The sequence below is a fragment of the Antennarius striatus genome, chromosome 7 (genome assembly GCF_040054535.1).
Source record: "Antennarius striatus isolate MH-2024 chromosome 7, ASM4005453v1, whole genome shotgun sequence".
In the NCBI taxonomy this organism is placed as follows: Eukaryota; Metazoa; Chordata; class Actinopteri; order Lophiiformes; family Antennariidae; genus Antennarius; species Antennarius striatus.
Window position 1 is genome coordinate 18,520,181 of NC_090782.1, and position 68,071 is coordinate 18,588,251.

Below are 68,071 nucleotides of genomic sequence, written 5' to 3' on the forward strand. Positions count from 1 at the left end.
AATGTTTCTGCCAATGCATATCAAGGCAGTGTCAAGGTCGCAAGAAGTCGAGATTGGTGTAAATGACAGTTACACCTCTCTCCAAAATAAGGATGATTTAATTACCTGATATAGTATATGTTTATATTTCAGTTTATTTTTCTGCCAGTTCATACTATGTTATTTGAAATATAAGATGACTAAAAATAGCCTCTGGCAGATGAGGGATGTAAGATAACAGTGTTAGTTTGAGAATTGTACCACAAGGATCAGGTTTTTTTACGAGTGATTGCAAGACAAAGACATTTGCGATACATCTAGGCGTCTGGGAGTGCACATTTCTATACATGGATGTATTTCTTCTGCAAAAGTAAAGGATGAGGGTGGGTGGGTGTGTGGTGGGTGGGTGAACGGAGGAGAAGGCCCTGGAAGATTTTGCATGAGAATGGCCAGGGTCCTGTGAACCTTCTGCTCCCTATGTCCACATTCAATGGAATCACTGCAGTTAGCATGACAAACTGGGCTGCAAGTTCTGTGACTTTTTGAGACCCCCCCCCCTCCACACAGACACACACAACCACTCTTATTCTGTCAAATGCTACCAATGCATGTCCTGACTGCAGCATAACCCCCCTCAGTGCACCTCTTTACCCTCAACTTGGTCCTCTGTGTGTGCGCTGTGGGCCACGCCAACAAATTTTATGAGGTGTCTGGGGAGCTACCAAGTTCAGGCGAGCGAGGGGAAACGACCCCCGCACACACACACACACACACACACACACACACACACACACACACACACACACACACACACACACACACACACACACACACACAATATGCAAACCAATAATCAAATGCTGGATTTAAGTAGCTTTTATTCACAGAAATTCAAAGCAAAAACACAAACCATTAATTTTTCTGGACATTCCTTTCACTCCCGGCATCACATCAAAATGCTTCTGGATTCAACTTTTCATCATGTGATAGAACAGAAAGTGGGCTGGAATTAAGGGCTTAAACAACCATTTAATTTAGTATGTATACATGATGCTATTAAACATAAACACTTCAGATGTTAATGTATTAAAAGAAAGCAACATTTCATTTTATAAACCACACAGTCGCCACATGGTCAGACTGTCTCCTTGTAATGTTTGCTCATCAGGCATTTAGGCTTATTCTTTCCATGGATTTAGTCAACAATGCCATAATTCTAGTTTAAAATAAAAAGATTGAATTAACACTGGACTGTTTTATGTGAACTGATGACTTTTATTATGGTGACTGTAATGGCGTTGTATTAATCAGAGTTGTATATTCTAATTTGTTCTTTCAGTGTTTGTGTAAATGTTATCAGTGTAAAGCAGAGTGAACACATTATGAACTAATCGGATCTCTTTTTCTTTTTTTTCTTTTCTTTTTTTTTTACAAAGGAGAATTAAGATTCTATTCAATAAGCCTGAGTTGTATTTCTTTGATGTCCTTTTCAATGATAATGTTGTGAAAGATGCAATAATTCTAAATCTCCAGGACTAAAAATATGATTGCTGGAATACAGAAAACAGCAAAAAAGAAAAAAAATCCACCCGCTCACATAAACATTTAGTACTTACCATTCAAGCCGGTGTTGGTGGAATGTGAGCTCATCATGAAATGGAGAAAAAATGTATGTGAATTTGTGTTATTAATATGTACAGTGTGTGTTTTTATTAATAAAACCTTCTTAGTTCGAGCTTGTCTTTTGTTTTTTTTAACACCATGTAGGAATCACATCATAAGTTAATTTGGCCAATCAGACAGAGAGAGGGAGTGTGTGTGTGTGTGTGTGTGTGTGTGTGTGTGTGTGTGTGTGTGTGTGTGTGTGTGTGTGTGTGTGTGTGTGTGTGTGTGTGTGCCTGTGTGAGTGTGTGTGTGTGTGAATCTATTTATGCAAAAAAAATCTCTTGAAGATCCATATTTATTCTTTTATTCTTTGTGTCACAAAAATAACATGATTTAAGTGATTGTGACATTGTTCATACAAAATGTGATTATTTTAACAAAACCTCATTGTTTAAGGCAACTTGCTCCTACCATCATACAAGGAAAAAACTTTTAAAAAAAAGAAGTGAAAATAAAACTATTATAGTAATGCTTTATTGCTTTCTTTAGGAATTGCATATTAAGATCAACACAGAAAAATAAACCTCCCTAGAAATTCTATTGTGTTTTCACAGTTGCTGAGTGTTGCGTATCCCTGTCTTGCTTATTCCTTTGTGATGCTCACAGACCATGAAGTTAAAGACTCCCTACGCACAAACAGCTAAGCAATTAAAAGACAATTAGGTGACCCCTGAAGGTTTGTTAAGGGAATTAATGGCCAGCTTTAACAACTCATGGAGCTAATTTGTGCATAGTGGACACGTGAGTTTTAATGAACTCTGAGAGGCTGCATTAAAAATCATTTATCGGCTTGTTATTGAGTGTAAAACTCTGATGGTTTCATTTAAAAAACTTGTATGTGACCAGAGAACTGCAAAATCAGACAAAAAATGTATACAATTTTATTTTGAAGTTACTCAAATGATAGAACAAAATTCCTTCATTCATTTACTTATAATCACTGTGTAGAGTGCAGGGCTGAAGCCAATCCTATCCCTACACACAGAAAAACACATCAAATGTGAGAAGAAAAAAAGTTAGTATAATTCAAAAGCTAGTTTTAAAAAAACATACAACAAATTCAACACAAGCTGCATTTTATTATCATGCTGGTCTTCACATTCACCATCAGCAATGAGCAGGCCTCTCTGAGTAGTGAGCTGTATACAGACTGTATGTGACATGATCCGTAACTCCATCTATAGGTGTTATGGTATCATTCCCACCATTAAAGAGGTTTTCCACCTTCCCAATGACCTCCGACTCGCCTCACAGGACACAGAAAATGACCTGATGGCAATGTCTCTCACTGTGCAAAGGTTGTGCGTTAGCATGTGAGTGTGCATGAGCATCTGGGTCACTCAGCATTCAGACTCCAGTGTCTTTAGAAAGTCTCCAGCCTGTGGGGTTTGGCGTTCTCCCTGGTGAGAGTGGGGGAATCTAACATGGCCAGTAAGCATGTATATCAGGCCATCTCATGGCTGGCTGGATGCTCCCTGGGTGGCCCAGTGTGGTCAATACTGCATTGGTGACTGGACACACAGAATGGGATAATCTCCTACTTTCTTTCAGGGCCATGGTGCACACATGCAAACACACACACACACACACACACACACACACACACACACACACACACACACACACACACACACACACACACACACACACACACACACACACACACACACACACACACACACACACACACACAGAGATTATGCTGGCCTGACTTGCTTGGCCCTTATTTCAGGTCAGGAACAGTCAGGAAGGCTGAGGAAGGAACCTCAAACCAGCGAGGGGACAGTGTTGTAGGTGGGGGTGCATTTCATCCAGAGGAGTGGAGCACACTGGGGGCACTGGGGCATCGCCTGCACTGGCTGTTCAGGGAAAACAAAAGTGTGATCCCCACAACACGTAGGACCAATGTGTGTGTGTGTGTGTGTGTGTGTGTGTGTGTGTGTGTGTGTGTGTGTGTGTGTGTGTGTGTGTGTGTGTGTGTGTGTGTGTGTGTGTGTGTGTGACTGTATGTGTATGTGTATGTGTATGTGTGTGCATGCTCGTGTGGTTATTAATGTGTAACATTGTTCAGAGTTTTCTTCAGCTCCAGCAACTCGCTTCAACACCCCTACTGTTCACACACAAAGGCACCTAATTGACACCACAGATTTAGGTCACTGGGTTTAACTATTTGCGTTCCAATCATACAGCCACTGCTAGAATGATCAGAATAATCCAAGTGAACAGGCTTTATAGTGTCTGATACTCAATACTCTATTCTCAATATTTTTTCATTGTCAAAAAATCGATTATTACATCATTTGGACTGTGACTCTAGGGTTCTGACTAATTGGTACCTACAGAAGATGTCTTGTAAAACTGGTCACAAATATGTTATTATTTATAAAAAGAGCCAAAAAGAAATTTAAAAAAAAAAATCCATAGTTTGTATTCTTATTCAATTTTTGGCAAATGCAGCTGTAAATGAATTTGGGGCCTTTCGAGTATTTCTAGGGCAGTATGTTGACATAATTTAACAAAAACTATAGTGATCACAATTATAGTATCAAACATATTGGTAAGTACTGAGTAACAAAAATTACAATTATAATAATGATGTAAGTCTATGGCACTGAGAAAAAAGATAAATCAAAACCTTTATACACAGGCTGATCTTAATCTTTTCAACATAGGCTCAAGTCTTGTTATAAAATTTGCGAAGTATAAAAAAAATTCAGGAGACTTTTACTATACTTTACGTTTCTCCCTTAACAAAACAATCTGATATACAGTTTCAAATATCAAAGAAAAAAGAGGGGAAAAAACAACAAATACAGATTTTTATTTCAAATCGTTCAACTTTATTGCAATTAAACTTCAAAACATTCAACATGGAACAATCTCATGCAACATTTTAAGACAAATTAGGTCATTATACTGTTGCTTACCATTACCACAGCACCGTTGTTTAAATATGTATTTGTGCTACATACAGGTATTACCTTACTTAAAGGGAAAAGTAACTCAGCAGTGACAAACTCTTGTCAAGCAATTTTCCAGTCAAATACTTGAATATAAATTACTTAGAGAAAAGAAGGAACCCTTGGGGTGTCTTCCAATCTCACATTTAAAATTGGTCACAAACGTAGTCATTTATATCTAATGAAATGCATTTTGGGAAATATTGTTCAGCAGTTCTATTTCACACTTCAGACAGCTCTTAATATGATTCAGCCTCTAAACTTACCTTTCAAAAGGAGCTCCGTCTGTTCTTCCAGGTGTTCTAGCTGTGTTAGCATGTTCAGACTGTGTGTGTTTCGTTAACGTAGGAGTTAGGTCCAAAGTCAGCAGATTTTCATCTCTATGGTGGCCTCTTGGATTGGCTGCATCTGTGTAGACACAAGCAAAATTAAAACGGAGTGATTAGTATTCGACCAATATCTTCTGTTCTCCAACAAGTCCAGTAATTTTCCCCAAATGCATAAATTAAATGTCATACAGGGATTTCCTTTGAGTAACCAGATGCAGCTGTAAATGTCTAAATTAAAGAATTACTAGTTCTGCTTTAATCACACACACACACACACACACAGTCTCTGGATACAGCTGACTGAGATGACGCTGTTTGCATCATCACCACTCCAGGTGGACCAAACTGTGGGGCGGATGTGCGTTTGTGGTTGCACATGTGTGGATGTGTGTTTGTTGGCGTGTCTATCAGCTGTCTGCATCAATGGTGTGCATGACCCCTGAGCTAGCAGACAGTGATGGGTCAAAGGTCACTGTAGAGCCTGTCTGGGCTTCCTGGCCGCGACCAATGCCTGCAGCAGAAATACAGACAAAATTGCGCACACACATGGGGGATGGGGTGCCCCCTACCAGACTAATATCACCTTTGGGATTAGGATCCAGACAGAATCACATTGACCCTGAAAACACATACACACACTGACGCACACACACACATATGCACACACAAAACGACTCTGCTTGGTCATAAAACAAGAGTCAGTTGCTGTGCATGACACAGAAAGAGGCTGTGGAGATGCTGAGTCTGTGGAAGACATCTCATTATCTTTCAGTCCTGACTTAAAGAGGAGAGCAGGAGAGATTGAGGATATTAAAGTATCACCACGGTGAGCCGAGAAAGAAGCAAACACAGTGCTAGCTAGCAAGCTACATTATAATGCTACGAGGATGCAGGGCACGTGGGATCAGAATCAGTAAGGCGGCTATAGTATCTAAAATAAATATCACTGTGATGGATGTGGATGTGCACAGGGGATTCTATAGGCATTATATGTTTTAGGGCTGCACCGGGTGAATCAGCAGCTAAAAAAAAAAAGTGTTTGTTGCTGAACAATACCCTATCACATGTCAAGCAGTTTAGTTCTGTAATTGCATTTAACCCAGGCATTGATGTAGCTGCAGGAATGAGAGCCCAGAGCACCAATCTGGATAAAACATCATCAGCATGCCAGATCCCTCGTAAAAAAAAAAAAAATCACAAATCAAAGAGAAGCAGGACTGAAGGATCTCAGCACAGAGTGAAACAGGAAAAAGGTCAAATTCAGAGAAGCTGACGGAGCTTTAATACCAGGCCATCGGGAAAACGGCCAAAATAAGCCCAAGTGTTAAGCCTGCTAATCCGCTGTATTATTGCAACATCTGTGAGGTCTAGAGAGGCTCTGCTAGTGATTAGCAAGACAGATGTAAACAATATACTCCACTGGTGAGGAGGAGAGGAGAGGAGAGGAGAGGAGAGGAGAGGAGAGGAGAGGAGAGGAGAGGAGAGGAGAGGAGAGGAGAGGAGAGGAGAGGAGAGGAGAGGAGAGGAGAGGAGAGGAGAGGAGAGGAGAGGAGAGGAGAGGAGAGGAGAGGAGAGGAGAGGAGAGGAGAGGAGAGGAGAGGGGAGGGGAGGGGAGGGGAGGGGAGGGGAGGGGGGGGGAGGGGAGGATCTAGGTAACACAGTGCTGAAATGATAAGAGAAGAAGAGATATATTGAGAGAATGTGGAGAATATAAAGGAGGTAGGTGGGAGCAAATGTGTCAGGGGACATAGGAGAAAAAAAAAGAGGACCAAGTGAAGGATAGCTTTAAAAAGCTAGAGAAGGAAGAAAAACCAAACCCAAGACAGGAGACTACAATGAGGAAAGGAGGTATATTAGCTTGAGGAAGTGGAGGATTGATGGAATACAGTAGATGGGGTGTGTGTGAAGGTGGAGGGTGGAGGGAAACAGAAGGTGACAGAATGAGGGGAAAAGAGGCAGCAGATTGGGAGACGGCAGACCTGGGGCCAGGGTTGCCCCGACCGGCTGACGAGACACCAGGGAGACGTGTCTAATTTATGCAGCGTTAGGCTGAAATGTGGAGGGTGTCTGGGACCCCCTCAATACCTCTTAGAACCAATGCGAGCAGCTATGGGTGCTAGCAGTGAGAGAGCCATAGGGGAATGGGGGAAGGTAGGGGGATGGGGGAGTCTGTTTTTTGGAGAGACAACAAGGGGGTAACGGCTGCTCTCCTTGCTTAATTCAGTGGAGGCTGTCCGTCTGACGTCCTATTAAGGTTTGGGACGGGGCAGGAGGAACAAGGCGATAAAAAGGAGAGGGAAGGGAGCAGGAGGGTAGGAGCAGAGAGGCGATGCTTAACTCCCTCCCTGCTAGAAATGCTCTCATCCCCCCCAACACTAGCCTTCTTCTACAGTCTGGCTACTCATTAGATCTACATGGCCGTCTGTCTGCTGCTCTGCATACTAATTCTCTATTACCACAACCTTGAATGTGAGCAAAGAACAGAGACAGACTGAATCAGAGACAAGTAGCCTGGCTGATGGTTTGGTGGTATGAGGGACTAGAAGAGTTCTGAAGCACTCAGGATGGCATTCATGGGGCCAGAGTAGTGTGATGTGGTGATAAAATGCTCCTGCTATGGAGGCTTTACAACAAATGGATGGATATTTTGACCTGGCTATAAGAAACACTAATATGGGACTTTTTTTTTTAAACTATGAATATCAATGTTTACAGAAGAATTACAATTCCATATCACATTTTCAACAATGTATTTGATTTCTTTCAAAATAAAATAATAATAATAATAATAATAATAATAATAATAATAATAATAATAATAATAATAATAATAATAATAATTAAACAAAATCACCAATCTAAATTTAAAATTAAAAATCTAAAATTAAAAAAACAAAAAAAAAACACATTAATGTTATTAGGACACATCTGAAAAAGGATGGGAACCAATGATCTAATTTTTAAAGATATTTAAAAAAAGAAAAGGAGAAGGAAAATAAACTGATGGTATTGTGTGTTGCTTTAATTTCAATATATATAAATATAGTAAGAGAGAGAGAAAGAGAGAGAGAGAGAGAGTTGGAATGAGGATCCAGGCAGGATGATGGTTGAGTCCAGTGATGCAAGTAGACAGTTTAATGACAGTCCTCACCTCTGAACATACAAACCAGTGAGCGCCTGGCATACTCACAGTTGTACACACACTGTATGACACGTGGACATGTATGGGTGATATATGATGTGGCATTTTCTGAAAAAGACACTTGTGCTGGTGAAAATGAAAGAGAAAGAATTCTTTCTTTTTATGACCCTGGGGGGGGGGGGTGAGGAATGACAGCCACTTTATTCTACTGGAAATCAATTTTGAGAATGTTCATCATCACAATTATACCTTTTACTGCATATTTCTTTATGAGATTTATGCAGTTGACAGTGGAAAAAATGAAGAAAAAGTCAAACTATCTGACCTCTCAAAAGGTGAGAAATAGTGTAAATCAGTGATTCACTGGCTCATCAGAAGCCAAGCTCTTTTGCACTTCTCTCGTGAGTTGTGCCTGGCGTGGCTGTGCATCTTATTCATCAGAACTCACACAGGTCTAGACTTGAATTTGGTGCCCAAACAAAGACATAGAGCCACCTCATTAAAAAAAACATGTCATTGGATCAGACCTTGGCTGAATTGTGTGATTTTCCCTCCTACCATAAGTGGCCGTGACTGAGCGTTGGGCTGAATGAGAGGCCAGATAGAGGCCTACCAATGGAGCACCACGCTACATCCCTATGGGAACCACCCCCTCTCAGTGGGGGGCACATTTAGAGCTTTGTTAGTCTGTTAACACAACTCTTTAAAACACCTCTTCATGGACTCAGCTAAGCAAACTGCAGCTCCTGCTTTTTTTCTGCACCAAAAGGAGAAAGAAAAAAAAAGAAAGGAGACAGTGAGGCGGCCTCAGAATGAGCAGGGGAAAGAGGTTGTTTTGGGGTGTAATGGGAAATAAAACTTAAATCAGAGCGAGCACAAAACATTGTCAAGTGAGTTTATTATTTGGTTTTGGATGATATGAAATTAACATGAACAAAAACAGGAGTTAAATCTAAAATCCAGTTGCCCTGTATAATATTTCATTGCTTCATCAAAAGACAGACAATTCTGTCTAACATTATGCATCTCCTCTCTCTGCATCTGATCATCTGAGGGCTGAACTCTGCAGTAGTTGCATAAAGCAGAACCAGGTCAGTGACGAACTGCACCAACTTACGGTGTCCTGATACAGTCAGAACACACCTTTACCCAGAGGACTACAGACACCATGCTGCGGAAACAATAGGTTTGTGCGTGATACCGTGTGTGTGTGTGTGTGTGTGTGTGTGTGTGTGTGTGTGTGTGTGTGTGTGTGTGTGTGTGTGTGTGTGTGTCTGCATGCATAAGATTGTGTGAACGCTTTCAGGTGAAATCTTAATATGAGACAAACACTGAGCTGCAGAGCAACCACGAGGATGAAAATGCACACACACACACACACACACACACACACACACACACACACACACACACACACACACACACACACACACACACACACACACACACACACACACACACCTCTACTCGCTCCCTTGCTCCCCTCCCCATTCCATTTTGCTGCGCACATGCAGCAAGGACCCCATCCTTGCAATTCTACGGCTGTCTGCTGCGTGCCTGATGAAAAAGCAGAACGTATAGGGGGTGCATATGCCTAAAGGCAAGAAAATGCACATTTGTAAATCACAGCCCCAATATAAATGTAGCATTTAATAGGGGTTTCTCAGGCGCATTGGCAGGGGTCCACTTCGCTGTGTGTGTTTCACCAGCTGTGTTGCACATTTCTCAGCCTGCTCGTCTACTACAGGAGGAAATGAACAGCCTCCATCACCACCCAGCAGAGAGGATGGTCTACTGGGCTGAGAGCGCATCTGAATACATTTACATACAGATTGTGCCATGTTCACACGGAGGCTCTGCTGAGAATGCACCACGCTCGTCATTGTCCCCAAAAATCAGAGTAATGATTGAAATGTAGTGCGACGGGGAGGGGTAGGGCGATAAAACGAGAAAACAAACAGCTCCCCTGTTTCTTTTCAGAATAAACTTTATTCTGAGAAGAAACAGGGGAGCTGTTTGTTTTTTAACGTGTGCTACAAGCTCAGTGCTCCTTGTTCTCGTTTATGTTAATGACATCAGCAGTGTATACAAAAAAAAAAGCACCAACGGCATAAATTGTTCTGACAAACTGAGATGGAGACAGGTAGGAGATTGGATCAAAAATAAATCTTTGGCAATTTAGAAAAACATCAGAAAAATCACTTTGTCTGAATAAAAATGCTAAAAGAAACACAATCTAGATTAAATGTGTGAACACATATAAGATAAACCAGACAAATCTGATGTCCACGTATACTGAATGTCTTAATCATGATGTAATACATAATGGTGAAACAGGCAGATAGTGTACAAGAATGTTAGGATGTATTAAACCAACTTTATCTTGAAACTGTTGTAAAGGGAAACCTACGACTGACGAATGATCCTGGGTGAAATTTTTTCGTATCCTTCTTCAGAAAATATATTTATGTATTGGGTTGGAGAGTGACTTCCAAATATTGCAGATACTAGACCTTATTTCACATCACACAATACAGATATTTCAGCTCCAGATTTCACTCAGAGATAAACTGAACAGATTTCCCTGTAACAAATTCCTAAGATAGGATTCCTGCAACTTTTAATCAAACGGATGGGATGTAAAGGTGAGAGTGGCCTGAGGTACAACGCAGCTTTTGGAGAAAGCACTGTAATTTTGAGAATAAAAATGGGTATACGACACAGAAAGAGCCCTGTTGAAGCCCTGTGATAAACCTCTTGCAGATATAGTCAGCTAGCCAAACCATCCTGTCAGATCGTTGCCCGAGGAGAGGCAGAGGGGGGAAGAGAAGCAGCGAGAAGGGGAAGAGAGCAAAACACGGGTGAAAAGGGTCAGCAGGGAGGAAGGCTAAACCCCAGAAGCAAGCAAAAGATTGTGTGTGCAGCGCATTTATATTTCAGCATGTGTTCATGTGTGTATGTGTGTATCCACCCCAGCTGGGCAGACATTTACTTGACATGCTGATAGGGATTTAAGCAGTGGGTGGGTTGTGTGTCTGACCAAGGTGAATGAATGAGCAGAGAAGGGGGTGCTGGTGGGGATCGGAGGATGATAGGAGGTGGAGGGAGGGGGTTGGATGGGGTGGAGGCGGCAGACCAGAGGGGCTCACAAACCTGCCATTACTAAGCTTGATTTCAACACGAGTTGAGATGATTAGGAGACGGAGAAATGAGGAGGAAAATAGGGGGTAAGGGAGGTGGGTTTTTATAGGAGAACCCTCCAGGCTATGTAAGAGAAGGGGGACTAGTCTATTGAGGTGATGAGGGAAAGCGGGTCTTTCTTTCAGACAGTCTAATGAAGCATAAGTCCCCAATGAAGAAAGGAGGCAGGCTACCGCAGGGTGGGTTAGCCTGCGTCTCCGCTCCTCTCCTCTCCATCACTCCCCTTTTTCTCCCGTCTTCCTGTCCTGTTTTTCCTCATTTCCTTCTTCATCCACTCTTTTTCCTCTCCTCTCCCCATATGCTGCAGTCCCTCCTCTTAAAGGGCTTACACCATTCATTTCCAAGAAGCGCAATGTGCCGCAACTTATGCACTCGCCTCTGGGATGATTTGATGAAAAGGCAATGATACAGTGACCAGCAGCATTTCACCGTTAAAGAGGATTGCTATTGATGGCCAGCTTCATCAAGGAAATGTGACACACACACACACACACACACACACACACACACCGAGGCAACTTAAGAAATTAGCAAATGGCCCAGGCGAAGACATGGTGCCCCGTATCACAGCCGATATTTGATTTTTGAAATGCGATGATGTATGATGTACGTATCCAGCCGAAGCATTCAACATTCATTTGTGACCGCGGTGTGCAAGTATGATAAAGCCCCATGTCGACATGTTAAATTACAGGAGGCACCAGACTGAGACAGACAAGGGCCTGTCAAGCTGTCTGACTGGGTTTGACTGTGTTAGACTGGGGGTTGTTTGACCAGAGGGTTGACTGGGCTGCAGGACTGATTTCTGGCTCAATTTGGCTCAGGGCGGGCTGGAGACTGGCCAGAGGCTGACTGAAGGGGGTTGGGTTCTGCTGCTACTCAGCTCAAGTCGTCCCTGGAGCAAAGCAATAAGAAGCAGCTTATAAAATAAGCAAACACAGAGGTAGCTTACAGACAGCTCGCCAGCCAGCCAGGGGATGAACAGCAGATGAACCGCACATACAGACAGCACTGCCCCGATACCCCCCCTTCCTCCTCCCCTCCGCACTCCCCCCACCGCCATCCCCCTGACCTTGACCCCTGAGGTTCTTCCTAACCTGTTTCTGAATGGACGTCGGTGCAGCTGGGGAGTCTGGCCATGAACTAACCCCCCCCCACCTCCACCCCAACACCCCTTTGACTGCACGAAACCCTCGCCGCCTCATCATTCAGGCCGTTCCCACGCTTGATGACTGGGAGGATGTCTCTAAATCCAAGTGGCACGACTGAATTTTTATGTTGCCACTATGATTCTGTCCGTCGCCCCAATTACCAGATTACCTGTGGCTCATGTGAAGTACTTGCGAGACATTCATCCAATGTTTTATTTTTCAAACAGGAAGCTTTTCCTTCCTACTTATAAAATATTATTTTTTCTGTTTTACATTCTGAACGAATTGCATCTGCAGTCTCTCTCGATGGCTCCATCTTATGAAGCATTCAGACTGAGCACTACTGGGTTACAGTATAATGTATAAGCAAGTGTGTGTGTGTGTGTGTGTGTGTGTGTGTGTGTGTGTGTGTGTGTGTGTGTGTGTGTGTGTGTGTGTGTGTGTGTGTGTGTGTGTGCTTACACGCGTCATTCAGGGGATTCAAACCCCCCCACCTTAACATTTTCATTATGGTCAAATCTCAGGCCTGTGCTACAGCAGCGTGGCCTTTTGCTGGCGAGCAGGCAGTTTAATCACACATACCGCATTACTCCATTTTCATTTCCTTTTCATACTGCTTCCATTCCACTCTGGCTTCATAATTCTCCCCTCAGAGCTGTCTAGCTCGTCTGAGTGTTTGCAGCCTGTTGAAATGACATAATCAGTGACTTGGATAAATGCCTGACTGTTTTTCCTTGAGTCTATAATCAGACTTGGGGCTCAGTGTTGCAGCTCTGAGGGAACAGCAGCAGCAGCCACACTTGAATCAGGAATTACTTCCAGAGGATGGTGGTTCCACATGAGGAATTTGGTTGAGTATCCATCCACTGAATTTATTGTAGTCAACAAATGCATCTTGACATAAAGTGTTGGTGTTACTTACAGAAGCATAAAAAGTATTATTTAGTAATAAATATCAAATCTTTTCATTTTTACTGTCAGGATGACTGGAGTGACCAAAATACAAAATGCCAAAATGAATTATTCAAGTTCAAGTTGAATAGTTAACATGATGTAAGGAGGGAGAAGACATGAGGGAGAAGTTTGATTTAAAAAAAAAAGCAAATCAAAAGCAACCAATTTACCCCGTTTTTCCTTTAAATATATACAGAAGTTATTCAAATGCCACTTTACATCTGAAAGCAAAGTGTGAGGCAATCACTTATTTGTTTGGTCTCAACAAAGAGAGAAAGACATGAGGAACGGGCCAAGATGAATTGAGCGTTGGCTGTAAATGCTTTCAGCAACTATTACTTCAGTGGGTGGAACACATTCAATCAATACCTAAGCAAATAAAAAACAGTGGGCACTCTAAATAAGAAAAGCTGCAGCAGACTAGATGACTATCACACACCCAAATGAAGAGTCCACACTCAAACCACACCATGATGGGGAATATGTCCTCAAGTGGTTTATTTAATCTTCTTGTGGTGAAGTGAGGCTAAATGAATCTTTTTAATTATGGAGCAATTTTATTAGAATAAATTATTAAAAGCTTTTTCTAGTCCATCATCAGACAGAAAGATACCGATTACGTCATTATAATTCTTGTCATTTACATGTTTATGTCTCAAACCCACACACACACACACACACACACACACACACACACACACACACACACACACACACACACACACACACACACACACAAATATGTAAAGGGAATAAAACAGGTTCCCACCATTTAACAAACAGCTATTTGTTGTTCATAAAACCCTCTTTTCGTCTATCCTTCCCACTCATCACTCTCCGATGCTAACCCCACACTTCCACATTCAAACGCATCCTCTTCTCCTGACTCCTGACGATCCTTTCCCAATACTCAGTAATGTAGATAAAATTAGATCGATACAAACAATACATGAAATAAGCTGTGTATCTTGCTTCACCAAACCATGAAAGCAGATTCGAGCCCACCTGTGTTCTCAATGCCATTTACCTCCACAATAGGATACAGTAGGCTGCAGACCCTCTGGGCTCACCACGGCTAAAGTGGCCTCTTTGCACTAACCTGCTCTCTACTTCAGCCTCATCAGCGTCAGCATGGGCTGATTACACAGAGGAGCTTGATTAAACCTGCCCGAATCTGATATAGAAGACGATAGCGTTGGTGAACCAGCCTTTTACAGAAGGGTAAACGACAGCGGTGGTTACCACGATAATTTATTTCCAAATCCACGCGCAGATTTCAAAGACAAAACAAAGCTAGTGATCTGATGCTTAGTAAGAAACTAGATGTATTGGCTTCTTGTCATTAAAGACCGACAATAGATGCAATGCAGCAGGTCTCCATAGAGGGTCACAGAACCATATTTGGTACATAGATGATTACTCTCCTCAAAAATTAGGAGGTAAAAATGACCAAATATTACACCTGAGTTCAAAATGAAAATGGGTGATTGCAAAAATCGGTGATTGCAAAAAAGATACACACAAACAAACATAAACATGCATGTCAACAGCAACAACAAAGGAACCTTCAGCAGAACTAAAATCACATTAATACCATAAGGCACCAATGCATCTCATGTTCCACGCACACGTCCCGTATCCTGCTGCTTCTGCACTGATACCCCTGATCCCCCTACGCTTTGACAAGGCGTAATAAAGCCTCTATGAAGCGCTGCATTGTGTAGAGAGCACACAATGTTGCATGCTGAGTGCTGTGAGAAGGGCGTACACCCGTGGGTCCCACGGCGCAGCAGCGCACCAGGGCCCTATAGCAGGGAGTGGTGAGCATGCTAATGAGTTCATTATGTTATGCCTCTCCCTCACTCCTGCTCCCCTTTACAGTGTGGGCTTTGCCTGTCAGAGGAGGCAGGGAACCCTGGTAATACAGCCAACCACAGATGTCACATATGGCACAATGAGAAGACACATGAGCGTCACCCGATGATCCACTCAGAAGAAGACAGGGACGCTACATTTCTCAGGCAGCATCAAAAAGCAAGAACGCGCTATTGATGATTTGCATAAGGTGAGCTTAAAGAACAGTAGAGGAGGGCAGCAACGGGGTTAATTGTCCCCGCCGCGTATTCAATCAGCAAACGCGCAGGACTGTTTCCCATTTTTACGCTCGCGCTATTATTTACAGCTGAAGGGGGGGAGTCGTTCAGAATCAAGCATATGCAAATGCAATTACACGATATTTGCATAGCCGTTAGCAATTAGAGTGCAGATGGCAAACAGTGGGCATTAAAAAGCGACAGAGCGCCATCTTGGCTGAGGGAGACAGCTGGCAGACAGAAATCGGCCATTTTGTAAGCATGGGTCGCTGCCAGGCTGAGGTGTATGGGGGCGCCCGTCTCTCTCTCTCTCTCTCTCTCTCTCTCTCTCTCTCTCTCTCTCTCTCTCGCTCTTTCTCTGAGCAAGGAGATTGGCAGGCGGGAGGTTTTTGTGATTTAAAATCCTTCGTGGTAGAGGAAACAACAAAAAAAGTCCTCCAACACACAGTGACAGTACGATCACAGCCGGGGCTCCTGGTGGGGGATCAACGACAATATTCACGTGTCTGCGTTGGGTTGAAAAACATGCACCACTGAGCAGAAATTACATCTTATTATAAGAAAGTTATCCAGGAGTAAGAATCTACGCTCAACTCAACACCAATCACACTTTTACCCCAATAAAAGCAGTCTATTCTACTCACCAAGACTTTTTTGATGTTTTTGTTCATGCGTGATGCTTGGAAAAAGTCCATCTGTCCGGCGACATCCTTCTAAGTCCGTGTGTGAGCGCAGTACAGCTTCTGATGGTGGCGTGACCGCTTCCATCTCGTCTTCAGGCAGCGGCTGAGACCACTTTCTCTGAGGGCTTTTCCATCAATCATCATCAATTTGCTAAAACATCTTAGGAGCAGCTCTCTTTGTGCAGAGAAGGACTTTTGTGAATGTGAAGGGGGGAAGCATCAGATGAAAAACTGAGGAGCATCAGACAAGAGGAGTGGGGGGGGGGGCTGAACAGGTATAGCTACTGTCCTTTTCATCTCTCATTCAATTAGTAGCTATTCACTGGTGCTGCCATGGGATCCCTGCTGCACAGCATTAAGTGGACTTCAGCTGGCATTTTCACACACACACACACACACACACACACACACACACACACACACACACACACACACACTGGGAGCGAAAAAGGTATGAAAGCCCAGGCCCGCCTTCCTCTTTTCCACCTTATGGATCAATACTGCACTGCCATATCCTCTGATGGGACCTGCTGTAGAGAGGAGAGGAAAATCTAAGGCGAAAAGACAAGCAATGTCTGATGCAGTGGATGAGAGAAAAAGTTCAAATTGTTCTTTCATCCTGGCTCATGAGATGTTAGGAATATTGTGCACTGTGCGCTTGGAAGCAAGATGAAGCAGAAGCGTCTTGTGTATCGTCATAGAAAGCATCCTTATTCAAACAGTTAAGATAGAATGAGCAACAAGAGGGAGGGAGCTGGAAGAAAAGAGACCTTCGACGTCCTGTCTTATTCTTCTTCCATTTTCTCCCTCCCTCCCCGTCTCTGTGTTTCTGACAAAGTTTTATCAAGTGGTATTGGGCCAGTAAAACCCCTCTGGCTGAACCACACACAAAGAGTCTCTCTCTCTCCTTCTCTCTGTCTCTTCCTCTCCTTTTTCTCTCTGCTTAACAACGTGTGCACCTACCGACACACACACTGTGTGTGGGGCGGTTGCAGGGTGAGGGCCCTGGCCCTGGCTGGTGCTGGGACTGTTGGAGGATGATAGAAGGAGAGATTGAGAGAGGGGCTGGGAGCAGTGGTGGTGTTTGGTCCCTGGGCTCCAAGGCCTGCAGGCAGTGCTGGGCAACCTCTGCTAGCCTCTCTCCTCTGTATCGATTTCTGCTGCTCCACGCTGCTCCGCTCTGCTGTGGAGGCTCCTTGCCGGCGGGGATGAGAGCCTGGATCACCCGCCTCACCTGCCTCTCTCCTGGCTTGCATGGCCTAGTCTGCCCACAATGCCGCATCTTTGGCTGGCCCCTACAGGCTCCCTAGGACCCCTGTATGCAGCGCCAGGGCCACAGGAAGAAGGCAGCCAGAGAGCCTATGGCGATCCACAGCTGTGTTCACCTGCTCTGGGTTCACCCGCTTCGAAACCACCTCCTCGAACTGCTTCTATCCTTCTTTCCTTCCATCCTTCCACCCACTCTGCTTCTCTTTTTCCTCATCCACCGCCTCCTCCTCATCTTCTCGCTGTACACAAAACAACCAGAGACAGAGAGGAAAAAACAAAAAAACAAGTTAATCTTAACTTTTAGCATTTTACCCATTCTGAATGTCAATCTTGGTCTTTGATCAGCGAGAAGTCAGGGGCGAGAATTCTGGCATCCTCTCCCTTTCGGTAATGTGAACCTGCTAACCTTGGAGAGCAGAAACTGGTGGGTTTGGAAGCCTGAGAGTTAAGTGTGTCAGGCAGAGAGATAATATCTGCCAAAGGTACTCCCAACTATTAGATTCTGATATGCTGCTGATAGCAAAATACTGCGAGAGTGGGCCATTATAAAAATCACCACTGTATCAGAAGAATAAATTAGAAAATATTGCAGGAAAAGTTCCTCTTAAACTGCCGCCCTTTTTTGCTCTCCCTCATCTGCACAGGCCCACAGAGTTACATTTCTTTTGCTTTAATAGTTATAAAAAAAAAACAATTTAAAAATGATGGGATATTTTAAACCGCCTCACCCTCACCCTGTTGCTGTTTGAGAGTCTGAAGGAATGGAAATGTTTTGCCCAGACCAATGATGCTCCATAGAAACTTTGTCAAAGAAAACATCTCAGCTTTTGTATCATTTAGAATTATTCAAATGTGTTGAGCAGCCCTCTTCTTATGATAATAGCAGTAGGGGGGACATTTCTTTGAGGATTCATGGTTCCATTGTGTTCCTCTACAGAGAAACAGCCGTGGCCAAATTCAACCCCCACGACCCCACATTACACAGCGTCACACCATCCATACGATAGCCGAAATATCTCAGCTGCAGCCACCGCAGAGCCGTGACAGCCCTTCTGTCCATCTCTCTTTGGGCTTAAAAAAAAACCTTGAAACCGATGGGCTGACTGCCAGGGGAAAAGAGAAGTAAAGTGCGTAGGTTTAGAGTCGTGGGCTTTGGAAGGTAGAGCTGTCTGTTAAAGAAAGAGTAAAGGGATTGTGAGAGTGATGTTGGATGGGGGGTGGGTGGGGTGGGGGGTGCCGCTGTTGGGACAAGAGAGGCAAGTTTAAGAGAGGGAGGCAAGTTGAGTTAGGGGGACATGGATGGGGGTGAGGTGCATGTCTCAGACACAATAATACTATTCATTGGGCTCAGACATGGGTGTTAACTCCCCTCTGACAGAGCACAATGGGACTTGGCGGCATTCAGGCAGCCTTGGTGATATTGTTAGTAAAGGGTTGCATTCCCTATGCCGCAGGATAGAGCGCCTGCATTGTACCCGTCCAGCAGGATGGATGGAGGGAGGTCTGGGAGGTGAAAGGCAAAGAAAGAGAGAACAGTACGTTTGTCTATCTGTCAGTGGTGAAGGAGCAAGGGGTAGAGGGAACGTGGGGGTGGAGAAGGAGGAGTGGAGGTGCTGGCATCAGAGGGGGGCGAGGGGGGGTTGCCTCATGGCATTGGACTTGTTTGTTTCGGGGGGTAAAAGTAAAAGGACGAAGTAAGACTAAAAGAAACCGATGCAATAAATATTACTCAAGCAGCCGAGTGCAGGGTTAAAGAGGCAGTAAAGTGGGTGGGGACTCAGACAGAGCGAGGAAAGCATGGTGGCGGGTTTGTGTGCCGCTTTAGAGTTTAGATGCATTTTCTTCCTACGCCTCACAGAGAGCGAGAGAGCAGAGAGAAGTATGGAAAGGGGAAATGGTGGAAAATGAGAACTGTGGCGGGTGCTGCTGTTTGTGATTCGGATGAGGTGACATTCAACTGCACGAGACCTACTTTTCCAGCAGAGAGGAGGAAAAGAGGGAGGTGGAGATATAATTCAAATGGAAAAAAAGAACCTGAGACTGCTAAACCAGCAAAGTAGGCGACGGGTGATGCTGGCTGTTTCTTAGACTTAGGTTTCCTACTAAACGTAGATGGAATGTTAACTTATTTTCCAGTAAATCATCATTGTTGATTGTGAATTATTGCACGCTTTAATCCGCTAGGCTACTGTGTGTACCTGAGTTGTTAGTGGAGCTAATGCAGGGAAAATCCCTTTATGTTGTACATTAAAAAACTATCATCAGTCCACACGGATCTGATATGTTTGTCTGGTCCATTACTTTTTCAAATTAAATACAGTTTTTTTTTTAAATGGAGTTCACCACTTCAGTTCTGCACTCATTGTAACAACACACAAGTTCATATTCTGAGCTCCCCCTCAGAAGGAGCAGGTGATTGTGTAGTCCAAAGCTATATAATGAATTGTTAAAAAAAAAAAATTCAAATGGATTGTTCAAAATCAGTTGTTTCATTAAGAATAAATTATGTCATTGCATAGGATTCAGGAAACTGTGAAACTTAATTAATCAAGGAAATGATTGTTAGTTATGGCTCCAAGGTGATGCCAAAGAAATAAAACCTTCTCTGCTTTAATCAACGCAAACTGGATGATGACAATACTTGGACACTCAAACAAAATAGACTACACTACGTTGCCCCAAGTTCATTAACCTATAATCAGATTCCGGTATGCAGGTACTGAATGTCTGCCGCCCTCTGATCACCTCATTGGTTTTGTGAAGGTAGTAAAAGCAGCTTTAAGGCCAGAGATATTAAAGGACATCGTATGCATGGCTTATTCACACTCATCTCATCACAACACATCATACCAAACCATAGTAACACAAACACACACACACACACACACACACACACACACACACACACACACACACACACACACACACACACACACACACACACACACACACACACACACACACACACACACACACACACACACACACACACACACACAAACACACAGTATCGCTGCTGTTTCCACACACAACAGTACTTTGTTTGGTTCCCCTCTGGTAAACTCTGACCAACCGTTCCCATAGCAACCTTGTCTACTTGTTCCCAGTGTGAACGTGCGTGAGACTGTGCCTATAACCTATAAGTGTGTGTATGCACGGTGATGATGAAAATCCTGTTCATTCACACCTCAAACTTTCATGAACTTCTCTGGTGTCTCAGCTAGCAGTGGTATGCTAAGTTGTCAGACGGGGTAGGGCATGGGTCTCATCAGGGGGCTAATGCCCTTCAGGGGTGGTTGAGGTAGTGAGGGTACTGCCCTTTGTCCCTGGAGGGGGGATTACTCTGGTCAACCAGTACGGACAATGCACCCCCCTCCTGGGATGGGAGGACCAACCTGCTCTCTACCAATGATAGGGGCAGTCAACTGATCACTAACTTAATTAAGGACAGAGGAGAGTGTAAGAAGGAGGGAGACGGGTGATGCAGACGACAGAGAGTAGGAGGCTGAGAGGAAGTAGAGGCAGCGGTGATAAAAGGAAGGATAAAAAAGAGAAAATAAAAGGGGAAGAAAGCTGAACAACGAACACAGTGACACGCTAAAATAAGAAGAGGCACGGAGATAAAAAAAAAAAAAAAAGAGAGCAATGGGAAGCAGTGGAGGGGTGAAGAGAAGGTTTCTCTATCACAGGATTAGGAGGGGGAAGATGAAAGGATCAGGTCTAAGAGAGGACAGGAAAAAGGCCACAAGAGATGGCCGACGGACCAGCCACTTAAACTCCAAGCAAGGAAATGAAGTAAGAGTGGGAGGAAGAAGAAAGGAAGAGAGCTCAGGTGACCATGACCTGTAGACACTGGTGGAAGAGGTCTTTTTATGACAGGTGCACACTGTTGAACCTACCTCTCTACTTCCTATTAGTCCACAGCATGCACACCTATTTAAATCCAATGACAAATAGAGCGGATAATTCTATTACAGAGGACTTTAATAGAGGATATTTAGGGGACAGTTAGCGGACCTTGGGAGTATTGCTCAGGCCCGCTGCAGACAGATATGGCTCTGCAATACTTAACAACAGGGATTTGGCAGCACTGTTGATTGAACATGCCAAATCCCATTTGTTGAAGGGCTGTGTGCGTTTGTATCGACACTCTGTAACCTTGTGGCTCCGTAAAAGGAGACCACAGTGCGTGTGTGTGTGTGTGTGTGTGTGTGTGTGTGTGTGTGTGTGTGTGTGTGTGTGTGTGTGTGTGTGTGTGTGTGCTTGTGCCTGTGTGTGCATGTGTGTTTTCCCAGCGGGCAGGTAGGCAGGTGGGTGGCATGTAACAGCTGGATAGGTGCATTGGTCTAAAGTCCCCTCCAATCTACGCTCATCTTCACCTCTCCGTCCTTACGTCTTACACCGTGTCTGTCTCCATTGCTTCTCCTCTCAAAAAAAGGTGTCAAGAGAGAGATAGAGAGGCTTTCTCAACTCTCCTTTTCTTGCTTTCCCTCCTATCCTCCCCCTTCCTTCCATCCCCTATGGTAGAGCTGCCAGACAGGAGAGCTCAGCAGCTCTCCGAACGTTATTGATCCTGAGAGCAAGCCGGCCAGGGAGTTGGTGTCTCCCTCTCTCTCTCTTCCCTCCATCACACCCTCATTCCCCACTACAGCCAGCAACTTTTCCTCCCCCCCCTGCCTCCCCGCCTCTACTTCATTTATCAAGGTTAAAGAACTCTTATAAAAAAGGGAAGAGGGGGTCACTGGGATGTTATCTGACTTCATGAAAGAAATCCCCGCAGGCCACTCCACCAGAGGAGGATACTCTCTGCCATACCCGACTCTACACGCACACAACACACAGTGGCACCAGGCAGTGGTCCGCTCACTGCCAAACAGAAATACAAAGTGGGATGAACACACATGCAGGCGATTGGGAATGAGAAGGAGGAATAAACTAGTCCCTGTATGTTTCACAAAGGGGTCAAAGGTGAGCACTAAAGTAACACTTTGTCAATCGGCACAGTTCATAAGCAGCGACACCTTGTTATTTTTGCATCTTATTATTCATTCTCGTACTGATTCTCAGTAGATTAATTCAAATTCATCAATGACAACAACTGTTGCACACAATATTGTATTTCCTCATGATAAGCGGTTGAATGCTTTCTTTGGCCAAAGCGGCTTTAATATTAGCTTAAGATAAAATAGCCAATGTCATACTGGACAAATATTAATACCAGCAAGGATTTTATTCGACATGGCAACAAAAAGGTTGTTTCAAAAGGTAGAACAATTTTAGATTACAACAATTCTTTGATTATTAGACTCATAATTTATTAAAGAAACGTGTCAATTGACTCAAAACAAATGGAAAGTATTCTGACAACAGATTTAACATGTACTGTACATTATTCTGCAATTGCTGAAAACATTCTAAAATGTGAATATTTATCCAATTAGATATGGCAGATTCATTGTAAATTCTTATTAAATTATGAAACAATGACACCTTGATTTCAGGTGGACGTAAATATGTGTGAAACAACCAAAGAAAATGCCACTTGCAGATTTCATCAGTTGTAGCCACCGAGTAGAATGAGGAGCCACCATCGGTTGGATGAAACACCATCCCTGACAGATTTTATGAGGTCTTTCAGCTGATCTGCTTTGAGGTGAAAATATTTTAATCAATTACTTTACACATTACACATTTTCCTGCATTCCATCATCCAGACTACAAAATAGAAAAACTTCATACAAACATCTTGTTAATGTAAAAGAATCTAAATCTTTAAGGTCTGCTGTGACAATATTGGTATTAGAGGACAATAGAAAATAATCTGCCAATCATTTGAAAATAAAAATAGTCAGCTATTGTTGTTAACTTTATAAACTGACTAGTGATTTATTAGCATACATAAAGTAATCCCTACATTATGTTCATCATTATTGGTGGTACTAAAGTATTACAACAAACGCATACAATGAACAAAACTGGGAAGTTTGTTTGCATGAACCACGCAACCTGTAAATTTTAGGCTCCATCTGTAGAGGGAACACTGCGTTTCAAGCCATTAACAGACTGCAGCTGCTATTGTCCCTGTTTGTAAAAGGACTGGAAATGGCTCTACATGTGGAGTACATCCTGTCTTCCATTGTTCCTCTTTCACTCTTGTCCATAAAGGCCTGCCTGCACTCCAGGCTACAGCAGCAAGGCAAATACACACAGTAGCACATCAGAGAGGCATACCTTCCCCTCCCTTTGTGCTCAGTAATTGCCACAATGCATCTTCTCATCCAGCTAATTAAGTGAGTCTTTCCCATTGTCTCCCAATGCTATCACCTCTTCACACAGCCAGAGAGAGAAAGAGAGAGAGAGTTACAGTATTAAAGCTAAAGATAGAAAAAAATTCCATATGGAGGGAATGAGTGACAAAGGTGTGGGTCCTTGTCTGGTCTGATGCGTGTTTGCTCATTGGAAGACGTGCTTGTTGTCTGTTTTTGATAGTAAACAACAAACACCACATTACTGCTGTCAGAAGAAAATACCAGCACTCCATAAAATCACCTCAGGAGTCTTTTTTTTAAAAAACTTGCAATATATTAGATTGACAGCAAAAGGCCAGAACATCTCCGCTCTTGCCACATGTCTCTGTAAATTAACGGATTATGAGTTATTGAGCTGATGATAATGAAACATGTAAAATGGATGAGGATGGGTGTGATGCAGATAATCCCTTTATTAATTTATTCATTTATTTAATTATAAATCCTCATTTAATCCTTTTTATTATTTTATTTTTTTTTACAGATTTGTCTGTTTGAGATGAATGATCTCTGATCAAGAAGGCCAGACACAAAGGTTTTAAACAAGACAACATAAAACTACATCAACCAGAACATAGCATTACATGAAACACCTGTCCACAGAGGGTATAGCATAAGCACATTCATGCCGTCATGTAGGAATCAAAGTGCTGATGTCAAGTGGCCACAGCCGTACTAATGATTATTCTTAAAAGAGCTTTAAAATTAGACAAACCATGTTTTAAATCTTTTCGATGGTTACTCTAATAGAGACGTTTCACTCTCATCTGTGGAATGGGAAGCAAATATTTATTTCACTATTTAGCCTGAAGCTTCTCAAAGATGTGAATTCAACTGATGAGAGTACTGAATATAAATTATGAATCTTTATAATGTCAAAGAATGCACCTGCCATCTTTCCTGATTTCACCATGTCTGTGCAGTCATAGGAATGCTTGATGGCCTCCATAACGAACAATTGAATAACTCTCGTCCCCATTCCTCTTTACATCTTTGCTGTTCAGACCCTTTGTGTGGCAAAACCATGAGTTTAACTAACTAAACTATAACAAAACACAAAAACAGGCCAGGTCTGAATTCTATGTAATCACAAGGAGAAACGTCCAAACCCCCCCCCACACACACACACACACACATGCAGACACACACTCACTTCATGCTCAAGTCCATTCGCTGACCTCTCAGGCCAGACGCTCCCTTACAAACACACAAAGCCTGCAAAAGTCTTCCACCACCCCCACCCCACCACACATACACCCCCCAAAGCTGAACCCCTCCTTGAACCTATAACCCCCCCCCCCTTCCCATCTTGTATGCCTTTCCTCCCCACCCTCAAGTTCTTGTCAAGGCCCTGACTGACAGACAGACAGACAGGCAAGTAGGGTGACATCATAGGGAGGGGAGAGAGAGAGTGAGAGGGACAGAGGAAGGGGGCTGTTTGCCTGTCTGGCCCCAGCACCCGCACAATACTGGAGGGCATCTGGCACTGGGGTGGTGGTGGTGGTGGTGGTGGAGGGCAGGGTGGGGGTCTGTCAGGACAAAGCATTTACATCCCCCTCCTAGAATATGATTATAGTTTGTAAATGGTGGCTGAAATGTGTAAGAAGTAAAAAAAAAAAAAAAAAAGGGGGCTGAGTGGGTTGATGGATGGACAGAGTTCAGACACCAGCAGACATGTGAAGCACATGGAGGGAAATTTGGGATGTTCACAAATGTCTAAGTGGTAATTTCTATCAGCAGCCAGTGTAATAAACTTCCTGCTCGAGGCTGTACAAGTTGAAAGGCCAAAAACTTTCAGAGAGATCCCTGTTTATACTCAGGGATGTCATCTTAGCTCATCAATTTAAAGACTCAAGGTGAAACAGTGGTGCCAGCGAGAGAGAAATCAGTGTCAAAATACTCATTCTCTCTTCAGCGACCCTCACCTCCATCTCCGTATGAGAGGCTCCCCGCTCTCCCTGTGCACACAAGTGTGTGTCTGTCTGTGTGCATACATAAAATAAATGAGCTGTGTGTATGCATTGTGCGAGTCCACAGGCCCAGTGTATAAATGTGACTTGACCCTGGCAGGCTGAAGCAGGGTTTCTGCGTCGTACTGGGCGTGGGAAAAAGAGGAGACCTCTTTTCACAGCTGCTCTGGCCGTTGCATTGAAGCAGCAGAGGCCCCCACCACCCCCAATCTGCCGCTGCCGCTAATGCCCCCCCTCCACCCCCCGTCTTCCATTCACTGTGCAGCTTGCTGCCTTTCAGCGGACCCTCAGCCTTCCCTCCTGCGCGCTGTTCGTCATCCCGCCATCACAGCCAGCCTTTAATACGGCCACCCCACCATTCAGCCGGCATGCATTGAGATGCCAGAGGCCTCTGAGCTTTGAGGAGGTAAAGAAAAACCAAAACAGCTAACTGACTAAAGAAATAAAGCTAGCAGTGCCAATGTAAAAAAAGCAACAAAAACAATTTGTTTATATGCATTTGTGCGGTAAACAAAATGTTGCCAAAAGCTCCATTTATTCTCTTTTGTTTTCCAAAGTGGATTTTATCTTTCCTTCTCTCTGACGTTTTGCAGATCGACCTTAATTTATGTTAACATACGCCACCAGTCACACTCACTCAGTGCCTGCCTTACCCCCACCACCACCACCACCACCCCCCAACACACATTCTCCATCTCCTTCCATCCACATTTGAAGAGATTTATTTCCCATCAAGCCGCATAATGCAGAGAATATAATTCAAATCAACTTCTAAGAACAGCCTAGCAGATCGGTTTATGTATACAAATCCAGACAGCCTAGTAAAAAAAAAAAAAAAAAAAGTCCCCAAAACAGCAGGGTGTTAAAAGCAGATTGTCAACTTTAGGAAGCGGCGGGTGGGCAGTGGGTGTTTGGTTTTGCCATTAGCGATAACCTGTTACTGATAAACCTCACAGTCGGTCTGTTTAAACATATAATGCAGGCGTGCAGGTTTCATTTCTGTCAGATATTCTTACTAATCTGACAGTATAACCGTGCAATGGCAGATTTAGAGTGGCAGCGCAAACACACACACACACACACACACACACACACACACACACACACACACACACACACACACACACACACACACACACACACACACACACACACACACAATTTTTGAGAAACTTTTAAAGGTCACACAATGTGCAGAATAACTCCAACTGATTCTCAGGAGCAGTCCTATCATGCTGTCTGGCTACCCTGCTGATACACCAGGCATGTTGAGGAAATGTTGAGATGCAGCGGGGGTAACAGTGATGGGGGAGGAGGAGGGAAGGAGGTGTTAGGCAGGAACCTGAAAGGACTCCATCTCCCTTGGCCAACATGCCATGACGGTGTGGAGCAGGAGTCTGAATTGGTTTCTCTGGGGTGGCGGAGCTGAAGAGGTGATGGCAAGATGAGCCCGAATGGGGATAGAAAGAAGTGGGAGAAAGTGTGTGTGGGGGGGTGTACAGTATTCTAAGGTATATTTATGTATGTGATTCTTTCTTTAAGAGAAAGTGATTGAGATGGCAGACCCCATCTGATGTGCTGCAAACGAGCAGATTGTTGCTTCCCACACATGAAGTCTTTCAATATACATGAGAGGGTGTCACGTGTGAAATCAAACATCCTCACATCTCCCATTTGAACAATGGTAACAAATGTTCGTACAGTAACATGTGTTCTTTGTGGGTGAAACAAGCAGACATATAGACGTGCTACCCCTTAATTGCTGTTATGAATAGAAAGAAGGTGCAATGAGTGTCACTCCTGGATAGATGAGCATCTGCGTCAGACTTAGCCTGTAGCTATGCCTCCACTTCTAAAGCTTATGTCCAACCAAAGCTTGTTTGCATCGATTTATCTAGTTTGTGGATATGATATTGACTAAATAGAAGGCAAACCTTATCGAGTCGGAGCTAAGCGAAGGAGGTATAAGAGGTAGTTGAATGCTATGGAGGAGGATAGCCACAGGCTGTGAAATCTCCTCTGATCTTTCCTTGTCTGATTCTCAAAACCTCACTCTTTCGATGGGGGTGGGGGGTGGGGGAGAGGGGGTATGCTGATAGAGAAGTAGGCCAATGTCACAGAACGTTCATCTAACCCTGAAGAGAAAACGAAATTTTTTTAAAAAAAATCCCTTCTTCAGTTTCCTCATGGACCTGAATCTTTACAGTTGGGGTTTCATCTCTCTTTCTAACTCTCCATCCAATAGTTTTTTCTCCACAGGAGGCTGAACATGCACAAGCTGAGCTGCATTCTTGGCCTTGATGGCTCGCTATAGCAGCTGTTAGAAGAGCGAAGGTAATCTTTAGGTGTGTCACTCAACACCGAGACGGCAAGCTGAGAGGGATGTGAGTGAGTCACCCAGTTCTGGCTTCAGCCTTCCATCATCTCCAGCATTATAGGCTGTTATGAAAGCCTACAGCTTGTAAAGCTTTGGAAAATAACTTAGCAGAGTCAACCTGACAGCTGAGACCTAAAATCTGTGCAAATTAGTTTGTCCTGACCTATATAGCATATAAATTTGTTAATAAGCAATATCTGTCACTTATTAAAATGACTGAGTTGCCTTTATATTAATCAGACGATGAATTTAATCAAAATACTAAAAACTGTTCCCTCGGCATTCGTAAGGGTTAAAATTCAAACTCAATCGAAGAGTTTCACAACCTTGAAATTACTGAAGGAAAGTGAAGAAGAAACCAAAGAAAGAGATGTTTCTCTTTGTGTGAGCGTGTGAACGGGAGCGCGAGGCCTCAACAGAAAGCAGAGGGAGGGGAGAGAGGGTATTAGAGGCGTGAGGGACTTAGCCACCCTGGCTGTCTTTCCACATGAGCACACCTTGTGCACACACCAGGGCAAGGCCCCCTATGTATCCTTAAAGGGATAAAAAGCATGGACAAAGGATTTAAAATATAGATTACACAAGTGGCCACCCTGCGTCTTATCTGCCAAAACCGAAGAATCTGGCAAATTGGATCAGACGCTACAAAGCAGGTGGCAAGAGGCAAGCGAGAGGTTGACGAAGGCGAACAAGAGGGTGTGCACATATAGAACGAGAGACATGTCCATCTCAGTGTTATTTTATGACGAGATAATTATGGATGAAATATCAGCTGATTTGGCAACTCTTCTGGTCTCAAAATGAACCCATTCAACCCATTCAAGGATAAATTTAAAAAAAGGTGGAGTTCAAGTTCAAGTACAAATCATAGGGACAATACTGTGAGTGATGACACACAGAGGAAAAGTATTTTGGTCTCACCGGTAAGGCTGGAGTCATGAAGTCTTTCCTGACCCTGTCTGTGACCTCTGAGGTTCAGACTAGGAGGGCGTATGTCTCAGCTGACCTGATGACCTGCAGGTTGAAACACAGGCCTGAAGACTGGAGTGTATGTTTCTGCCTATACTCCAAAGATTCCTGCAGAAACATGAAGCATTGAATTGAGAGGCATGAAGCACCTGACACATTTTCTGATTCACCTGTTATTCTCCTTTTCTCAATGTCGTTTGTCCAAAATTGTCCAAAATTCCTTGAGGATATATTATATTCACTTAAAAACTACCTTTAACTTCTGATCTTATAAGAAATGTAACAAAATGCTTTCTACAAACAGATTTTTTCCTATTTGTATAAAAAAACGAATAAATAAAAGTCATGAATAAGAAAAAGCATTTTTGTCACACATTGAGTAAAAAACTCTATTAGAATAAAATTGTTATTAGGCCTGTAAGAAAAATTAATATTGACACAGCAATGTATCCCTTAAGAATTATGGAGTGAACACGACCTGTATAAAATCTATTGTTAGGTTTATGTGTGGAAGTTTATTCTGTTCCTTTTTCAGTCATAAGTCATGACAATACCAATCTCTAGAACACACACACACACACATACACACACACACATACACACACACACACACTTCACCATCAACAACACAAAATACTGAAAGATTACATCCGCTGAAACCTGATGTCCTTTGCGGGTTTAAAGCCTGCTTGTCAGCCTTTCAATTTTTTTTTCTCTTTCACTTGCATGGGTCAGAGGCTGTTGCTAGGCTACCAAACCCAGAATTCATAAGTTCAGAGAAAAGGTTTATACAGGCCAAAGCAATTCAAGGTAGAATGATAAGAGAAAATTGACAACTATGAAATATGATGATAATCAAAATAGATCATATTGTAAATAAAACCAAAATATAATAATAATAATAATAATAATAATAATAATAATAATAATAATAATAATAATAATAATAATAATAATAATAATACCTGAAGCTTAAATTAAAGTCTCCAATTATTAGATGAAGACAAGTATGGGAAAATGTTTTAAAGCAAGTCTCTTGAATCTGTAGTTTTGTACCTTTTGAAAAAGTTCTCTTTTAACAGGATACGGATCACACTGACTGATGCAGAGTAAAATACACAACTGTGCAGCCTGATCTCATATAATAAAGACCTATTCTATAATAGACTGTGTGTTGTCATATTTATTTTACTCTACAGAGGAACACACAGTCTCACTTACTTAAACAGGCAGAGAACCAGATGTACAAATGTGCAGAAATATGCACACACAGTTACACACACTCATTCAAAGCTCTGCAATTTGGAGACCGAGTGTTGGAAATTCATCAGGAAACCTAAAACAATGGCATTGTTGTATAGGAGAGCATATGGGATGCCTGCTTCTTTTCCTCAGCAAACCACACTGGTTCTCATGCAATAACCAGATCTACAACACTGAAATATTCCATGTTATCAATACAGTGCAGAGATAGAGAGAATGGGGAAGGCAGAGAGAGAGATGGGGGACAAACTGACATATCTACACTTCAGCAGAACAGGCTACAGACATGACAGGTTGGTTAGACACGTACGGCGGCCGTGCATAAACATGTCTTCTCTCCTTTCTTATCTTCTAACCTCAGTCCATCTGCGTCATCTCACTTCTATCTAGGCACGGTTTTTTTTTGCTTTATTTGTTTGTTAATTTCTAAGTTGTAACAGCATGCAGAGTAATTGATGTGGTGAATGAACAACATTTCAATAGATGTACGGATGGATAAATCACTGTCCAAGACAATAGGAAGTGTAGCGCAGCCTCATGGCAGATGTTGGTAGGCTAGACGTTGACTAGACTGGGCTCCATCTGGTGTTGAGGGCCTCTGTCCGGATAGTGCAGAGGGCCCAGACAGACACATATTAATGTGGGAAAACTAACGTCTAGCCTGGCTCTCAGACTGCATTTCAATCTCAAAAGGCTCTCCCCATATCCTCCATTTATTACCCCCTTAGCAATGCATTAATTTCTACTGCTATTGGGTGAGAGCTGTTAGGGCAGCGCTGTTGAACTGAACATACGGCGCAAACCAAACCAAAATGGAAACGAAAACACACTGTATTATTATTGCTTTATCTTAATGTTGCAATTAGCCATCGAAGGTTGTGCATGTACAGACAATTGCTAAATTGTGCACCTCAAACACTGCTGCAAATACAAAGACAATTTCCTTAATGAAAGAATTTATTTCTACCTCACCCTATCAAACTACTAAAAGTAGAACCGCACAGTCCACACTGCACTTTACCATACAAATTTAAATTATCATTAGCATTACAATTAAAATAGAAAAAAAGCCTATTTTTATACAGTATGCATTCACACATAAAGCAGCATAGTTATATATCAGCACAAAAACTAGAGGAACCATGCTTGCTCCACCTGCTCTGATCTGTGACGCAGTAAGCAGAGGCCTACTAACAGTCTCTCTCTCTTGCACACACACAAAAGCATGCACGCACACACGCACGCACACACACACACATACACACACACACACACACACACTCACGCACACACGGACACACACACACATTCTCCATCATGCAGAGCAGAGCCCTCACACAGAGCAGCAACAGCATTAGCAGCTAACACGCTACTGGTTTGTTTAAAATTCAACAGACTCTACTTCAGAGTACAAGCTATTGCTCAGGCTGTCCTGGAGCCAGACAGGAGCTCCTGCCCGACTTGGATGGAAAGCCTGAAGACGAGATGATGCACAGCCCAAACAGCTGTAAGACATCCCTGTAAAATCTACTTGGTCCCATGTCTCCCTTAGCAGACCTCAATCTCCTCTAACCCTCCTTTTTAAATCTGTGCATGGCCAGCTACTGCCCACTAGCAATGAAACAGATTTGATTGTGATGTGACATGTGTGTGTTACTATGACCCCAGTCAACAGTCAATGCTAGTTACAGATATCTTTCAGTAATGACATAAAATACAGTTATAGTTTCAGAAACCTACATACAACATAAAGCATGTTGTTATAATCCTGTGAGTTGTAATAAACTTGAACTGCATTTACTAAAAAAAAAAAAAAAAAGATGTAGAAATATATATGGTGTCCATCTGATGTCCCACTTTGCTTCAGCGATGTCAAACGTCATGTTATTCCTTTATGTTTGCACGTGAGGCCTGAAGCTGCTGTTAATAAGCACATCCATCAAGCTAAATCTCGGGATATGTGCTGATCCCTTTGACAACCACCTACTGAATCACAATATTGTCTTCTTTTGACTTCATAATCTTTGACGTATTACTTCGATCACCTGCTATACATTTTCCTGATCTTTGCTGCACCTGCTGTGCAGTATCAGATGCAGGAACCCTGAGTACGAACCTGCTAGTAGAACGATTCCTACTGCAGCTGTTAACACAGTATGCTGCACATCAACTAAATCAAGCAACACCTTTTTTTTTTTTTCCTCGCAAAGCTACATAAATGTTTCTGCAGGTGCATTAGATTTGATTCTTGAAGCTCTTTGCATATCAGCACATAGATAGGCCACTAGCAAGGGGATATAGGGACCACTGGTGGAACACGTGACTCCCAAGAGTCGTCCAATCAGGTGTTTCCCAGCTACAACCCTTCCACGTCATTCCATCTCTGGCTATCAGCATCCAACCAGCAACACCATCATCAGACAAACATGCCTGTTTGAGATAGTATCGTGACTAAAGGCAGTAATATTCCATAAAGACAAACAACAGCATCATCATCATCATCATCATCATCATCATCATCATCATCACCACCATCACTCCATGAATGGAGCCTGTCTCCGGTCGCTAACCACTCTTAATCCACGCACCCCCCCCCCCCCCCCCCCCCGCGATAGAAACAGAACCCTGTAAATCCATTTTTAAGGGCTGACGTTGGTGTTCTCTGCTCCGGCACACGTCCAAGGAAGCGGGAGGCGTTTCTCGGTGCTCGGACGATGCCGCGGGCTTCCAGTCCTCCGTTGGAGGCTGCATCAATCCATCCGGCAGCCCCCGCCGCCTCCACCCCTCCTCATCGGGTCCAGGTTGCGACTCGCCTCGCCGTGACGACTGCAGAATTAGTTTATACATTCGGTTCTCTAGCTTTATGATATTACATAAACTCATACAGCTAGATAACCAAAGAGAAAAACTAACCCACGTCTCTTAAAGGGGCCGCCGCCGGAGCTGCTTCTGTTGTGGTCACATGGAGCACTCCGCCTGCATGCGCACGCCTCTCTCTCCGTCCCTCTCTCTTCTTCTGCGCTCCATAATCCCGTCTATCCATCCCTAATATTCACACATGACGGTGCGCATGTACATACTTCTATACTACAGGTATCCTGCTTTATTGGGGGCGTTTATGCTTATATGTGTTTATATATATATATCTGTATATATAGTATGTATAAAAAGCACATATTCAAAAGATGCTCGAACACGGGCTTTGATTTGAGCATGGGGTAAAATGTCTCAGCATGACCTCATTCAGTTCATCATCATCATCATCATCATCATCATCATCATCATCATCAATGTGGCAATAAAGTGCATTATTCTAAACAAAAGTAGCCCCTCTTGAAGCATTCCTACATTTCTAAGGATGCACGTCATTGCTTACATTCGTCACAACCACAGCTGAACTTCCTCACACTACACGTGTGAGTCTTGAAGGTTAAGTCATCCCGCTAATGGGGGATGATGACACATTCGCTGGTCATCAATGGACCGGTGTAAAAGAGTAGGTCACATGACACTGACAACCCTAATGCAGAATGCATTTACCTACAAATATCACGTTCAGTGTGAGCTGAGCTGAGATGATGCCTCCATTGTCTAACTAACAGGCCCTGACAACAACCAGCGTATTGCCGTTTGAAATGCCAGCTCACATCGACCCGTTTCGGACCATACACCATAGTTTCCGTTTTGAGTGGATTAATTCATGAATGGTTTGAAGCATGACAAACTACCAAAGCCCTTGGCTTCTACAGTAGAGAACCTTCCAGTTAAATGCCAACTACATGATCAACCTGCCTCTCTGGGTGTTGGTCTACTTTGGATAAAAGTGACAAGCTGACAAGTTTAAGCAGGACAAACTAACCTTCACAGTCCTTTATAATCAATAAACAGATTATAGGTCTGAACATTAACGAGAGATGAACATGAGTACAAAGTGCATTATAAACTGTAAGCTGCTATTTTGTTAAGTGCGTCTCATATCTGTCAGCACAAACAATTATGCGGAGAAGCTATAGGTTGGAACTCATTTGATATCATACAAGATAAAGCTTATTAAAGGTAATTATTATTATTTTAGCCGTATTTATTTCTTGAAAGATGCTTATAAATATTACTAAAACGCTGATTTCTTTTTCGAATTGAAAGCAAACATCTTACTCACATATTCAGACTTTTTCCACTGCCATAACGAAAACAAGATGATTAATAAGAAGAACTCATTAATCAAGACGCAACAGTTTTTGACTCTTAATCCATGATGTCTCATGATCAGTCTCGTCCTCTGTCCAGCCGAGACGCTCCGCGTCCCCGAGACCATGTGCCGGCAAACGCGCAAAGACAAAGCCCATTTTACGCGGGGCGTCCATACATGTGTATCCTTGGAGGAATAATCGAGGGATAACGTCCAATGCAGCAAATGCCGAAAAGGAGAAAATGGTAGAGTGGGGAAAACGTCTCGGCTATCTGTGTGTTGGATGTGGGTCGCAGGAGGCGGGAGGGCCGCCGGGGGGCCTCCGGGTCAGACTGCCAGAGGAGATGCGCCGTGTTGACGGAATTAGGCACACTCATTGGCCCACACATGGTGAGCAGCAGAGATACTGGTTGGACATGACGGACAAGCGAGGAGAGAAGAAGGTATAAGATAAATATAACGTTCAGAGCGCCTTGACCTCATGATACAGGATTGTAAATGTTATCAACAATCATAAACCAAATACAGCTATCGCCCCTGGAAGTATGTTGGATCTGATGTGAAGGCTTATTCCAAAATCCACTGAGTCCTGAGCTTGATGAGGAATGAGGTGGCATTTCTTTTATCTTCTAGACGCCATTATTCATTTAAAAACAAAAATAAATAAAAAAAATAAAAAATCAATCAAACAAAAAAATAACAAAAAGAACGGAGCACCATATTTCACTCAGTACTGAAACTGGACAATAAACACTATATTTATGATATTCAAATAAATACCACTATAGTTGGGTGTCCTAAATGAAGTCGCAGACTGAAACAGTATCCACAGGAATGGGCGCGGATCTAGGGCATTAAATCAAATTAGGGGCCATGTTTAAGGATGTGTCGACGGTAGACTATCTTTCAGTCACACCTTGTTGGTGTAAATAAGGCATGAAGTTTGTACAAATAAAGACACGCTGTGGAATCAGGAGGTCACCTGTCGTGAAACTGAAGACAGCATGCAGGTGACGGGCAGAACAACCGCCAAAAGCTGCAGGGATAGCATGACGGATAAGTTAAAAAAAAATCTATGCTACAATAATACATACATCTGATTCTATTATATTGCACCGTTTAGTACTTGTTTCTTATTTGCAGAAATGAGTCTACAAAACAGGAAACATTTATGTTTTAATTTCAGGGGGATGATTATTTGAGTCTTAAGAAGGAAATGGAAGAAAGTGACTTTTGCGTATAATACTGTACCTGACTGTACGCTTAAAAACACTATAGCACTACAATACTACAACACTTCAACATACAGCACTACAACAGTACACAATGGGCTTTGGGACCATGCTAATGTTGCTTCAGCATTATGTGTTAAGTGCATGGGAGCTCACACAATTCACAGTTTATTCATATGTGTTTTCTTCGTTAGCTTACATGATATTACATTTTGTGTGTGTGTGTGTGTGTGTGTGTGTGTGTGTGTGTGTGTGTGTGTGTGTGTGTGTGTGTGTGTGTGTGTGTGTGTGTGTGTGTGTGTGTGTGTGTGTGTGTGTGTGTGTGTGTGTGTGTGAGTACATATATTTACACATAAATGTGTCACATGTCTTCCTCATGTGTCTTATAATAATAAACTAATATCATAAGCCAGGGAGCATTGCTGACAAATCCTAGGCTGTGTATTTCTCTCTGGCTGTAGGCTGTTGACTTTTACAGATAACAAATATTTTTCACCTTCTTTAATATAAGTCTCCTATCTAAACTGAAGGTCTTTTAGCTTTGGATTAATTTAAAAAATTGCACATTGAAATTAACTTTCTTAATTATCTTAAATTTCATTTCATACAGTAAAATATGGATTTGCTAAAGAAAAAACTAATATTTAAAAATCTATCAATACTGTATATCTACACTGTATATATATATAATGAGATTAATGCATTGTTTCATCGTTATCATTGCGTGTGTGTGTGTGTGTGTGTGTGTGTGTGTGTGTGTGTGTGTGTGCGTGCGTGCGTGTGCGTGATAGAGAAAGTGTTGTGTGTCTGTGACTTGTGTTACGTTGTGTGCGTATGAGTAATGCGTGTGTGTGAGTGCGTGTTGGCTTATTGCACTGTACATTAACACAGATTCCCAGATCAGCTATTCATCGGCTGCCCGTGAACTCATCTGGCCACGCCCCCTGCGTCACGTCAGACGTCCTGACGCTCAGGTGGGCAGCGAGCTTCACACCTTACACTGACTGAGCAGTTCACTAATTTACATTGTTGCTGTCTGATCATTTTTTCCGTTTTAGTCTTTGACATATTAAAATAAATAAATAAATTCGACGGAATTACAAGTAATTAAACTGGCCTGAACTGGCCACGTTGTTTTTAAGACACGCTGCATTCACGTGTGTGGGCTTAATTATATCAAACAGATCTATCTTATTGTCAAATTAATCGAGTTTTTCGGTTTCTTTACGTCTTGAGAAATCAAAATAAAATCTAAATGAATAAATGTGCATCTCGCAGTGACTAAACTGTACCTGTAGAAACACTGGATGTGAGCTGTCGCCCACTGGAGCTGCTGCACTAAAGAGGAGCGACACAAGCTCAGCACCTGAAGAATAGAGTCTCTGTCCTTGGTGCTGAAACCAACAGGATGAATTCACAGCGCTGCTGGGTTTATTCATGCACATTTAGACCTGTCTAAATGTAATTAACCCTAATAGAAAGACTTGTCAGACTTGGAATTGCGTAAGATTTGACTGTGAAAAAAAATTCCAATATTAGTCTTACAGGATTCAGCTGGAACACTTCCCCTAAAAAACAAAGGCAATATTTTCTCGAGAAATGACAAAAGGTCATTCCCGAAAATAAACACGGTTTGAATCCGAATATTCAAAATTTATATCCAATAAAATTTCATTCACTGTTCAAGTTCACAGCTGATGGTATTAGTAGCATGTTGACATTTGTCAGTGTTTTGATATTTAAACCCAAAGATAATTTCAACTAAATTTTAAGTTCATTAGTTTTGGAGTTTATGTGTAATTTTTTGTTGCACATGAAATTATGTTTTTGGAAATGAGATATATCATAGCTGTCATTTTAATTAGGATTATAGGCCTACCGTTCACCTGTTGCCCAGTGAAAGAAAGAATGAAAGAAAGAAAGAAAGAAAGAAAAGAAAGAAAAAAGAAAGAAAGAAATCCTTGTTATAGAAAGCTACAATTCTGTCAATTTATGTTAAATATAAAATATTTTAAAACATCATAATGATACAAGTATAGATATAACTATTAATTATATTATAAATATATATATTTATAGAATCAATAGAAAGGTTGGACTCACCAAACTTTTGCCTGTAACTCTAGAATAAAAAAATAATAACTTGACATATCTATTAATTTTAAATATAATAAATCCATCAAATACAAATCTGTGAAATAATTCATGTGTGTTATTTTGCTCGTTCGAGTAGGTTTAGTAAAATAAACTCCAACATTGATAGAATTTAATGGCTCCCTATTGTACATTGTCAGCTGTAAAGGCCTTATTAATTCATTTCACACTGCAGCTTCGAAGGATTTTCTCACAAATAAGTGACCAAAAAAAGAGAAAAGAAAAGAAAAAGAAAGACGAAAAAAATTGGGGAAAAAAAAAGAAAAAAGTCAACATCAAGTTCAACAACGTGCTGGTGGTCATTAGCATCACAATGCTGTCTGGGAGCACACAAGTCTTCTTAACAAGAGGCTCTGGCGTCAAGTCCCTCCACCTCCCAGCCAAGGGAACATTTTCCCAGGCTCTGCTAACAATCACACAACTGTTTGCTTAATAAACGCCGGCTCTGGGGCAACTCAGCCCGCCTCATCAACGCTCAGTGAATAGTCCCCACTAACATGGGATGGAACAAGTTGCTGCCACTCATCATTTCAGGACCCACTCGAATTAGAAAAAAACTAAATTTACTTGTATTTCAACCTTAGAGTTGTATTGTTACCTATTACTTTTACTTTGCGGTTTTGTAGTTGCCTCCTTGAAAATATAATAATAATTATTATTATTATCGTTGTTGTTGTTGTTGTTATTATAATAATAATTATTGCTAAATTAATTTTCTGCTTCATAATTTTTGTATCAAATTCAGCTTAGCTAAACGCCTGTTCAATACCAAAATAAAAATTTAAAAAAATAAAATAAACCATATTAAGATTCATACTTACAAGCTTGGAATAAATCCCAGACCTCCGGTCCATGTCCATTCAGTATCAAAGTTTCTACCATCATCTCTCAGGTGGCCTCAAACTAAGAGTCAGGAATCCGGGTGAAACCCAAACGCTGCGTAAACCTTCACGGTGAGTCGGTCCAAGATATGTTGAATTTTGATTTACAAAAACATTTAACTGGGGGCTCGGAAACACATCGAGGCCGACAACGTGGACGTTAAGCGGCCAGCATCCGATTCTGCATCCCAACAGCATCTCCACGACAGCCTTGGTTGACAGTGTGCGCGGAGCTGTTGCGTCGCTGGTCCCCTCCTCTCGGTCTCTCTCGCTCTCTCGCTCTCTCGCTCGCATACACGCAAGCGCGCACGCACACACACACACACACACACACACACACACACACACACACACACACACACACACACACAAACACACACACACACACACACACAGGACGCTGTGGACACTGTGTACCGAAACTCAAACACATTTCGCACCCCATTGCATTGACCGTAGCGCCCATTGTTCTATTTAAACGACGCGTCGTCCTCCCCAGACTCACACAGTTCTGTTTTTTATGGCAGCATTTATTAGACGAGGTGAGCGACATGTAGCTGATCGTCTGTGGATGATATTCGGGGGGCAAATGCAGCAACCCCAAAATTTGGGTTTGTCGGGCGGAGGCAAATAATGCGTCAAACGCTTTGCGCCGCGTGATCTTAACGCAAATCACAGCAAACGTGGTGCTTGGCAGAGGGTGTTGTATGACCGAATACACACTCCACACCCCCACAGTCACCCCCCCCCCCCCCGTCCCTGACTGTCAGCGACACAATGAAATCCTGCTGGCTTCGGAAAGATAGTCAGTTCTGGTCAATGAAGTGGGCAAAGGGGGGAGACCTCGAACGATCTGAGAGCCCCAAACCTGCACCTTGCTGAACTGAAGCACCTGAGCCAATCAGAAGACAGAACACAACCATTAACCAGTGGAAACGACTGCAGATTTTTAAATATTGTAGCTTTCATGTGAGTCTGGGTACGGTGCCGAGGTAAGGTGTAACACAAAATCGATTTGTGAGAGTGAGAGATGAAGACGACCAAATGGCCACACGCAGCGTGAGTGGGTCATGCTGCTGCCGCAGCGCAAGATACTTCCCCGGTGCTTCTGGGTCACGTTGCTTTTACGTGGAGCGACGTCCCACTACTCTCCGTGCGTAACAGAGCGCACGCTGGGCATACGTGTGCCAAATCTTAACCATGAAGACAGCAAAATAAATACATGATAATAATTGTACAAATTTTGATTCATTGTGATATAAACAGTATCAGACCGTACAATGTTGCGTTAGCCAGCAGAAAAAAGAAAGAAAATATAGACATTGAAATAAACGTAAGTTTGCGTGCTGACGTCAGACGTAGCCTATAGGTTAATTCTAGATATGTTACCCAATGCGCTTCTGCGTGGAATCCACGGCAGAGATTGGTTAGGATTTACTTAGTGACATAAGTAACATTTATTGGTAAACTTTTAGTTGCTTGACTGGTTATTTAAAAGAAATGTAACTTAATTTTCTCCCTAAAGGATAATAATGCATGTACTAAAGAGTGTAAAAAGAATTTCCCCTCTGGGGATCAATAAAGTTTGAATTATTATTATTATTATTATTATTATTATTATTATTATTATTATTAATAAGAATTCATTATAAATAGGTAATTTGTTGGAATTTAAGGAAGACCTGACCATGAAACAAGCCTGCTGCAAATGACACCAGACTTGAACATAATAACATAAAACAACAACAACAACAATAGTAATAATAATAATAATAATAATAATAATAATAATAATAATAATAATAATAATAATAATAATAATAATAATAATAATTAGAACTGAATTAAAGTTACAATTTCTTTAAAATGTCACTCTTCGAGATTAATAGGGAAGGACCTTCTAGTCTGAAAAATAATAATTAGAAAATGTAAATACTTTTTAATTGTAAAGAGAAGAGTAAATAATAATAATAATAATAATAATAATAATAATAATAATAATAATAATAATAATAATAATAATAATAATAATAATAATAATAATAATATTCAACCCACTGCTGGTAGATACGTGTATTCACATAGAGTAAAGATTGCATAGTTGTGACACTTTCACTCATGCAGTTGTCCTGTGTAACATCAATACACAATATTATATACAAAGAATATTACTGGAGGCAAAACTGAAATATGTCGTTTTGCCTGTAAATGAATGGCATGACACGGTAAGTGAAAACGACTGGACCTTTTGAGATAAATAGCGACATCTATCGGCCGCAAATAGCTACTGGCTCTCAGGCCTGCGGGAGCTGTGAGCATTAGTGTTAAATCTACAACATATTAAAAACTCCATAATGGGTTAAAACTCGGGACAAAAATACTGCAAAAACACAAACCGAAAATGCAAATTAGTTTATTAAGACGTTTTAGCTTTGAGGATAAAACGGATTGAATGGAGGAAGCCGAGGCCTGTCAGATGCGGGTTTAACAGCTGTAGCTGAAATCTTAAAAACACGACCAGGTAAAACAGCAAACAGACATTTAAGTATAAACATAAATAATTGTTTACTGTGATAAGTGTTCCTCCATTATCGGATAGTATTGCAGAGTGACTTGTCAGACCGAGATGATGATGCAAAATAGAAGCAATCTCCGTCTAAGGTACAGATCGGTTAAAAACGTGATTAATGAGGTTTTGGCTTTATACATTACAAAAAAAGGAAAACAAAAAAACAAAACAAAAAAAAGGACATGTCAAATATTAACAGATTCATGGGAAGGGATGTTGTGGCGTCTTTTATTTATTTGAATGTTTTTAATCACGTAAGCGTTTTTGTTTTTATAAATTAAAACAGACGAGCAAGCAAACAAACAACAAATAATTCTCGAAAAATGTTAATATTCCAGTCTTGTGTTGATATAGGTTTGAAACCATGTCGCCAGTGAATCCTGTAGTTTTATTGTAGGTTATTGAGAAGAGCCATCTATCATCCAAAAAATATTTTGGATTTCTTTGGTCTCGGACTAATTCTTGCGGATATTTCTGGGATTTGAATGGATAAATAACTTAAATTTCTAATAGAACTTTAGATGGAGAACTTTGATTTATGACAAACGTATAGTCAAAGGATTAATTTATTATCAAATATTTTTAGTATGTTTTTTTTATTTGCAGAAAGAGTTAAAAATAAAAAGAACACATTTTGTCTCTTTGCTTCGGAAAATGTTGCAAAGTTATTATTAGAATGTTGCAGAAATGCTGTGTTCAATATATAAAAAGGTTTATAAAAAACAGGAATGTAGAATATTGTGGTCTTTATAGTCAATAAACTTGAATATTCCACACGTATCTAAACGATTAATTCAGCGAACATTTATTGAATAAAGAGCATTAACTCTGTTTGTCATGACGTTTTCATGGTTTGTGTTTATTAATTAGAATTAAATGAAGCTCAAGTACAACTGCTCATGTCCCCTTCTAAAAGTAGAAATGCGTTTAATACTTTTACTTTTATTTAATATGGTGGGAAGCCTTTATATATTTATTTATTAACTTACATGGATAATCTTGACTACAGTCTTACTAGCACGCATATACAATAAACATTTTCATTAAAGACACCACGCAATTTCAAATTATTAAAGTAATATAACTAAAATAAAATTCTTATTGAAACAGCCTAAAAAATAGAATTAACAGTCAGAATTGTTCACTCAGAGATAATTATTTTTCCACATTTATTGGGTTATATAGCAGTAACTCAAACACACCATTTAAGTACAAACATACTACTTTTTCTAATCCACATTCCACATAAACCTCTTAATTTCTGTCAGATTTGTGACTATTATGTCATCACGCATGACCATACTGAGCCCTGTTGGTTCAATTGCTCATAACTGACCAAGTCAAGTGGCTACTTCTGAGGATTGTCAGGGCTGTGACCTGACACAGGGACAAGAACGGGTCAGAGGTCACACATGGAAACCAACAGGGAGCAAAAATTTGTCTTCCGACCTGTCATGTCCCCAAATTAGCACTTAATGGCAGCTCAGTGAGATTCTGCTTTGTAATGATGGTGGTTGCTGCAGTGAGTTATAATAAGAATTCTAAATAATCCATTGAAATAATCTGTCTTCCAAATCATGCATAAAAATGTAGGTCTTTATCTAAAATTCATTATTAGGTTGAAGTGTGAGGAAGCTTTAGAAAATAATTTCAAAGTGGTGTATTTCTCTCTTGTAGCAAACAGAATTTGATCTACAAGCCAAAAGAATAGAACAGCAGAAATTTTCATTAAAACTTTTTCAACAATCTTGATCAGTATTGTGCTTCTCATTCAACACAAAAGACCAGTTGATGACATAAAAACACATTCCACTGGGAATTTTGCTCATGACATCCTGCCCTCTTCAAATGGGAGCATTTTCTTTGACGTTTTTGAAAGTCTTCGTAGCCAATTTATAAAAATAACAAATTAATACACTTCAAAAGACGTATGCTGTTTCTGCAATATGCTGATCAGACCCCAGTTTTCCTTTTAGTCCACCAACCAAAATGATATTCTTAAACAAGTAAGAAGAATTTACTGCTGAATTCCAGCTACATGTAGGCCAACGACCACACAATTCAATACTGCACATAGAGACACGGCAGAAATGCTCAGCTATCTTATTGCAAGGCTTAAAGACGCATTATTGTATCCAAAAAGGGATCACCTGAGCTTGGCACAAACCTCCAGGCTCCTCCATGAGGCATACGAATATTTCTCGTATGGTGACGTCTACAGGTGGAGGTGTGAGACGAATTTAGTAGACATGTTTAACTATCGCAGCTCCTACATTAACGAGCATTAACGATATGAAGGAAAATTGCTAAAATGGACTGAAACAGACTCATAATATACGCAACATATACCATAGAATTCAAAAGCCAAACCTCAGTTTTCAGTAGAAAAAAGTATAGGCATCAAAGAAGAAGAAGAGGAAGGACAACTGTAATAATATCAATAACAACAACAACAACAACAACAATAATAATAATAATAATAATAATAATAATAATAACCGTGTCTTCAGAATGATAGAAAGGACATAAGTTAGTGACTTACTTACGTTTGTACTCGTGATGCTCAGCATAAGAGAGAGAGATGTTGGTTCATTCCCCGCCACGTGAAAACAGACTGGTGTTCTTGCTGCTTTGCTGGTGTAATTGGGAACAGGCTGAAGTTTATGTTAATGAGGACTGACATCAGCTTTAACAGCCTCCACTCCATAAAGGAGAGGTGCAAAGGGCCAAAGTCGCGTTTCTTTTCCCAGGCAATTCCACCGGTCAAGTTCAAGCGCAGCGCCAGCAGCGCCTGAACTTGTCAACGCAATTGTCATTCAAAACACGTTAATACACAGAGCGGTTTCACTGGGAGAGGGGGGAGGTCTGCGTTATATATATATATATATATATATATATATATATATATATATATATATATATATATATATATATATATATATATATATATATATATATATATATATATATATATATATATATATATATATATATATATATATATATATATATATATATATATATATATATATATATATATATATATATATACACATATATATATACGCACTCACACACACACACACAAACACACACAATAATTCAATATTTGTTAGATAAAAGACAGATGTCTGATGTCTCTTAAATAAAAACATCAAAATATATATTTTGCCAAGAAAGAAATAACCTTATGTGCCAAATCACATTTGTGTATGCCACTACGTGCATGTCACCCATCTGTGCATCCTGGCTGCTGGATCAAGCATGGGATCATCTATGCTACAAACAGAATTAGCAGTGTAATAACAGTCTAAATGTGCAATGATTCATGTCATCCAAATCCAAAAGCTGTGTGAGGGCAAGTCAAAGTAACAGCTTAACGTGTTGCTGCAGAATACAGCCGAGCTAATTGTCTCCTGTTTGAATGTGAAGCAAGATAAATCAGTCATTATACAGACACAAAGCCCGTTAACAGTCTGTTTTGGGTATGTATACATTATTTTGTGTGTGTGTGTGTGTGTGTGCGCGCGTGCGTGTGTGTGTGTGTGTATGTGTATGTGTGTGTGTGTTATTGCTTAGACATCCTCAGCCTGTGTTTGCCTGACCTGTGACAAAGGTAAAGAAAGAACTGGAGCTATTATGTTACATCTCAAATCTAGGTGAATAACTTCAGAAATACTTGATATTGATTAAGCTGAAAAAGCACAGTTGCCAAATAAATGCAAACGTTTGATGGCCGAATTACATTCACATGCTCCAAATCAGAGTTCTACAATTGCAAATTGTGACTCACTGTCAGAACAGAGCTACAGCCAAGCATCTGCTTTTCCTGCTAAGACAAATACACTTGCTGTAAAAAAATTTTTTTGCAGGGTTAAACCAGCCAAAAAGACTATTTCAAAAAGTTACTATCATTGAAGATATGAAAAGCCTTTGCTTGCCACGTGGCACACTTTGATGAGAAGGACATCTCCATATCTGAGCATGTTATTTGGTTGGAGTGAATACACCAAGACAACAATGATTGATCAGGTGAAATACAGCGATCCATCTTTTGAGCTCTTTTCCGTCTACCTTGTGATCTAATGTATGTCCGTGTCTGGTAATTGACAGTTATGAGTCTCCCTCTGCTTTTAAATAATACCCTGTGACAAAATGGACCTGGTTCCCACAGCTATCCCACCACACAGCAAAGGAGGCAGCAGTTAGGACTGAGACAAAAAGAAAAGAGCGGGGAAAACAAAGGGGGATGAGAGGGCATGCAGACACAGCAGTAGTGGTAGTGGGAGTTTCCTTTGACGGGGCACCATTGCATCATTTGCATATATTCAAATCAGACAATGAATACCTTGCATGAGGGCAAACAAAGACAAGCCAATAGGAGGGCTGTGATCCTGCTGCGGGCTCAGAAGCAACCGCTAGTATCCCAGCAGCTCCCTGGGAGAAAGTAGGGAAGTGCTGTGGGAACCGAGAGGCCCCCTGAGTTGAGCAGAGTGAGGGGAGCCACTTATAGTCTGTAGCAAATTTGCATTTTATTTGTGTCCATTTTCCTCAGTAATTTCTGCTCCACCACTTCAGCCACAGATGGCTAACATGCAGAGGGATTAGCATTTGTGTCAAAGATGATGATTATGGAAGTGTTTTTCCACCCAGACAGTGACATTTCTTTTCACAGGATGTCAAACGTTTGACACTGGTGGTGGATGTACAGTATATTTTATGAAGCATTCTGTAATCTATACTGAGATCAATGGAAAAATGTTGGCATTCAGGTAAGAAATAAATCAGCACACAGTCCAGCAAATGGTTAGACAAAAACCTTTACTTCCTTCAAGGTAATATGCCGAAGAGAAATCCTAATTAAAATGTGATCTCTCCATTCCCCTTTGCTCGAATCTCACAAGCTAATTGCCTAAGGGCATAAGCTTGAGTTGCAAATCCAGATTCATAAAAATCAGCTGAATATTGAGCTGAACGCCTGACTTTATGTGATTTATGTTTACAGATGCCTGACTGGTGGTGCATTTACGCTCACTAGAGATGCTACTGCTTCATCGCACAAAGCTTCATTTGATCAAATTCACAGCTCTCATTGAAATGTCATGCTGTCGCTTGAATATTCCCTTGGACAGGGATCAGACACATCCCCAGCAGAAGGGCTGCCACCAATTAGCAGAAAGTAGGAATTCAATCAATTTCAGCAGACCACCCAAATAACACGAACGCACATGCTAATCAGAGATTTCAAGGTGCCGATTGGTTTTGGAACCAATCCTGTAGGCGGCATTCTGTTGGAAACATTCCGCACTGTTGGAGGCATATGGGCCTCTTCTTTACAGAGGATGAGCTGACATTATAATGCATGTGCAGACCAGTGTGTGTGTGTGTGTGTGTGTGTGTGTGTGTGTGTGTGTGTGTGTGTGTGTGTGTGTGTGAGACAGACATAGAGAGAGTGACCAAGCAAACCACACATGGAGGATGCATCTGTGCACCCAGAGCTGCGATTCCCGTTCTGTGGCGTTCCCCAACCACCTCATCATTTATAAGGACAGAGATCACACAACAAAACATTACAGAGTTCCAAAGACTTCAAGTTCCAAGATAAACATGACTTTTATATAAAGTATGCCTTCATTTTTATCCACGTGAAGATAAAAATAAAGCTTCATGATTACATCTTATAGCGTGAGTCCTGTTTGGCTCTTCCTGTCCCTCGTGTCTTTTAATGCCAAAATTGAGAGTAAGCTGAGAAGCATGTCTGAGACTTTAAGCTGTAACATTTGCATAATGTTTGTTTTCATCCAATGAAATGTAAAGATGCATGATGGTGGAAGCATGCAGCATGGAGATTATCATTAGGAGGGTTTCACAGAGGTGTTTAGGGGTGTTGAGGAAGAACAAGCAACTAAGACCGACACAGTTTTATATTTTAATTAGAGATGAGGAGTGGGAGCTTCTTGGTGAAATTAAGATTTTTTTTTTTGTCTGCTTAGTATTTTTCTGATATATTTTCTATGCACAAGATAGCTATTTTATCGCAATGAAAAACCAATCTCCAATATGTATATACATTTTCATCAAATATGAATCCTGGCATCATCAAGCTGATGAACTTTTAAAGATGTTGATTATAGAACAACAGAAAGCACTGGACAAACCTCCACAAACCCCATTAAATGTGAAAGCGTGTTCTCCTCTATATGGAGGTACAGTATAGGCGTTTAGAAATAGGAATGGCACATCTGGTGAAATAACAACGCGGTGAATTTCGGGGGATTTTGCTTCATTTCTTCTTCTACTGTATGTTGAAACAAACAATGACGTCAGCGGTGAAGTTTCACATTGACGAGTTACCCTGAAGGCAGCACGCGGACGCCACTACTACATCCGGGACATTCAGCAGCTTCACATGTCAGTCGGTTCAGCTGTTCAGACTTTCATGCATGTGAAGAGGCCCCGGCAGCAGCCCCTGTGGTTTTGACCACATCTTACCAGAGAAGAGATGGTAATTTAGTTCGCATCCCAGTGGCGTAAATTTAGCAGTCGTAACAGCCTTTTGTAAACATCGCCAGCGAGCTCCTGCTACTTGTATAGGCAATGGTTGCTGCGAGATCGAGGGTGCCATTGCTAGCTAGCTAGCTAGCTTGTTAGTACTGTACTTGCAGTAACGGTGACAGGTGGTAAAGTTGAGCTAAATTTAGCACCAGTCGTTTACAAGCATTGATTCATTTTGCAGTCTTCGACGCAAATTGTATTTAAAATTGTCGACCTTGATTTCTTGTTACATTGGGCATGGTTTGTGACTTTGTTTTAGATGTAGCCTAAGATATTTGAGTGTCTTGGATCTGTATTTTTGTTCTGATTGACTGACAATGTGGTAGACCAAGAACTTTTGGTCATTTATTTCATTCATTTCGTACTGAAAAAAAATGTCAACCATTCTCATGTTCAAGTTTAGTCCCTGAAAGTGTTTGATCTCTTAGGCGCTGATGGGAGTTCAGCTGGTGGTTAGCTTGCTGGCTGCTAGCATTATGCAGCGGATGGCTCCCCATTGTTCATTTGCACGCTGGCTCCTCTGCAATGGGAGGTAACGTACCGCTTACAATCTGATTGTACATTGTACTCGTAATATATGTTTACATCTTTCTTCCCTCATTTACAGTTTGTTTCGTTTCAAACACCCATCAGAAGAGGAGCTGTGTGCACTGGCTGGGAAGCAGATGCCTAAACCGAACAGGAGGGACAGGTGGGAGCTAGGGTTTGACACAGGAGTCCCATCCAAGTAATACTATCTATGGAAGAACTTGGCTGGAAACAAATATAAATAGAAAGCAACCCAGAGAGTGCATACCCTTTCCAACGCTATTGTCACTAAGTCCTAAACAGTTGGAACAGAGTTCCGGGTTATGTCCACAAAAAAGCTTTTAACAGTTATCACTGAGCAGGACTATGAAAGGAGCATTGTGTTTTGTCTCACCTTGAAATAATACAATTGTCTGTACCTTTTCACCTGGGCCATAACGCACATTTGGTGAATAGAGGAGTTGTTGAAAAATTGTGTGTGTGTTTGTGTATCCCAAACTCCCATGATACAGATCTTTTTTTTTAGGTCAAATTTAAATTTAGCAATCTTCTTGTATTTTGAATTGAGCCAAATGCGGATTATAATCTGGATTTCTATTCAATTGAACATGTTGGTGAAATGTCATATCTGGGTATTTTTATGTGATTGGCTTATTGTGTTTACAATATTCATGTCAAGGGAAAACATTGCACAGATAGTGAAAACATGATCAGAATCTGACCAGATCCATCTCAAAATGAATGAATGAATGAACTCGCTCTTGGACTGAGATTGTCCATTCATATTTTCTTCAAAATCCATTGTCATATTTTCAAGGTGTCTGGTAGAAAACCAACATGTGTTAGCTTAACCTCTTGCAGCGCTTGTTGGTTGCAGTAGTAAAGATCTCTTCACTTTGAAGTGAAGCCACACAGGTTAATTGTTTTTGCTTTTGCTGGACTTTTCTTCCGAGAAACAGAAGGAAGAAACAGACTGGTGTTTCTGTCTGTCTTGTAAAGTCAAATGAAATATTTTTTAGCTGTTTACAATGCCTGCATATCTTCTTTGTTTATGTCTAGGAGACAGAATGGGGAGAGCAAACCTCTCACTGTACCCAGAGACATCAACCTTCACCTGCAGAAAGCTCCAATCAACGCCATCGACGCTCTTGGTAAAGCAAACATGACTTTATGCCGCAGTGACATTGTACAAGTACAGCAACTGTTCAAGCTGAATTGTTGACTTAGTCCTAACCTCCCTGTTCACAGTATTTACAATTTTTGATTATCTCTGCCTTCTTATGGTTTATATTGACTGTATTTTTGATAGGTAGAGAACAAACAAATCATTTTTTCTTGTCTCAAATTTCAGTGCTCCGGTATTTCCTGGAATACCAGTGGCTGGTAGATTTTGCTGTCTATGCAACAGGTGTCTTTCTGTTCACTGAGTGTTACTATAGTGTTGTCGATGCCAGGAAAGAGGTGAATATTGGAGCAATCTGGTGTGTCCTGACTGTGCTCTTTGGCCTGTATCCTTAAGTCATTGTAAAATGTCATAATCACGATGTATATAAATTGCAAAATGTCCATGATGAGAATTTTTCCATTTTAAAACAAATGAATACATGAACCCCTCTAACATATATGAAGGGCTTTGTACAGGATGGATTTTGTTTTCCACTTGATTGTTTTCATTTAACCCTGCACCTTCAGAAAGAGCCTCCATACGCTGATGAGTCACTACTTCCGCTCTGAAGAGGGTGGGGAACGTTCAGTGTGCCTTGCCTTTGGCTTCTTGTCTTTGCTCTTGGCTATGCTGGTGCTGGTTGTCAGAGAAGACTACCTAGAGTTTGGTCTGGAGTCAGGATTTTCCAGCCTCTTTGACAATTTGGAGATTTTTGCCAAACAGCAGGGCTACGCTGACTGGTCGTAAGCAACCGTCTCATCGACGACAACTTTTGACTGCATTATTACTCAGTTGTAAATAATATGCATAACCCACAAAAAAGACCCGAGGCACACATCTAAGATGCAGAATTACATTTGGTTGTTTGAAACCTTTCAGAATCCCAGTAACCAAGCTAACAGTGAAGCTTGGTCTGGCTGCTATCTGTGCTTACATCGGTTCTCTCCTGGCGTTCCCTGGCCTGCGACTGTCTCAGACTCATCTGGATGCTGTGCAGATGAACTCAGACCGCCCACTCATCCAGTAAGAGTTCATAAGTGGACAACAAAAACACTTAATCAACAAAAGTTAGCTCTCTCAGTCCAGTCCTGTATGTTTTCTGCAGGTTGCTGCTGCATATGAGTTTCCTTTCACCAGTCATCATCTTGGTTCTGTGGGTAAAACCAATGGCAAGGGACTTTCTGGGTAATGCACCACTTGGAAAGACCTCTGTCACATTGTGAGTGCACGCACATATTTAATCACCTTATCCATTACAACTCATCTCTAATCCATGATGAAAACATTTGTTATTAATGCAAGACATCCTTGAAACCTAGCAATCGCTACCTGATGTTTTTTGATCACCTCACACCTGTAGGGTTTCCAGCAACACGTTTGACAGCATGCGCCTGTGGATCATCGTGGCATCCTGTGTGCTGCGACTCGCTCTGACTCGCTACCACATGCAGGCCTACCTCAATCTGGCCCAGAAGTGGGTAGATCAGATGAAGAAGGAGGCAGGACGTATCGCTGCCATTGACATTCAGAGGAAGGTCAGTTGTTTGGATGCTGAAGAGTGCTTCAGTGCTTTTTTTTTTATAAGAAAATGTTTACTGGATAATGGAAAATCAAGCTGAGAATAAGTTTCATGTTTTTCAGATGACTCGTATCTTTTGCTACCTGACTGTAGTTACACTCCAATATCTGGTTCCTATTTTTCTCATTCTCTTCTCTACGTTGGCGCTTAAGGCACTCGGTAAGTAGAATCCCTCCACCACCGTGTGTACTTGCCTTTAGGGGCAAATACACACGGCACCTGGATGTGTTTTTACTTTTTTCACATAACAGTAGGAAGCTTAATATTTTTGGAAGCATAATTCTTCCCATTCTTGATTTAGATTAGGAGACCAATACTTCTGTTATACAGTGCGCCCTTGCACATTTGCACATCAACACTCGCGACTTCACCTAATCATTGATTTTCAAATTTGTCCGCAATTTTCTTATGACTGATTAACCATCTACATCTATAATGATTGATCTCTGCCAATCTCAGGGGACTTCTCCTGGGGAACATCAATGGAGGAGACTCCAGGAGTGACCCCAGCACTTGTGATGCCCACGGCAGCACCTGTCCTGCCCGGTGGTCTTGATGAAGATGAAGAAGGAGTGGACAACATGGAGGAGGACATCCAGGCCACCGTAGCACGACTGTCAGACACCTTCGCAGCGCTGCGGACTGTCCTCACTCCAATTTTCTTCCGAGGTTTCTTTGCCTTCCTCACCTGGTGGGTCGCCGCCTGCCAGGTCCTCAGCTCGTTGTTTGGCGTTTACTTCCACCAGTATCTTATGCAGAACTGAACGAGGAGCGTCTTACAGTTGTTCCTGCAATGCAACCCAGCCTGCTATGCACATCAAAGGAAAGCTGCAGACGGCAAAGGGAATGTTGAATCAAAAACTCTAGAGTATAGACAGGATGCACCTTGTCTTTGGTGTGTTGAGAAGACAAGTGTTGGGTGCCGTCTGTTGCAGTATTGGCCACTTTGTTGCCCTCATGACTTTTGGCTACCAGCAGGATACTGGTACCAATAACACAAACGTACAGAGAGAACTGGGGCTTGTGTCACCAAGCATGTTCCAACTGCTCCATCTTCGGTTTACCTCACTCCACAGAGTTGTTGGCAAATTTTAATTACAAATATCATTTTTGCCAGTTAACCTAAGGTTTATGGGTGAGTTCAAGAGAAATAGGTACTGCTTAAATCACGTATAACATACAGCGACAGGGAAGTACAGTACTTAATATTGAAGTAAAAAAGTGAGGTGAAGTATATGCAGTATAATCACAGAAGAACAGGATGGGAAGAATTTTTTTTCTATCACTATCAGTGGAGAAAGGATTCTGGTTCTCACAGTGAAACTATTATGAATGATAAACTTAGTTCCCCCTCCTGCTGCTGAAGCAGATGTGGCTTTTAGACAGGTCACAAGAAGGAAATGAATGACCTGAAGTGTAGAAGGCATGTCATCAGCACATACATTATCCCCAGAGGAAACAAGACTCCAAACTGAAGCAGCTGTCAGTGTGTGACCACCTTCAGCTGTTGATGCTGGTTTTAAACATCCGAGTAAATCTGGGTTATTTGACCTGGGTCGAACCCACAACTGACATGGCTGAACCCAAAAAAAAAAAATTCTCATACTAAAGAAGTGATTTTACTGCTCTATGAAAATATATATTTATGACCCTTCACTGTATAAGGGTAAAACTGTTAGGATTTTGCAGAAATGACCCAGTTTTCCTGTGTTCTGATTAGTTAATCTGACTAGTTATTATTGCTTTATGATACAGACCCCTGCTCATCTTCCAGCTGCTTGACTGGAACATTTTTCAAACATGTCTGCTACTCAGAACAGAGCTTTGTTTAAATGCTACGTATGAGATGTTTTACTGGTACCAGGATGAGCACTAATGCTTCGTCACTGCGTACGTGTTATATTTGTCGGGGACTTTATTGTCCCCGAAAGAACCGATTCAAGAGTGCTAAATATTTTTTTAAACATTTTCTGCTGTAAAATTTTGATTGCTAGCATTTAGTAGAGTTCTAATCCATTCTGTGGAATCACACTCAGTTTTAAGGTGAATCAAGAATGGCTGGACTGAAGAGTTGTTGCATCTTTAGTTTCCTACAGATTTCCGAAGTGCCTGGGAGCTCAGGGATCTTCATATTTAGAGTTACATAAAAGCGTTTTTATTGTCAAACACTACTCACTGGCAGCATTTTTATTTGTGTCTTAACTGACATTAGCTTTTATTAGTTTTGCAGTCACTTGTTAAACTTAAGTTTAATTAGAGTCTACTTTGAATCAGCTTGGCTTCCATGGATTTTTAATTTTTTTTAGTATTTTTAGTTGGGTGTATTTGAATCAGAACCCCTGAAGTCATGATACTGTGAAGTTCATATGAAAATGTTGCCTATTTTGAGATTTTCTGAATGCATGTTGTTCAAACTTGGAGCTTTAAATGTTTTGTTTGTGTGATTCAATAAAAAATTCTTTTCAGGCTCATGTCAAATTGATGTTCTCACTTAATTTCCGTCCCCTGAGGAGTGTGGGAGATGCTGCTGCTGAAACATTTCCTTTATAAAAACCTAGTCTGATCGACAAAAGACGTCATGCATGACAATGGAGTGTCTTGCCGCTGGTCTGGGTCGTGACCTCTGACCTTCAGCCTCCCGCAAAAAGATCATTCTTTAACCACCGTTAATTACTATGAACTTGATGCTCTTCAGAGTCTGGGAAGAAATCATTTTGTGTTTGCTTTAGAAAATAATCTTTTTATCCCAAACTCCTGCAATCTGAAGTCCTGTTAATGCGACATAAGAGTGAGGTGATTTTGTGACTTTAATGTCTGGTCTGAAGACACCCTGCCGTCAACATGTACACCAGAACACGTTTCATTAGGCGATCTCAACCACTACAAAACCACTGGTGCCGAGAGTGTGTACAGTAGGGTAAGGGTTAACAATCACACCTCATAGATATTAAGTCTGCTTGAAATTTAGCTTTGGGATCATTTCCATGGGAAAGATTTGATTATTGAAAACTTGAACCTATGAGTCATAGACGTGTGATCATCCCTACCTGTGTGGCCCGGTGGAGCTGTGTTCCCCTTCTGATCCTGTGAGTGTCCATCCTAATGAGCTGACAACACTGACATCAATAAAGTCCCATCGATCATTTGCATCTGTTGTCGGAGGCCTCCAGCCCCTTCAGCTGGAGTTTGAATTGCAGCGGGCCGTCGTCAGTCGGGCAGCATGGTGGTCTCTGTTGGCTAGACAAACTAGGATGTGTGGAAATGTGCAAACAGGACCCAGACGTCCTATAGACCAGGATGGCCTGGTGTCAAGGGAGCAGACCAGACGTGACCCCCCCCCCCCAGATAATCACTTTTGGATTTGTTTGACGGGGAGAGAGATGGACCGGAGTTTCTTTAGCATTAAATGCTGCACAGTGGTGAAATAAGAATCTTTTCTGGTATAGTTTGAATGAGACAACCAGCATTTTTGTGTTGAATGTTTTTTTTTTTTTAATGAAATTTATGTCTCCAGGCTTTTAAGACATCCATTCTTTTTTCTTCTTGTTTGGTGGCTTCATGGTGAGTTCTCTGACAGGGGCCAGACATGATAATAAGGGAGTGAGTGGCTTCAAATGATGGAATGGTGAATAATAAAAAAAAAAAGCTAAAAGGACACATGAAAGCTTGATAGCTGCACAGCGGACGGATGATATTTTCTGTCTTCATTTCTGTGTACATGGAATAACGGCAGTGGCAGAATCTAATTTCTGTCTCAAAAGAAGGACTATGAAAAACAGATTGAGGCAAAATGTACATATCAAATTGGTTTTATTTAAAAGGTACCACGAGAAATGTCAAATAAAAATCTGTCTCTGTGAGCAATGTATTGAGCAAACATAAAAACTGAATCCAGAACATCAGAACACTGATAGTTCTGGGGGGGTTTTTTTGTACTGATATTAGCTGCATTTAAAAAATGAAAAAGACCTAATTCCACTGAATGTCCGACTTGTGACGCCTTTGTTATTATGTTTTCACGAAGAACCACTGAATCTGTTTCACACATAAAGTAGATGCTTTTGCTTTTGCTTTTTCCATCCACATCCATAGAGTGACATATGACGACCCCACGTGGACAAAAAAGAGAACTTCAGTCAAACTTTAATATACAGTATATTGTTATTCACAGAGTCAAATTGAAAATGACAAACTAAAACACAGATTGAGTGCACAAGTGCAAACTTAGAGATATAATAAAACCAAATATTCCTAAATAAAAAAAATTCTAATATGTGAGTTTTTATCAAATATCCAATAAATATTCAGACTTGTTCTTTACAGTATCTCATATAATCCAAAATATTATGAGACAGCAATTGCAGTACAGCTCAATAATATCTACAATATGCAGTTACTAAAGGAAGCCCTTCAGAGAAAAATTAAAACTGTTTAAATTAAATTAGACCCAATGTAGACAAATGTCATATATTTGATTGCAATACTTAGGGACAATGTTAAAACACTTTGGTCTCTAGTTGAATGCCATAACTTTACATTTTGGTGGAGTAAACAGATGAAACTAGACTTATGAAGAGGAATAACAGAACTACAAATAAATATGGAAATAAGCCATTTTACAACTTCCCAACGAAACCCTCATCAACTCCCTGAGACAAGAAGATGCCCAGAATTTTAAATGGTATATTTTCAAGTCTTTATTGAAACACTATGTCCAGACGTTCACCGAAGCAGCTTTTAGTTTGATGCAATGACTCCTTCCGTCTATCCTGACCCCTAAATGGAAATGCTGATAAATCTGTTTCCAATGGCTTTTTTTTCATTAGAAAATGCTATTTTAAATTCATTTGGAGCTAATAGAACTGCTTGAAATAAATGGAAACGGATTCTTTAAATAACCAACGCCATCAAAACACTTAAAAGCTACAGGCTAGAGCAATTTTGAAGTTTAGAAAAATTCAGCTGGTCCCAGCATGTTGCTGTGCCTTTGCTCAGTTAAACCACACAACAAAACCATCACACATACTGACATTAGCTTCACACAGAAAACTACTGCTAACCAAACAAAAAAAGTCTGTGTGTCCTCGAGGGATCTATTAAATGATGCAGAACAATTCTCCATCACTCAGGAGAGACCAGCTCTGTGTGAGGAGACGAAGAGAGACGTTACGTCTCTGGGATCATGAGGAACGATTAACCCCATTGAGCTTTCATCTGTGTTTTGTGTGTGTGTGTGTGTGTGTGTGTGTGTGTGTGTGTGTGTGTGTGTGTGTGTGTGTGTGTGTGTGTGTGTGTGTGTGTGTGTGTGTGTGTGTGTGTGAAAGAAACAAGAGAACTGGTTTTGACCAAGATAGCTGATTGAATAGGAGACAGCATTGGAGATGCACACTGCAGGACCCAGCTATCTCTGCCACCCATCATTCATCTGTAACTTCCCCCCTTGATCTTCATCCTGCTGGTAACCAGCTTCAGCAAATTCCTCTGGCTCATTGGCTGGTGGAGCTTCCAGAGGGGTATGGCGAGCAGAATCGGGGTTGCTCATTGGAGAGGGCTGCCTGAGGTGGTGCTGAGGAGGGGAGGTGGACAGAGGCATGTGCTCAGGAGAGCTACGCTCCGATTTAATGCTGAGGTTGAGGGAGAACAAATGTGGAGAATGTGGGGAGCAAGACTGGGAGGGGAAGGAGCACCCTCCACTGGGCATCCTGGAATCAAAAACAGGAAACTGCATCAGATGTAGCTGGATGACACAGTTATGATCAACAAATATAGGTAATACTACTGTTACCATCAGTGAAAAGACTATCTGAAATACAACATTTGATATCCTTCAGGATCACAGATTTAACATTTATAATGAGGATAAATCTATTCACTAAATATAAACAACAGGAAGTGAAAGAAGCCCAGTTAAGTATATGTCTAATACAAGAGCCTGAGTTTGAGAATCCATTCACAGAGAATGATTCCAGGTGTCCTGATGTAGAAATTCTCTTTATCAAGGCTAAATTCAAGGGTGTTGATTTCCCCATTTTTTTAAAAGATATTTTAGATGGCTTTTTTTGATATTTGTAATTTACTATTGCACCTTTTTTCCCCTTGCCATTTGTCTTTGATCCTTCCGTGTTTTTGTCCATTTTTTTTCATTGCACTGTTTAATTTATTTGTTAATTTATATCTGTATGAATATTTTATAATTTTCTTCCTTTTAATATTTTGTTATTCTGTGTGTTTATCAGTGAAGTTTACATTTGAATGTTGGTCTTGTGATCAACACTAACTGTCTTGTCCTCTGAGGACACATATATGGCAACCTGGTGTGTATGACTGTGATACGTAATTATGAGTTATAAATATAAAAAAATGTTCTTTCTGGTGAAGATTGGATAAATCAAAACATTACGCAGCAGAAGTGAATAAAAAAAATTGTTGCTGCAGGCAAAGAAAAGTGTGCGGATTAGCCGGTCTGCTGCAGTTCCACATTTCATTCGTACAAAGGTGTCTTATTGCGTATTACTGTTCTGACCCTGTGCTTATATGAGGCCCGTGGGGCTCCTGAGGCGACTGCGCTGACTGCCAGGGGTTCATTGCTCCTCGCTGAAGACTAACAGAGTGATAAAAACCAGGTTGACTGTACTCTAGAAAGAAAGACATGAAAAGAATTTAACCACAATTACAGATTGACAGAACAGAATATCTTCACTATAATAATGTAGTTTGACATTTTGGTAAAAAAAAAATATTCTAAACATAGAACTCTCATATAGCTTAGTTTAGTGCAAAGGCTGGAAACAGGGTGAAACAGATAGCTAAAACAAACTAATATCTTTCATATTGCATCTTGATGCCATTGTGAGGCTGTCAGACATCCAGTAAAGACTCAAAAAGCCTGCACAAACCCACAGATTACACAGATATGCTGGACGCAAATGTTGTTTCCTTTGGAAAGAGCCACTCTAGCTTGTTTCCTATCTCTATGATAATCAGCTGCTGACCATACCATCGTTTTTAACAGACAAATACAACAATTACATTTATTCTCCTTTGTGATTATTAGTAGAAAAGCAAAAACACAGATTTCCCACAACCTTGAACTACTCCTTAAGTGCTTTTTCACCATGGTTTTAGTTCAGTACTCATATTTAACCCTATTTGTATTACAGTAATTTACCATAGAAAATATGATATCTATATATATAGCAGACATACCAGAGGCTGCAGGAGAAGGCAGACCATAACCTCCCAAACCGTGACCCAGCAGTCCTGATTTTCCCATGGCTACCATGGAGCTGCCGTTGTGCATGCTCTGGTACAAGACTCCTCTCTGATGGACAAGGAAGGAGAAACGGTTCAACTGGAAAGATGTAAGGTGGTAAAGTAACATAATCTAAAATGTATTACATAAATTAGGAACATAGCATTATGATAGGTCTAATCAGTGACACATTAATATTCCATCATGTAGTGACTTACCGCAGAGCTTTGGTTAACACGTGTGGCCCCCATGCACTGGTTAATAGCATCTGCCCTTATATTGTCACCACCCAGGTTCAGAGGAGGGGGGCTTTTCATGTCCAGAGCTCGACTGAGGCTGCTGTGGGAGAACACAGAGTAGCCAAGACCTACATAGCAGAAGACAGGAGCAGGAAGTGAAAGGAGATCCGAGCTTGTTTCAGCCACACAGTAATAATTAATTCACTGTGATAAATTCAAAACCTCCCGTTTCTCTGTGTGACTGTGATTAAAAATCAACTTCTCTTTTTCTCCGTGTTCTCCAGCTTCCGCCCACCTCAAAAAACATGCACTTCAGGTTAATTTGCCGTTCCAAATTGCACGTAGTGTGTGAGTGTGAGCGTGTGTGGTTTCTGTCTTGTTGTGGCTCCACGGTGCACTGGCGTCGAACCTGGAGTGTCCCCCGCTTCACGCCCTAAGACAGCTGAGATAAGCTCCAGCTCCCCGTGACCCGCTACGGCGGATAAGCGTTTCGGAAGATGAATGAATGAATATTTTACACTCATTAGGAAAAGAGAAATAATACATTTATAACCACCTGACTGTTAACGGCAGTCCAAATAGTTACAACCTGCAGGAGAGAACAGCATGACTAGCAGGTGTGATTCATTCTATACCGAAACCCCAGAGCTGGTTACAGCCACTGTTACCCTAGTGGGGGACCAGTTTCACACAACACACACACACACACACACACACACACACACACACACACACACACACACACACACACACACACACACACACACACACACACACACACACACACACACACACACACACACACACACACACACACACACACACACACACACACACAAACACATCCTGTGAGTTCTCTGCAGCTGCATATATGGTTTGCAGCTGCCAACTACCAATGTAAAACATTACTAGTACTTTTTACATTTTTCACAGCCTTTCAATTGTCATTGATATTGTAATAAATAAGACAAAACCTTATTTGAAAGTTTTGTATAATGACTTTAATGATATACCATGTAAAATTTGTGGCATCCATGTTTATCGATGCATACATCCTCCACCAAATCTTTTACTGTGTAATGAAGATAAAAGTAAGTGTAGTGGCTCCACTCACCTGGATGCTGAGACATGAATGCATGTGGTGCAGCAGGACTAGCAGCACCAGGTCTGGAGCTCAGAGATTTAAAACCAGGAGGTCTGTAGGGTGGCATGCTGGGTGCAGAGGAGTCTGGGAAGCCATTCTCACAGCCAGCAGACACCAACAACTGGGCTTCCAGTGGGAGAAGTGATGGAGACTGAAAAGTAAAATCCATAATCCATTGAATCCATACAATGATAACACATTTATTTACTTCAGAAATTGGAAATAAGTATCAAGTGTTGGAAAATACCCAGTCAAGTTTGAGTTTATCAATGTGATGAGAATAAAAAGAATTTAAAAAAAAAGTCAGTTAGCATGTGGTAAATGTGCGATAGTAGCCGTGTGTGAGGACTGACGTGGAAGCGCTGGCGTGCAGAGAGATCCATACCCTCACTGAGAGGATATTTATCCACGGCCACCTGCATGCTCTCTTCACTGTCGATCTCTGAGCCTTCGAGGCCGAGGCCTTTCCTCCGCAGAGTCTGAGGACAGATGGTGCACATGGGAAATGGAATGCTCAATAATAACACAGGTCACATATGACGGCTTTTATTGTTAGTGTATTTACAACCATATGTCTACATCAAGCTATAGCATCTACCGATTCTTTCACTAGCAACATGGAGAATACCTCCAGTATGTCTGTGTTGGTGCGACTCTCATGAGGCTCACTGTACTCTGTGTACTTAAGGAGCACTTTGTCCATGTCCGTGCTGGCGTATTGGAACAAACGGTTGGTGCTGTTGAAGATGATCAAGGCAATCTCACAGTCACAGAGCACGCTCAGCTCGTACGCCTTCTTCATCAAGCCAAACTTACGCTTGGTGAAAGTCACCTATGGCATGGAAAACACGTCGAGACCAGTTAAGTTTTAACATCAGCCACTTTATGACAATTTAAAAGATGTTTTTGATCATAAAGGATTTGGATCTAAATTCTAAAAAATGTTAATTTACCAGTTTGGGATAAATAAAGTATATCTATCTACATCTATATAAAAAAAACGTTAAAATGTTTGGAGTGAACTTTAATATTTCATGAAAAGAAAACATTTAGACCAGCTGTGACATCATCAGCTTAATGTGATCTGTGTTATCAGGCAAATGATTGACACAACAAAAAAATATATACTGTATATAAAAAGTCATTGCTTCTATGGAATGGTAAAAAACACACAGCTGATCACTTTCCAAAATCAAAAGTTTGTTTCAGAAGTCAGAAGTCTAAAATGGTTCATTCTCAGACCCTCAATACAGACAAGGAAAAGAGTCAAAAGTCAAACATTTTCACCGAGACATACTCAAAGATCTGCCATGAAAAATAAACCATTACAGTCACATTTCTAGTTTGCTTATCTGTTGCATTTCATGCATTCTCTTCATGTTAAAGTATTACTGTCTATGTATTATCCTGAATTTACTTAAGCAGACCCACCATTGGACAAAAAAAGCTTATGATTTTAATGTAATCTAAATAAGTACAGGAAATAAACCCACCTGCCTGTTCCTCTGATCCAGAATACGAGAAATCTGTATTTTCCTTCGTCCCATTTTTTTACTCTGTAAAACAGTAAAAACAAAACAAAAAATTGCCATGCAACATTTACAAAATTCAGCATGAAGAATCAAAGCTTGGGATCATGATTTCTCATCATTGTTCAAAGGAGATACAAGTTATGTGAGAACCAGTTCCTGAGCACCAAAGTCTCAATTTATGCAGCCACCATAAAAAAAATTTCTCATGTAAATACACTCGTACAATTCTGGTGGGAAAATTCATTCATTTGTTTTAAGTGACGCTGGAGTGCCTTACCCCTTGTTTGTGGCAGGGTGTATTTTTACCATCATTAGGCGATGTGGTCTATAGTTAGAGCGTCCCTTGCCGAGCCAGCAGTCCACATAGTCTAACACCCTCACAGTCTGGGTTACCCCCCGGCCAGCAACACAGCCCCAAGAGACAGGGTTAAAAATACAGCTCATTTTAAAAGGTTCATCAAGCAAAAGCTAATCCCACAAAGTAGAGAGGGAACGATGTGTTTTTTCAAAGATGGCTGAAGCCAAGGGCCACCCACTCCTCTCTCATGCACAGCCAAGGCCAGAAAAAAAAGCAGATTCTGAAGAGGCAGAAGTCAAAGGGATGGATAGATTATGGTTTGCCTGAGAATGTCCGTTCTGAAACTCACACCTGCTATTTTTCTGTTTCTCTTGGTTTCTGAAACTCCCTCATGCTTTCCCTGCATTTGCAGAATCGTACAGAGCTGGACATTAGATGATTAAATCAGAGGATCAGTTTCAATCTTTACACTATGGAGACAAACACCATGAGACATATCTGCACATTCATAAATCAATACATACATAAATTTGCTCTGTGTGTGGGTGATATCAGTCAAACGACTACATTAAGCAATGGTCTGACTCCTCTGACCTCACCATGCAGTGGTTTTCCGAAGCCCAGAGGAATTTTGCTGGTTTTTCCCCTAAATCCTGGACGTGCATTGGACGTCCCTATATTTAGTACCCTGTCCTCTCCTGATGGTGCCTGAACGGATATGGCGCCTGTGTTCTCACGACCCCTAAATTGCCCGCTGTCCCTCAACGTGAACTTGGCACACAGGCATTTGAGGCATTTGTAGAGGAATCCACCTCTTTGCCCTTATTATTACCTTATAAAGCCCTGTGATATCCACAGTGTCCAATACACTGTACAGACAAGACACCTCAACAATGATGGGTGACGATGAACCTGATTGAGTGATTGCTTCTATTATAAAACTGGGTGCATTGTCGTTAAATGACAAAAAAAGCAGTATTGGTTTTACCAACAAGATGAATACAGTAAAGAATGTTCTTGTTTATTTTTTTGGACTAGAAATGAGGTAGTGCGACCGTTTCTCGAGACATGTTAGTGGTAAGAGGAGAGAGAGCAGGGCCTATGCTCTAAGCAGACCACAAAGATCTTTATCCCAAGACAGAAGCTTCCTCTTCTCATAGATACTGTATAACCAAATTATCATTGCCCCAGCCAGCCCACATGATTAATTGCATAAATATAGCTACACCTCCAGCTAAACAGAGAGGAGTTGGCTCGAGAACTGCACGGGTTCAGGAAGTTTGTTGGAGGCAAAACGGTTGAGATAGTAGGAAAAGCCTGGCTGGCTCACACATGTGTACTTTTGGGTGTTTCACTGTATGACGAAGGCCAGTTGAGGTCAGTGAACGCACCACCACCAGCAGAAGTAGCACAAACCTACAGTCTGTGACCTTCATCTCTACGGGCAATCATCACATAGAATAGCTCAGTTGAATCACAGATTGTTTATTTGATCCTGTTCATCCAGCCAACGAGCCTCCTTAGTACTGTAAAAACATTAAACCGAATGTCTGCTTGTATTTTAATAGTGAATTAAGTCCATATTTGTACACTTGGGCTTCTGGAAGGAAAGACTGCAGCAGTGTCAGCTCGTGGAAACTGAGGACAAAAGCACAGCAGGCACCAGCACACCTAGGGAGGCTCTGGGTGATCACTGGGGATCTCACTGGGACAACAATTCCCATATAGAGAAAACTAAAGGCTTGTGCATCAACACAAATGATCATTATAAAAGCTTGATTGGTTGTGATGATGCTCATGAATGTGGCGCACCTTGGAAGTTTTTCTTTTTTGTTGCTGCAGTGAACCATGTGCATGATTGAAAAGGAAAAAATAAGTAGGTCATTTCTAGAGGTTTGAGGGTTTTGTTTTGATGGTTTTCTTTCCATGAGTCATTCACAGTGCCACAACTTTAAAGTTACCCCCCCCCCCCAAAAAAAAGACAGAGTAAGCACCTTTTGGAACATTCACCAAAGAAAATATTCACTCTGTGGTGACAAAGCAGATATCTGAAACACACAATCACATTTTCTATATCACACAGGCCCGTTTTCAGTGTGGGTGGTTGATATGACTGAATATAGTGACCAGATCAATGGCTAAAGTTGGTGTAATAATTTTCCATTACTAAATTGCAAGGAAATTATTGTGACAATAAGCTATTTGCTTCATTCCCTCAGCAGGGTTCCAATGCAAGAGTTGCAATGCAGCAGGACAAATGAAATCTAACAGAACCAATATGGAGGATTGATTTTGGTGTTGTTATTCCCATCAAACTTCATCTAAAAAAATATAGTGCTGTAATAAAATTTGCATGAATTCATACATGCATCCCCCAAAATGAATGGTCAAAAATGCCCCCCCCCCCAAAAAAAAAAGATCATGTGCAAAGGATTAAGCTGTGTAACTAAGAAGTTATCGTTTTAAAGGAATTGATAAATTTAAATAAGATTTATATAAAAAAACTGAGGAGTGACATTTATTACCATAAAACATGATGGGGACAAACACATGTGTGTTTCTGTCCGTGTGTGTCATCTTCGGAGTCAGACAGTTCCTGCCCTCACCAGGCCTTTGCAGAGTAATGGTGAGGAAATATTTGTCTAATTTTAACAGGAGATAATTGAATTCCATTGATATTTTTGATAGAGCCAGAATAGCCAGCTACAGTACTTCAGACCTGAGCCAAACATTTGACCAATCATTGAATAGAGGCCAAAAAAAATGAATTTTCAATTATTCACAAGGTTGTTTTTACAAGAAGATAGATAACTTTATGAAAACCGGCTACAGAATGAGAGCAAGCATCAGATATGTAGCGGAAAACAAGGGTCCCATTCTTAAAGCATGGACTGTGCCAGTCAATCTTTCACTTTACATTGAGAAGTTAAATGACTGAACAGGCAACAGGTTGTAATGAGGAGAAACATGAATTCAGTCTGCTGTGCTGAGTTCACACAATGATCTCAATCCAAAGGAGGCAGATTCAGGTTTGACAGTAAGCTGCTCTGTGGCAAAAATAAAAATCTATAAAAAACACATACCTTAAAACAAGTTTGGAATAATTAGTCCTAATAAAGTGACTACGTCATTCAAAATAGACTGTTTAAGAATAGCCCGTCTGTCCCTGAGTTGCCTAGCATCTCTTTTTAATATAACCTCATAATAGGCAGATTTCAGTGACATAACAACAGGTACTTTATTTACAGCCGTGTCACCACTAATATTGGTACACAGGAAACTTCACTTGTCTTCACCACAGAAATACTAGAAAACTGAAAGCTTCAAAACACGACCGGCATCTGATCTCACCTGATCTTGATGTCCCGTTTCTCTGTTTACCTTTCACCTGTCGGACCGAAAAACGATCAAAACACAGATGACTCCTAGCCCTGCTTCGGGATGTCGACTTATTCACCTGCTGAGGTTCGGCAGAAGCGGATGACTCAGGAACGCTGGTTTCCAGCAGCTGGCTGCTGCACCCCGCCTCCCCGTCACCGCACACCGCCTCCTCCGCCGCCATTGGACGCGCGTCTCTGCCTCCAGCGCGCTGTCAGCGGATCGCAGCACCAGTTCAACTACATGAGCTGCATTTAGGTCTAGAGTTACACTACAGAGCCGACATCAAACACTTCACATTATGTCCCAAAGGAGCGCTTTAAAAAAAAAAAAAAGTGCGTTTGATATTTATACTCCAGACTTGGAACACGTGACAGCAAAATTAGGATACTGGACAAAATAAAATCTGAAACCTAGATTACAAAATATGTTGAAACATTTTATGCCATTGTTATAAATGCTGAAAATAATGAGCAGAACTTAGAAGTTTATAGTTTTTTAGTAATGTAAAAGGAACAGTTCTGGAGACCAAACTAGTACTTGGACTTTATTGCTGTAAAATCAAGCAGCCATAAATCAGCAAAATGCCCATTATCCCTTGTTTTTCCAGCATAAGCAGAGTTTTCCCTAAAAAAGATGTATTCTGTATGGCAGCAGATGTTGTTCCCAAAGTTACAGTTAATCTTTTCAGCATAATGATTCCTTCATGGACGAATAGGTTATCCATGTCATGTACTGTATACTAATGATCTCAATACCATTACACAGAGTGATTTTTGAGCATAAATAACAGCCTGCATGGTCCTTTTCCTCTTTATCTCAGAGGATATGATGTGCTTACTTTCCAAAAACCATTCTTCAGTCCAAGGGACACTTCGCATGCCTTAACTTGTATTCGTAGAGACAGCAATGAACTTTTTCCCGACAACATTTCTCCAAAGTTGTGCTGAGTTCATGTAGTACAATCAATGAAACACATTGATTGATTTTGTTTCTCTTGCAAAGTTATTTAGTTGGTTAACATCTAGTGTTTTGTTCTTCATGACACTATAATAATTATCTTAATAAGTAACAAAAGCAATGATAACACAATTTGCATACACAACATTTATGCAATAAGTTATTAGTTTGTCCTAATCATGGGCCTGCATAACCGCCAGATGATGTGGGGAGTGACCCACTCTTCAGTCAGAGCTGCTTGGAGTTGTGGAGGTTATATTTTTTAATAGGTTTTGCATTCAAAACTAAGTTTATCACAAGTCATATTTCCAAGCAGGCTATGCAAATGGAGATATTTTGAGTCCAGTTAGGACAATCCATTGGTTCAGCTATCAGGCAGAAACCTATCATTATGCTCGCATAAAAAATGGACTATTACAACTGGTTGAAAATGGGAAATATAAGAATTCGGCGTCATTATCCCTGTATTAGATGATCACGCATCTTGAACATGTATTGGTGAATTTAGAGGGGTAGTTTAGGCATTGTGTGGCTTGTCTGTCACTATTGATAACCTGTTGTGAGAACGAGCCAAGATTATACATTGAGGACACACTCAATGTTGTCATTAAAGTTTTCACCTCCACAAAGGAAGTTATGTTCTCACTTTTGTCTGTTTTGTATGTGTGAATTTTAATGTAATGTAATAATATTATAATTTGCAGGGGGGGCCGTGATTGATTCATCCACAATATTGCAATAAATAAGATGAGAAAAATGGTGTTTAAGTGATTCTCTATGATTTTAGAAATACATAAAGATGATGCCGACACGATTTGTGGAGCAGATCCAAATCTGTTAATGTATCATGTACTGTACACATATTTTTGACCTTGGCAGAAATATCTGTCCAGGGTATCAAGAGCTAATTGAGAACGATGGAACTCTCTCTCTCTCTCTCTCTCTCTCTCTCTCTCTCTCTCTCTCTCTCTCTCTCTCTCTCTCTCTCTCTCTCTCTCTCTCTCTCTCTCTCTCACCCCCCCTCTCTCGAGGGTGGTAAAATAACATAAAAAATAATTCATTTTAATACAGACCATCTAAAGGTCGCTGTAGGACCCTGGTGGGTACTGAAAATATACTTTGGAAACCACTTCTGGCATCATTGCTCATTTGCTAATAACCTTTTGGGTTGCCTTAAATGAGCTCAAACTACAGGAATTATTTAGGATTGAGGTGAGGCCAAAATAGTCTTGTGATTCAATTTACTCCTTGGGATTATCATTTGTTGTGACTAATGCTGTTCATTAAGCATTTTACAACATTCTTTAAAGCAACAGGAATGTAAATGGGTTGGTATGTCTCCTCAGGCTGATTATAATTAAATGATATACGAAATGAGAGTAAATGCAGTCAGGGGGTCTGATCACAAACTGTTATGATGAGAGCATGTGAATGAACCATGGTAACAAGAAATAGAATGATGTTTAATAACTACTGTATTTGCACCAGTGCAGTGACTCCCTAACCTTATGGTTTGTGACCTTTTAATACAAAACACAGCTTATATGTGACCCCATGCAACAGGTCACATAACTTTTCCCTTTTAGACTGGTTGACTTAATTTGTTTTAGAAGTAAACCTATGCAATAGTAAACTTCAGAGTTTTATAATAATAAAAATAATATTATAGATTAAATCTAGGCAGTGCCGTACAACAGAATTTTTTCTTGTCTTCTACCCTGATAATATTCATGTAATGCCTGAGATTTGTTCCACTATATTATTGGAAAATTACATTGAAGCTGAATTGGTCATCATCATTAAAAAAAGCACACTACATTATTCACTACACTATTGACTATTTTGGTGATGTGAAACATTAGACTCCTAAAAATACCATGTTGTGAATTCATGCACTGATCATCAGTGGAAGAGTGGATAACAAATCTATTTCTCTCTCTCACACTGACAAACATATCAAGGCACAGGATTCCCCATGCGGTAGCTCAGACTGTGCATCTGATGCAATAGTTAGCAACATCCCTGCAGACTGCCACAGACTTTACCTCCAGGACTCACTTGCACATCAAGCCAATAGAGAATACAGCAAACCCTGTAAATACA

The 68,071-nt window shown here is 41.2% G+C and overlaps 2 protein-coding genes and 1 long non-coding RNA gene across 4 annotated transcripts; 1 reads left to right on the top strand and 2 right to left on the bottom strand.

Moving 5' to 3' along the window:
• Positions 1 to 4,514: 4,514 nt before the first annotated feature.
• Positions 4,515 to 38,984, bottom strand: LOC137599282 (uncharacterized). The gene is made up of 4 exons (XR_011036780.1): positions 38,710 to 38,984; positions 29,003 to 29,158; positions 16,119 to 17,665; positions 4,515 to 5,012 (listed from the first exon to the last, which is right to left on the bottom strand). It is a non-coding gene; the product is annotated as an uncharacterized lncRNA (long non-coding RNA).
• An 8,748-nt stretch (positions 38,985 to 47,732) lies between these two features.
• On the top strand, positions 47,733 to 53,627 carry tmem161a (transmembrane protein 161A). Of its 2 annotated transcripts, XM_068319159.1 has the most exons (11): positions 47,733 to 47,843; positions 48,322 to 48,425; positions 48,501 to 48,584; positions 49,481 to 49,572; positions 49,773 to 49,929; positions 50,114 to 50,329; positions 50,466 to 50,609; positions 50,692 to 50,805; positions 50,947 to 51,121; positions 51,228 to 51,324; positions 51,625 to 53,627. In XM_068319159.1, exons 1-11 carry the CDS (start codon positions 47,841 to 47,843, stop codon positions 51,927 to 51,929), a joined length of 1,491 nt encoding a protein of 496 aa, XP_068175260.1. In that variant the 5' UTR covers positions 47,733 to 47,840; the 3' UTR covers positions 51,930 to 53,627. The 2 variants fall into 2 exon arrangements, with proteins under 2 accessions (XP_068175260.1, XP_068175261.1); XM_068319160.1 differs by lacking the exon at positions 48,322 to 48,425 and having other exon boundaries at positions 47,734 to 47,843.
• A 1,331-nt stretch (positions 53,628 to 54,958) lies between these two features.
• Positions 54,959 to 65,337, bottom strand: mef2b (myocyte enhancer factor 2b). Its single transcript, XM_068319322.1, has 9 exons — positions 64,982 to 65,337; positions 61,294 to 61,356; positions 60,429 to 60,632; positions 60,154 to 60,279; positions 59,771 to 59,951; positions 58,636 to 58,784; positions 58,372 to 58,486; positions 57,689 to 57,800; positions 54,959 to 56,867 (listed from the first exon to the last, which is right to left on the bottom strand). Exons 2-9 carry the CDS (start codon positions 61,345 to 61,347, stop codon positions 56,567 to 56,569), a joined length of 1,242 nt encoding a protein of 413 aa, XP_068175423.1. The 5' UTR covers positions 61,348 to 61,356; positions 64,982 to 65,337; the 3' UTR covers positions 54,959 to 56,566.
• Positions 65,338 to 68,071: the final 2,734 nt, after the last annotated feature.

What these genes read in the sequence shown, in the direction of transcription:
- mef2b (XM_068319322.1), bottom strand. Translation starts at nt 61,347, where the DNA reads ATGGGACGAAGGAAAATACAGATTTCTCGTATTCTGGATCAGAGGAAC. An exon ending in TGGATCAGAGGAACAGGCAG is followed by an intron (nt 60,633 to 61,293) that starts GTGGGTTTATTT and finishes TCCATGCCATAG; the next exon opens with GTGACTTTCACCAAGCGTAA. An exon ending in CCAACACAGACATACTGGAG is followed by an intron (nt 60,280 to 60,428) that starts GTATTCTCCATG and finishes ATCTGTCCTCAG; the next exon opens with ACTCTGCGGAGGAAAGGCCT.
- tmem161a (XM_068319159.1), top strand. An exon ending in TGGCTCCTCTGCAATGGGAG is followed by an intron (nt 48,426 to 48,500) that starts GTAACGTACCGC and finishes CCTCATTTACAG; the next exon opens with TTTGTTTCGTTTCAAACACC. An exon ending in CCATTGACATTCAGAGGAAG is followed by an intron (nt 51,122 to 51,227) that starts GTCAGTTGTTTG and finishes CATGTTTTTCAG; the next exon opens with ATGACTCGTATCTTTTGCTA.